This window comes from Centroberyx gerrardi, chromosome 3 (assembly GCF_048128805.1).
Source record: "Centroberyx gerrardi isolate f3 chromosome 3, fCenGer3.hap1.cur.20231027, whole genome shotgun sequence".
In the NCBI taxonomy this organism is placed as follows: Eukaryota; Metazoa; Chordata; class Actinopteri; order Beryciformes; family Berycidae; genus Centroberyx; species Centroberyx gerrardi.
The window spans coordinates 34799963-34862647 of record NC_135999.1 but is presented as its reverse complement, the minus strand read 5'-3'; the positions used below and the strand labels follow the sequence as shown (position 1 = coordinate 34862647).

The following is a 62685-nucleotide window of genomic DNA, read 5'->3' as shown; positions in this document are numbered from 1 at the left end:
TGGCACAGTCTGAGTTCCTGCAGCTAGGCTGTTCCAAAGCATAGAGGCTCTTAGTTTTAAGCCTGGATCTAGGAACAGTTAGAAGGGCACTGCCTGAGAATATCAGGCTACGTTGAGGCTCATAAGGGGTCAAAGGTCTAAGATGTAACTTGGGGCTAGACCTTGTTGAGCCTTAAAACAGTAAGATCTTAAAACCATTTCTAAAATTTACAGGAGGCCAGTGCAGGTAAGCTAGAATGGGTTGCAGACGGTTGAGGGGGTTCTTGTTTCGATAGGAGTAGAGGGAGTTACAGTAGTCAAGGCTTGAAGACATAAAGGCATGGATTACCTTTTTACCTATCTAATTTTGGCAATGTTTTTTAGCTGTAGGAAACTGAACTGAACAACCATCTTTACCTCAGAGGCAAAACTAAGCTCTGAATCAAATATTACTTCCATGTTTCTAGCTGTGGGCTTAAAGGATAATTTTGGTTATTTTCAACATGGGCCTCATTTTCCTAGTTTTTGCCATCATGACGATTGATTGTGTTCAAAATTCTATCACTTAGTTCACTGTAGACCTTTACATACCTCCATTTTGCCGGGAGCACAGCTCTACCATACACACTAACACACTAAAAAGGAAGGATTGAATGGTACAATTATGCAATTATGCACCTTTTTTTTTTTAGTAGTTTTTTTAGTTTTAGTACTAATGCACAATAATTTTCATTTTTTCTTGACGCAGCACATGCACAAGATGTATGGAAAATCACAGTATATGCAAAACATGAGCAATGGTGGAGAGTGTACATTGTTGTACACTGATGGAGAGTGCGTACTATGAGACTATGAGTGCCTTGAGCATCTGCCTTGAGCAAATTTATTTACTGGTATAAATTTGCTCTATGGCACATATTTTCACCATATGGTGTCTACCGGCAGAACTGAAGATTTGTGGTCATTGGCCTGTGCCAGCCAATCGTGTGGCCAGCTGCCTTGGACAGCCATGTTTTCATTGGTTTGTTTTGAAACATAGGAGGAAAAATGGCAGCTGAAAGCGCTGCAAACCATAAAGAGGAATCATCCTCGAAATTACACTGGAAGCGATGCAGCTTTCTTACAGAAGCAAGCTGAAGCTGCTGCTGAACTGCTCACTTAATTAGTTGAACAAGTTCTATCAGCAGTGTATGACGAGGCGAAGCTGCACCTTTACAGATGGCTTCATCCATGCAGTGCCTACTAATGGACAAAGATGACAAACAGAAGAAGAAGAGGTGAAACGAGAGAAGTTCGCGTCACTTGTTTTAAAAATAAATATGCTCTTTGGTCGGATAGATGCAAACTACAGCCATACAATACAGAATGTTTGGATAGGAAATGTATATGTATGAACTTTAAGATCAGGACATCTTATATCCAACCAGATGATAGAAGTCCCCCATTCTACATGCTTTAACTGTTTATCTATCTGAGATGGCTTTAAAGAAATGATTGAAACACTGGATCCAAGGTACATGGTACTGTACAGGAACATTTTAATTTAAAGTGCTACTAGGTGCCTCCAAATGACAGCGAGAGGTAACTGTTTGAAAACTGTTTGAAATTTAATGCTCAGAAATCATGTAATGTGATGCAAATAGGTTGAATCTACAATGTTTCAATCAGTGGGGATGGGCTGCTGTTCTCTGGTTGCAGCCCCACTGTGTGATAGGCTGATAAGATGTTATAATACATGATAATAGCAATCCAAATAGCTGCCCTTATACTTATATCTTGATATGAACCATGGATATACCGCATAGCCCTACTTCTATCATCCAAAGAATGTTCCCTGCCAGATAATTACATGACCATAACTCCAGATGGTCTAACTCGCCTCTTGTTGTTCACCATTAACAGCACTGAACTACTACAATGACTAGGCAGGCTGACCAACTGACTCACACACACACAGACACACAGAGACACACACACACACACACACACACACACACACACACACACAGTGAACCATGCCATGGGCTGTAACTGTCCCAGAGAAAGGGAGAGATTAAGAGCCATAGAGAGAGAGAGAGAAACAGAACTCAAGAGTGATATTGAATAGTGTCTCCTAAACAGCAGTGAAGTGCTCCATCCAGAGAAAGCTGGACTGCTGGCTGAACCTCTTCACCTCTATGCCACCACACACTAAGAAGATGTCAGGTACATCCTACCCAAAACGTCTCTTCAGTTTTGGAAGGGGGGGGGGTTACTTCACTGTGGTCACACCAGAATATTACATCATTGACAAAACTTTAAAAAACATAAAGGAAGCTAAGTATGGGATTAGGATGGGCCTATTTGAAATATCTCACAGACGCAGTGTTGAGTCAAACTTGTTGGAAGTGGGCTCACTAAGAAAATGGATTCACCAGATGTCCATTTTTGATGATGGAGTGGCAAATAAACTGGCCAAAATGGCCACTTTTCCTCCTCTCCTCTACTCCATTCCTCCCCTCGTCTCCTTCAAATTACTTCCTGGTTGGTCAGGAGTGGTAGTGAGGGAAGGGAGGAAAGGAGGAGGAGTGAAAAACTGGGAGGTGGAGAGGTGACTAGGACTGGACAATGGTTTGGAAGTATGGGAGTGTAGGACTGGACCATGACCTGGAGGTTTGAGGATATAGGACTGGACCATGATCTGGAGGTATGGGGTGTAGCACTGATCCATTCATTCTGCTGACACTAACCCTGCGGGTTACTTATTGTTAACAGTAACCCTGTCATTAAATCATTAAATCTTACATCATGCTATAGAACTACAACTATTAAAGATGATCTGCCTACTCAGTTACACCAGAACTAACTCACTGCATGGTTACCATCACAACATTCTTAAAACACAGCAGTATCTGAAAATACACAAAGCCCACAGTTTCTGCCTGTCTCATGGTAACAACCTAACACAGTAATTTGATAACACTAACCCTAACATAATTTAGAAGAGTCATGATGGCTCATGATTTAAGTATTGTGGGGGTGGCAGTAGCTCAAAGCTGCACAAGGCAATTTTCGCAGTGAGTTTCCCAGCAATGGTGTGCACAGACTGAGAAGGGCAGGGGCAGAATTCTCTAAAAGGGCAACTTCTGGACTATCCTGGTGGCTCAGTTGGCTAGGTTGCCTACCATGTAAATGCAACACCTTGGGTTTGAAATCAGCCTAGAAACTTTGTTGCTTGTTAGATCACCTCTCTCCCATGTTTTCTGTCTCTTTTCACTATGAATTGTCTATTAAAGCAGAAATGCCATAAACATAATAGATCTTTGAAAGGGCACTTAACCATAAATGCTAGGGGGGTCCAGGGAGTATGAGCCCACAATGAGAACTGTTTTGAAATCTACTTTTAAAAACTTATTTCTGGTGAGTTTTGTGCAGTGGCATGTGCATACCTGTTCAATGGAGAAAATGTAATATACTTGCATTTATACACTGTACTACATATACTATATACTATATTTATATACTTGCAACAGTAGAAGACTGTGGTTGCACTGGGCAGCTCCCGGTGACCGACAGTAGAACACTGTGGTCGTACTGGGCAGCTACCAGGTGTGAATTTGGCTAATTGAATTAATGTGAAGCCGAACATTTCTGAAAAAGAACATATGTGCTCAGCAAATCCCTGGGTAAATCAAGGTAGTACTGTAGGTACAGTTTGGAAACAGCTATAACAAGGAAAAGCTACCAGCAGCAGATTACTAAAGCACAATTTACAGTGACTAGAATTAGCCCTTCTGAGTCAGGTTAACCTGGCAGACCACTCTGTTCTGCTTCCTGCTGCGGAGACACATGGGAGCGTTAATCAACGTCCCGCAGCGACAGAGAGACATAGAGAGAGAGAGAGAGAGATAGAGAGAGAGAGAGGAGGGGGGGGGGAGCGAGAGAGAGAGAGAGACAGAGAAAGGGCGAGAGAGACTGCGGCGTTAGACTACATTGTTAAAGCTGCAATGACACAGCTCGAGGGAAGAGAAGAGGTTGAGGCTGCAACTCACACACACACACACGTCCTGATGATCTGGATAATAACACAACTCGCATAACTATTCCATCAACACACACACACACACAGGGGCTAGCATTGTGGCTATACTACTGTACCTCACACACACACATGCCTACACTAACACACACACACACACACACACACACACACACACATAAACATGATCCTTGGCTTACAACATTGTCCTACAGTCCAAGGTAACACATTAATCAACTAGCCAGTACACTCTCTCTTTCTCTCTCTCTCTCATTCATACACACACACACACACACACACACACACACATACACACACCCTGTGCTAGATGACTGCTACTGCAGAGAACACAGAAAGAAAGAGAGAGACATTGGATGTTTTTATGATTCTTTGATTCCTACCTCTGGCTGAATCAGCAGTTCTGCTGCATAACAGGGATTCAGTGGTTTGTCGCTGCGATGCTGTTCTCTATAGAGCCTGGAAGAGTGTGTCCTCTCTCTGCTCTGATGTCCTGTGTGTGTGTGTGTGTGTTCATTCCTCTGCGCTGCTCTTGTATCCTACTCCAAGTTCGCCTCAGCCTGCCCGCCGACAACGCAATATAATACTGTAAGAGAGAGAGGGAGGGAGAGAGAGTAATGCAGTAATGCTATGGATTCACAGCTTGTTAATACACAGAGTATCTAAATGGTTATTCTTGGTAGCTTTCCCTGACTAGTTCAATTTTGTTAGTATTCTATGAGCCTGGGGTAATGTGTAGGTGTTAACATGCAGGATGAAATAAATGAAATTTAAAGATGAAACTTAATTGATCCCCATGGGCAATACAACAGCAATAGTAATAGGATACAGCAGGGAAAAAATAGAACATAAAAATAGAATATAAACAATTGTGGGGACTTCAAAAAACAAACGGAATTGCACACAAAAAACATTTAGAAAAATTTTACTGCATTTATTGCAAAAAAGCAGCGCAGTTGTCCTACTGAACACTGTATAATACTGCATAGTACTGCAGATACACAACTATACAACTGCATAATACAGCATAATACCGCACAGTACCACACAGCACTGCACAGCACCACATAGTACCGTATAATACCTCATAGTACAGAACTGCATAATACCGCATAATAACACATTATACTGCATTGTACCACATATTACCGCATAATGCTGAATAGTACTGCATAGTACCTGTCAAGTTATCTGAAATATGAAATATATCTGAAAATGACCTTGTTTGACTCCAAAGGACGCACGAACAACTCTCATTCTTCTGTGTCTTTTTATTGACAGTTTCACTTCGATTCAGTTAGCTTGCTAGTTAGGTAGGTATTTAGTGAGGTAGCCAGCTATTTAGTCAAGTTGATAAAAGAAAGACAGAAAACAACATGTACACAATGTCAGTATTAATAACATGTAAAGGGCATTTGTTCTTTTTTACCATTTCCATTAAGAAGAAAATACACAATTACAATTCTATTTTAGTCAAAAGAAGATAGCGGACTTTCCTTATCCTCATTTCAATACTTTTCACAACTTTTTTATATTGTTATTTAAACAATGTTGTTTTCCATCATAACATCATAAATATAAAGTTATAAAATGGACATAAAACAGGCATAAACCGAAATAGTAACTCAAAGTTATGAAACAGTCATAATTCTACTGTTACATCCTTTAACTGTTAACAACTTCTTGATTAAATTCAATTCAAAATTAACTTAAATTCAATCTATTAACCCCCAGAAATAGCACTGTTAACAACACATTAATCCTACCAGTAGCGTCTCTTTTTTCCTTCTCCACGTTTTCCTCACTGAGAGTCCACACGTGTTTTAGGCTACTCAACAGCGTGCTCTCATTCTCTGTGATGTCGTTTTTTTTCTCATTGTCTCGCAGTGACGCTCTTCATCCAATTAAGTAGGCTACTCTGCATGAAACTGCGTCGCCACTGTCTAACTGCCTTTTTTTTCCTTCAGCTTTGGTAGGTCCTGCAGTCTCGCGCTAATCCCCGATGTTTCTAGTTTTTTTCATTTCATACTTTGCCCTCTCTTCTTTTAATCATCTTGTGCATGTCAACATCATATCCAACTGACTTTTTACTCAACACCTCTTGAGCTCCTGGTTCTTGAACCCAAGGAGGTCACACCGCCTTAACTTCCACATTGACGGTGCTGACATCTTCTGACATGATAGACACACCCTGTTGGAAGGGCTGAGGTGAGTTTTCTTTCAATGGACCTTGAGTCACAGGCTGCTCTCCTGCATGTGCGGTCTTTCTATCAATTGGCATGCTCTGAGGCCCATGCTCCATACTTGCACCTGTGTTATCCCACTCTTCTACAGGAAGCAAGACGACTATACGCCTGACGTCCCCATGAAGAACTGTAACAGGGATCTTCTGGGGGAGTTTCTTGGTAGTTTTGCCACTGTTGCTTGTGGTACCTTTCCGGACTGGCTTCACAACTGGGACTGGGTAGCTCAGAAATGTTCTGACATTTACATCCCTCACGATGCCCCCTTTGTCGGTATTGACACTCACCACCCTGGCCAACTTGTATTCTCCTCAAGGTGTTTTGGTCGGCCAGCCAGACGATGTCCCCCACAGCAACATTTCGTTCCCTTGTGTGCCTCTTGCTTCTCACAAACAGATTGAGCCCAGCCAACTGGCACCACTTATCCCAGAATTTATTAACCTCCCCATGGATAACTCTTAACCTCTTGTAGGGATAGTCTTTAAACTGAAAGTCTCCTGGGTCCCCCTTAGGTCTGGCCCTCCCCAGTAACAGAGAATTGGGACTGATGTAGTCCACTACGCGGACAGCTGCTTCTGTGGCTCCGTTTCTGTGAGGAGAGTCTGCTGGATGGATCTTCCAGCACCCTTCTGTGCTATGCTTGCTGGCCTCTTCCTCGAGCTCAGATTTATCCAGTCGGTTCAGAAATGTGTAGTGTTCCTCCAGGGCAGGTTTGGCCCACAAACGTTTTCCCGGATCTGACCATAGTTTCCTTGGATGCCCCCTCAATGCTGTAAATCTCTGATAGGACAGCAGGAATCCTTGAGCTGACTGGTCACTGACAACATCCGTGTGTATGGCTCTTCATGCCATACAACAGTAAACAATTACCCAGACCTTGAGTGTTACTCTCTTTTACTTCATCCTTCGACCTCGTAAGGGCCGAACAGGTCCAAGGTCGTGAACTCAAACGGTGCAGCCAGTCTTGTTTGTTCAGGTGGAAGGTCACCCATGATCTGCTTGCATTTCCTTGCCCTGGCCTTTCTACAGACACTGTGCACTTTTGTTTTTTGCACTTGTTTTCACTTTACCACCATGTAAATAAATTGTTGGCCTCTTTATAGTGACCTTTATAGTGTGCAAATTCTTTTTGATCTTCCTTTCTACAGACCACACAACTGTCTACTGCTTTTTTGGCTAGTTTTCTGCCTTTTACCACCCAGGCTTTCTTCCTCATTCTGAGAAGAGTTCCAGCTACTTCCTCATGGTTTACTCTATGGGCTTCCTGAGCTAGTAATGTAGATATCCATGCCTCTTATGGTAGGATTGGTACTGCAGTCTTCTCCTCATTGAAGATTTGAATTCTGCCTCCACATTCCAAAAGTCCAGTCCCTATACACTGCCAGCCTGCTGAGAGTGGTATCCTGAAAAGTCACATCCTTGCTGCCAGGAAAATATCTGACTTCTTTGGCCACTCCTCAACTGGCCACCTCCTCAGGAACTCAGGTCCATTCTGCCATGCAGAATCCTCGTTAAGATCTTCAGGAGTCGCCCCCCTTGTTATAGTATCAGCAATGTTGAGATCCCCTGGGATTCACCACCAGTCTCCAACAGCTCCAGCCTTCTGAATCTCACCAACTCTGTTTGCAAAGAAGGTCTGATAGCCATAGCTGTCTCGCTGGATGGCTCCCAACAGTGTTTGACTGTCCACTAGGTGGAACCACCGCCAATCTCCATTCGGCTGTGTTTTTCAACATATTTTCTAAGCCAAGCTGCAAAGACTGCACCACAGATCTCAGCCTTGACTGGCTCCCCTTTTTGGTCCAGTGGTGTTAGTTTTGCCTTGGTCTCAACCAGCCTAACCTTGATACCTTGATCTGTTTCCCACCTATGGTACAGCGCAGCTCCGTAGGTCTTGTCGCTTCCATCTGAGAATGTTATCCCCCCGCGGTTTTCCAATCCAGCCAGCTGTTGAGAGGCCCCTGTGGAATGTGATCTGGCCCAGCCGCACATATTCTTCAAACAATTTGATTGCTTTCTGAGACCCCCAGAAAGCGGCTTGTCCCATGTGTCTCGGGTCAGATCTCCGCCTCCCGTCTCTTGGAATACCTTTCTAACAAGTATGGCTCCCTTCTGTGTGTGACCAAGCCGATTGGGTCATAGAGCCCAGCCACTTGGCTCAGCAGTTCCCTTCTGGTTAGAGATTCAGTTGTCTTCTCCCTCACCTCCTCTTCAAGGAGGTCCTGGCCAACTCCCATCTTCTTTTTCCTCTTTGAAAAGTTGATTGAGGTCATCATATAAAGCTTGTCCTCTTCGACCAGATACCCAACGCCCAGGGCCTTGTTGTCTTCATCTCTCATCTGGTTTGGTAGTATCAAGACTCTTCTTCCAGGCGACTTTCCTGGTCCCAGGGTTTCTGCCACGTTCTTCTGCCTCCCACTTTGCCCCGACCGGACCCATGGTTTGAGGGAAAACCCACCAGCTTTCAGAATTTCCTCAACTTCTGCTGTGATCTTGTCCAGTCTTCCTAGGTCATTGTGGGGCGTTAGGATATCATCCACGTAGCTATCCTCTTCTAGGACTCTTCGCGCCTCCTCCAAATTGGCAAACTTTGCCAGCCTTGCTGTTTCCCGCATGGCTAGCTGTGCTATGCACCCTGCTGGTCGATCCCCGATGTTGACTCCGGTGATGGCATACTCTCCCATTTCCTCATCTTGGGTATCCCTCCAGAGGAATCTGTGGAGGTGCATCTCACGCTCCTCCAACCACAATGAGTTATACATCTTCTTGATGTCATCGGGCCCTTTAAGCAGGAGATCATTCATACTTAGTCCCTTGAACCTCTGACTGCTGTTCCACACAAGACGCACTGGTGTTGTCACTGAGTGGGGGTTTGGTGCTACCAGGTGGCTCACGTACCATACCAGTCCTTTCCAGCTGTTCATCGTCTCCTTGGTGATTTTCATAGCTGCCCCCCTTTCCACCATCTCGTGGACTTGAGCTGCGTAGGTGGCCTTCCACCCTGGTTCCCACTGTTTTTCTGTTCTCAGAAAAGTAGCCCATACCCCACTTCTGTTGTTGGGAAGGGAAGGTGGGTCTTCAATCCACACGTACATTGCGTCCTCGTGTGGAAACTTGCTGTGAGCATCCTCTTTTACATACATGAGGCCCTCCTTTATGATTTCAAGCTCTCTTTCTTCCACCAGGATCATCTCCTTCCCTCCTGGTTGGCAATTTCTGCATCAGCATCCCACGCACTTTGGTTCACAGGCAGCTCTGATGCTGTCCCATTTCCACCATTCCAGGAACTCTCGGTTACCAGCAGTTGCACTCTTGGTCTCAGCCACAGCCCCTTGGTGCAGCCAAACCATCTTGCTCTTGGCTTGAACCTCCGGGTTCTCAACGATCTCTTCGTACTTAACCGCAGCTGTTCTCATGGAGTGAGCAAAGTGAGTCTCAGACTCATGTGCTGCCACGTTGATCTCCTCAAACAGGTCTGGATGTTCTGACTCTAACCCTGAGAAGATATCTTTTAGTGTTTACCGTCATGTCCATCCCGCCGACTCCATGCACGACCAGAGTGATCTTTTCACTCCTCAAATTCAGCCTGTCAGCGGCCTTATGGATGATGTAGTTGGTGTCTGATGCAAGGTCTGTCAGAGTCCCAATTTTCTGCCCTGCGTTGGCTGTGACTTCCAGTAGCATCATAATAATGGGTAGCTCTCCCTCCATAAGTCCTAACTGGTCCTTAGCAGTGCAGTTCTTCCTTGCAGTCTTGTTGGTGAAAGCCTTCTTCTCTACTTCATTGCCAATTCTGGGGAGAGCTGAGCCAAGAATTTCTCTTGTTGCTCTGTCTCTCTCTACTATTACATCTGTTCCTCTGCTTGTCTTTCCTTCTGCTGTCTTTTTCACCCTTGTCCTCCTTGCCCCTTTTGGATTCTCCTTTTGAACAAAGGAAGAAAAGGTGATCTGAGGAGCTTCCCTTCTTGCGGTCTTTATTCCTGCATAGTTAGGTGTCTTTTCAGACAGCTTCAGCCCCTTGAATTGTTTGCAGAAGAAAATGTTGTCCTTGTGCTTTTCGTCTCCACATACAATGTACCCATCTGCTGACTCGTCTTTCTTTGTGGATCTTGCAGAAGCATATTTCCTCTCAAACTTCCATTCTGGTTTATCTGGTTTCTCTGATTTGTCTGTGACTCCCAGCTGTTGAAGTTTCTCCATAATTTCTTGATGTGTCTTCAGGAACTTCAAGAGACTATCAAAGTGGTTGTCTTGTGTGACACCATTGCTAGGGTCAACCATAAAGACTAGCCAATCCTTCACTGAGTTAGGCAGTTTGCTGTCTATGGCTTTAATTACCAGTGGGTTTTTGATTGCACCTGTGTTTCCGAGCTCTGTGAGATCTGCTAGGGCTTTCTCCACAGTCTGAATTAGGTCAATCAGTTTTCTCTAGCTGATTTCCCTTCAGGGCAGGCATTTTCTCCAGCTCCTCAACGATTTCCATGGCGATCGTGGATTTATTTCCCTTCTCCAGCACCCTGAACATGTCCTCGGCGGTGCTGTAGGTAGACAGCCTTAGGTCCCTGGTGATCTTTTCATCCACGCTGTCCAGGAGCTGAATCTTCTTGACTTCAGCTGAACCGGTTGGTTCACTGACCATCCTTGCCTCAGCTTTTTGAACTCCTGTCTGAGTTCTGTTTCAGTCATGCTGCGTGCTCCCTTGCTAAGGAAGTTGGCCAGCTTGGTGAAGGAGCTCTTTGCAGAGGTCCTTTTCTGCTTAAAGCCCCTATGTGTAGGATTTGAAAATTGTTTATTTTGGCAACTCCTAGTGGTAGTGCCAAAAAAAGACACTGTTGCAAACGTCTTTGCAACCTCTTAGCGCCGTTTGTGATACCCCGCTTCATACAGCCACAATATGTAAACATAATACTGCTGCAGGTAACTGTAGCTCAAGCATTAGTTCCTATATTATTCCTAATGACAGCATTGTACTAAGAAGTAGTTTGCTATTGTGAGAATTCGGGTTAACAGATGTTTGGGGGATCGCTGTCGTTGTGAACATAGCCTATCCAACATTTACTATTCTGATGCTACGAGCTGCAGCTAATGGAAAATGCTACCACTAACAAACGTCACTAAACACAAATCAAGTAATAATCGGAGTATGGAGTTATGTGCCGATTACAGCCGATCAAGCTGGCAGGACGTCGGAACCAGACGGCAAATGCGGACTAAACAACACGATTGCAACCTGCACACACACTGGACAGAAGGAATGCCATGGTCTGCCTTCTGTACCCCCACTCTCTGTCGGCAGCAGGCTATGTACCGACAAGTGAAGTGAAGCTAGGCTAGGTTACATAGCTTAGTAGCTGTACAGGTAGCTGACTACACAAATAAACTAACGTTATGCCATTACACATAACCGCAGATATAAACTACACCGGTCCTAAAAAATTGTTAAAAGCTTCGGTAACACAATTTGAGACCTTTACTGGTATTTCACTTACATGTGTAGGAGACAGAAAGCCAGCTCTGTGTCTGTCTTAAACCTCTTCAGCTCCCATCTAGCTCTCCGGCGAGTGAACACCCGGCCACGGTTAACTCTGTGGTCTGACGTGCTTTGTCACGCTCCTTCGTAGCTCTTTTAGCCTCTTATAGAACTAGTGCTGGGCGCTGATGGGTCCGTCGGGCTCCCGGGGTTTGGTGACCGGAGTCTGCCGTGTTGCGGGGGGGCGGGGAACAGGAACTTCAAGCTGATCAATCCGCGGGGCTACCTGGAGCTCCGGGTCTTGCGCTGCCCTCCCTCTCAGCTGTTTTAGCCTCTTCTGTTATAGGCTTCTTGTTTTGTTTTGTTGCGGAGGGTCCAGCAGTTACAGTCCTGTCTTCCATGTTAGCACTATCTGCCATATTGATTAGTTTCACGCTGTTCAATCTAAGAAACTAGCCTGCATTCAAACTGCATCTGTTTTCTCCCTGGTTTGGTTTGACTTTCTGCCGTAAGTCAGTACAGGACTTCGCGCCAGTTCATACCCCCGGACACAGAGAATGAACAGACTGAAAGCAACACATACACTAAACCAATTTTCTCCGAGATGGTCTCATTTTTCTACTGACAAACTTTTATGGTATCAAAATCAATTTGAGGATGATATAATCAGATACAAATTCTACACATAGGGGTTTTAAGTTGCTTCACTGTCTTTCCGAAGGCTTCTTCCGCCATCTTGCTCAAAAGAATATGTGGGTGCAGTCGGTGCTAAATTAATCTGGTTCGTCACACAGAGTATTGCTTTATTGGTGCCTTTTATCACCGACAGTTTGCACTTGTGTCATCGAGTCCCCAGAATTTTAGTGCTAAAAGTGTGATGCTTTTCTCCTTTGCGACGACAGCTTCTCTTTGGACTTCTTTTGTAGCCTTTAATCTTTTTTGTCCACACTGCCACGTGTATTGGTTATCAACTGTCAAGTTATCTGAGGTTCAGTGTCAACTTCTGCCCAAACTTGAAAAATTACCTTGTTTGACTCCAAAGGACGTGCGGAACAACTCTCATTCTTCTGTTTATTCGTTTATTCGTTTATTCGGATCCCCATTAGCTGCCACTAACATAGCAGCTACTCTTCCTGGGGTCCACACACAACAAAACATAACATATATAACAAGACATATAACACATGTAACAAGTCTCAATAAAAACATATTCAAGAAATAAAAAGAAATAAAAAACTAAAAATCACAACACATCAAATTGCATTCCATCGTGGTTGATCAGGTCGGTTAATTAATGTTAGGGTTATTGTTAATGTGTTTTTTTAGTAGTTTTTTTAAAACTTGCCTTGCTGGGTGCTTCAATGATCATAGTTGGTAACTTGTTCCACATTATGATGGCCCTATACATTACAGAATTGCACACTGCATCTGTTCTGGGTTTTGGTTTAACTAGATAACCCCTAGTAGCCTGCCTGGTAGTGTGACTATGTTGATCTCTCACATAATTTATTTGTGAGTACAGACAAATTGGTTGTTTACTATAACAGATATTCCAAAAGAAACCCATTACATTGCATGCCAACCTCTCCTCTACTCTGAGCCATGAGAGACTGGCATGCATCCTCTCTGTACTCTGCCTCACACCTAATGGACAGGGCAATGCAAGCCTTGCAGCTTTATTCTGAGCTATTTGGAGCTTAGACAGATCTTTTTTGGCTGCACCCGACCAGACTGCTGAGCAGTAATCAAGGTGAGATAAAACTAGTGCCTGTGTCACTAGCACTCTAGAGGCACGGGTAATAAAAGAGGAACGTTCTGATGCATGATATTCCTCTACCCATTTTCTTAACAATATTCTGTGTCTTTTTAGCGACAGTTTCACTTCGATTCTGTTAGCTTGCTAGTTAGTTAGGTATTTAGTGAGGTAGCCAGCTACTTAGTCAGGTTGATAACCTTGAAAGACAGAAAACAACAGGTACACAATGTCAGTATTAATAACATGTAAAGGACATTTGTTCTTTTTTACCATTTACATTAAAAAGAATTTATACAATTACAATTCTATTTTAGTCAAAAGAAGATAGCGGAATTTCCTTATCTTCATTTCAATACTTTTCACAACTTTTTTATATTGTTATTTAAACAGTGTTGTTTTCCATCATAACAGAACTAAATAAAGTTATAAAATGAACATACAACAGGCATAAACTGAAATAGTAACTCAAAGTTATGAAACAGTCATAACTCTATTACATCCTTTAACCATTAACATAACGGACTTCCTGATTAAATTCAATTCAAAATGAAATTCAACCTATTAAAATAGCACTGTTAAAGAGCAGCTTTTAGGTTGGCATCCCCAGTGATTTAATATGTGGGAAAATTATGTAGCAATGGGATTTAAATTTTTTTTTTTTTTAAATCACACATAGCTGCATCCGGACTCATTTTTGTAAAGCAGTTGGCCATGCGCACCTCAAAACTGAGAAATTCGAACGTTACGTCACATGGGGGAGAGGGACCAGCAAGAACAAGCAGAAGCAGAATGATGGACCCAAGCGACACACTCAAGGTTGTGCTGTTGTACTGTATATCAGCACGGCTGTGATTCGGTCGTAGACATACACATACAACAGTTGTATAAACAAAGATATTCATCAAGTAATAATAATAATTTTTTAAAAGTAATTTGAGACAACAGATGATTTTTGTCTGTTATTTGTCTCCGCCAACAAAAACAGTTCCCTCAGGATTGCACTACCAAGTGTTGCCAAGCAACAGGTAAACTGTTTCCCGACTGCAAGCTAGCTAAGCTAGCTACTTTGAGGTTAGCACAGATGATTTCAACTTACTTTCTTCCCAATCTTCCGCCTCGGCCGACTGTTCATAATTAAGGTCAAATGTATCCATATTGCTGTCGCTACTAGGTGCGAATGAAGTTAGAGTTGTGTGTAGACATGTACTGGGAATATCTGGTAAGCATTTGTTTGTTGCACAACACGGTGTATTGTCTGCTATTAGTGCTAACCAGCTGGTTAGCTAGCCAGCTACTCAGCTAACGTCAGATGACGTTGTCGTGATCCGCTTTTTATTTCTCCTCACAAGAAGCGCTCCAGGCAGCGCTTTCTCCACACAGAAAAAAACGCTATGTGTGCCTAATCAAGGTTACATTAGAACACCTGTGAAGCAGAGTGATACATACAGTACAACGTCCCAGTGCTGTTATACTGAATATCAGCACTCATGGAATGCCTCGTCCAATCAAATTGCTTGACCGGAACTAACTGTTGTATAATGGACCACAACCCTACAATTTTGAGCCTGTTAGGTGTCCAAGGGACCAGGAACAGGCAAGGTTGAGGAGAAATGCTGGGTCACGGCAAGAGATGGAGTTGTGGTCTGGGGAGAACCTGTGGCGAACTGTACAGGTGTCTTAGTGAGTGACTAGTGACAGCATGACCAAGTTTTTTTTTACTTCACGTTTGCTCAATTACAGTAATACATATCAGGTAGTAGCTACAACTACTAGTGACTGTCTAATATTGGCAACAGTAGCGATATTCACCAAGATTATTCAAGATTAACTAGGTCAATCTTGACATCCTCCATACATAGCATGATTATTTATTGTTAAAATAGCTATATCAATTAAAATTACCATTAAAATGTCAGCAGTGGTAGACATCAACTCAAAAGCTATGTCTTGCTTGTACTGATAAGCAGTTTGCTTGATAGGTGCTTGTGCGGCCACTGCCAGCCCAGTGTTGGTGCCCAAGGTGGCCATCAATCTGGTTGCTATAGAACGGCCAACGTTAGATGATGAGAAAGTTAGGCTACCTGATAAGCGATGTAAAGGCTTCCGGTTGCACTGAAAGCCACGGTGCTGCACAGATGGAGGAGGTGCAGGAGGTGGGATGACCTCTTGGTCTGGCTCTTGGTCTGGGCTGCTAGGAGCATCTGTCCCTGAATAGCTCGCAGTATCTCCCAAGACCTGACTATATCCTTCGAGCTAAGTCTGTGCTGGCTCTATCAGCAATGTTCCCGCCGGTAACGTGAGTGACAGAGGCTGCTGCTGATGGTACTGAAGAAGGAGCCGTGTGAACTGATGGGACCGAACCAGTTATCAGTCTGACACGATCCTGGCTTTGACATCCCATCCTGAACTCCATCATATCTCCGGTGACGTAATCGTCCTGCCTAAAATTAGCCCCGCACACGACCGTGTTTTTCGTTACCGATGCAGCAGTGAAGTCCCGTCTCCTCACCTGTACAAGTCGCACCCAAGCATGAAAGCTAGCGCCATTCCTTTTCCTGTTGGGAAAAGTGTGAACTCTATGTCCTGACAGGCTAGAGTTTGTGCAGCCTGCACAAACACAATAGTTCACCATTATTATTATTATTATTAACAGCTGTAAAACTGAAACTGGCTAAAACAACCGACCGACCGGCTGACTGACTGACTGACTTACTGACCGACTGACTGACTGACCAACTGACTGACTGACCTACCGACTGACTGACTGACTGACTGACCGACTGACTGACTGACTGACTTACTGACTGACTCACTACCAACCTACTACTGCGCAGTTCGCTGTGGCAGGGTCAGGGAAAGCCACTCCTTTATGTTACGTCACTCGCCGAGATATGAAAAAAAAATTTTTTTGGGGCGTGTGGCTTAGAATGCCACATTTTTCTCTGTATTTCTGCCCTTGGGGCCTGTAGAAAGGTAGAATTTTTTTTTTTCCAAGTCGTCCTAATCATGAGCCCAAAAATGTAAATTCATTAAGAAATTGAACGATGCTCTTTAACAACACATTAATCCTACCAGTAGCGTCTTTGCAGTCAAACATTAAGTTGACGCTCTCTTTTCTCCTCCACGTTTTCCTCACTGAGAGTCCACACGTGTTTTAGGCTACTCAACAGCGTGCTCTCATTCTCCGTGGTGTCGTTTTTTTCTCGTCTTGCAGCGACGCTCTTCATCCAATTGAGTAGTCTGCTCCGCATGAAACTGTGTAACTGCCTCTTTTTTCCTTTCATACTGTGCCCTCTCTTCTTTTAATCAACTCGTGCATATCAACATCATATCCAACTGTGTTGGACAGTGAGAAAGACAAGGAAGGATGTCCGCACACTGAATATAAGCTCCCAAAGAATTTATTGCAACGTTTTGACCAGCAAAGTCTTCGGCAGGCAAATTTGCCTGAAATTTAGTACATAGTACCACATAGTATTGCATAATGCCGCATGGTACTGCATAATACCACATAGAATACAGTTGCACAATACAAGTTCAAGTTCAAGTTCAAGTTTATTGTCATTCATCCACATACATAGTATACAGCTGAACGAAATGTCGTTCCTCACGGATCAAGGTGCTAACACACAAAAGATAAAAAATAAAATATAGCATATTCACAAACATCATACTACACAGGAAAAAGTAAAATTACCAACAACAACAGAACTGCGAAGGCAGGTCTGTGGCATGGTGTGACTGCTGGCATTTAAAGTGCGGTGTGCACACCCGTATGTAAACATGGTGAACAGTTAGCCATGATTGACAGAATAAAATAGACATTTAAGCAAAATAAGAAACGTCTCACAGTGTAAGTAGTTTTTAGCAGTCAACACTATGAGCAGTGTACCGATATTGTGGAAATTATAAAATATTGGCTAAATATAATATGCAGTGCAACTGTATCGTAAAAACTATAGAATATAAATAATATAAATAATGCCTAACCCGTAACCTCAGTGGTAATTGTACATGGTACAAATACAAATACAAATAGGAGGCACAGCGGTAATGATGGTCCAGTATAAAGTGTCGGAGCAGGGTAGTCCTGAAATGTCCATTGCAGGAGCAGAGAGGTGTAGTCCAGGTGAGTTGTGTGTGTGTAATGTGGGGATGTTCCCGTGTGTGTGTGTGTGTGTGTGCGAGAGGGGGGGATCCAGCATGTGATGTGGGGAGGGGAGGGGGCAGTGTGTGGAGTAGGGGTGGGGTGTGGGGGTGAGGTGCTTATGTGGTGGATGGCAGCAGGGTGTTTAGAAGTCTGACAGCTTGGGGGAAGAAGCTGTTGCAGAACCTCGCAGAGCAGGTTCTGATGCTGTGAAACCTTCTGCCTGATGGCAGAGGGGCAAACAGTCTGTGTGAGGGGTGGGAGTGGTCCTTCACGATGGAAGAGGCTCTGCATGCACAGCGCCTCTGGAAGATGTCCTGGATGGAGGGGAGAGAGACCCCTATGATCTTCTCGGCTGTCCTCACTATGCGTTGCAGGGTCTTGCGTTCCGATGCTTTGCAATTCCCAAATCACACAGTGATGCAGCTGGCCAGGATGCTCTCCACAATGCCTCTGTAGAAGGTGGTGAGGATGGGTGGTGGTAGATTGGCTCTCTTCAGTCTCCGCAGGAAGTGGAGGCGTTGATGTGCCTTCTTGGCTGCAGAGTTGGTGTTGAGAGACCAGGTGAGGTCGTCAGAGATGTGCACACCAAGAAACTTGGTGCTCCTGACCCTCTCCACTGTGGAGCCACTGATGAACAGTGGAGAGTGGTCAGCTGGCGTCCTCCTGAAGTCAACAACCATCTCTTTTGTTTTGTCTACATTGAGAGATAGGTTGTTGTCACTGCACCAGCTCACCAGTTGCTCCACTTCCTCTCTGTATGATGTTTCATCATTGTTGCTGATGAGGCCCACCACTGTCGTGTCATCAGCGAAATTGATGATGTGGTTGGATTCGGACTTGGCAGAACAGTCGTGGGTGAGCAGCGTGAACAGCAGTGGGCTGAGCACGCAGCCTTGGGGGGCACCCGTGCTTAGCGTGATGGTGCCTGATGGTGCCTGTTCTGCCGCCGATGCGTACTGTCTGCGGACTCTCTGTCAGGAAGTCCAGAATACCCCATAATACCAAACAGTACCGCGTAGTACTGCATAGTACCACATATATAGAACTGCATAATACTGCATAACACCACATAGTACCACATTGTACCGCATATAGAACTGCATAATACTGCTTTATACCGCATAGTACCGCATAATGTCCTCACAATGCTTTTATAGAACAAACTTCTTAAGAAACTTCGCCTATGGGGGCAAGGAAGAACTGATTAACTTTTCACACCAATTGGCCAAAGGGGGGCGTGGCAGTTGGTGTAGCTTCTCATAAAAACGCAGAAAGAAGAGGAGGCAAATCTTCCATTATTGGCCCGATCAAACAACATCGGGGTACTGGAGAGCTCATTTCCGGTTTAGACACCACCCTGCCAATTTTTCCAAAACTAGGTACAGTGGTAGAAGGGCAGCACTAATGGGCACTGAACAGATATAGTGCTGATTGGCCATGTGGTCTTGTGATTATTGGTTAAAATGCTTAAAAGTGGCTAGAATTTGAACAAGCATATCTCATGTCCTATTTCAGGTCCAGTCATGAAAATGTGTGCATCTCCTGATGTGAAACAAGTTGGTAATGTGGCATGGAAGAAATTATTAACTTTTGGTCTAATCCAACTCTAGTTTTTTTTTTTAAATGAATTAATAGTGGAAAAAATGCCCCCCAAAAAGGGGGGCTTAAAGTGACCCTAACCCATAACACTTCACTAGTCTGAAATCTGAAATAAATGAGGGGAACTTTACAACTATCTACTGTTGGTGAAAAGTAGGGTATTGAACTGGCTATTGCTATTGGCTGGTCTTTGGTGCCAGGTGATGTCACCATCTGTTCTATGGAAGGTGACATCACCCGGCACCAGAGATTTGGGTGGGGTTTAGTTACTCTTTAATACATGGACACATGAAAAATGCCACATTCATCAGTGAATGAGCTGTGCTGACTCAAAGGGTGAACACTAACATGAAAGTATGCCTGGGTGTATCCTATAGTAGGTCGATAGTAGAAGCCTTTAGAAGGTGTATCTCAAGAATTATTTAATTCCTGTTGATTTACATTTAAAATTCTAATGGAACAGGATCATTTTATGAGTAAAGCTTGTAAAAATGGTCTCAGTCCTGAACTAAGTCTGTCCCCCTCACTTTTGAAATCATGACCACGCCCCTGTGTGTGTGTGTGTGTGTGTGTGTGTGAGGTAAGGATCATATTTCATTCACCTCTCAGTACATGCTGATACCACAGGCACACCTCCGCTCTGCTATTTCTTTACGTAAAAAGACAAACAAACTCATCTGTCTTTCTGAGTCCAAAGTCCAGAACTGAAGTCTTCAGCCTCCTGGATGAATGCTCAGGTCAAAACAGGACAAGTTTACCTCCAACCACGCAAAGCTGGCAAAGTGAGTACATTTAAGATGTTATAACGTTTTCAGCTGTTTCTCAATAGCTGTCAACATTTTTTGAGCCTAGGATATGTGGTTAAAGTTATAGCCTTGTGTTATTGTACAGGATAATGATTATTTTATGCTATTATTACAATGATAAAACATAAAAACATAATCATCGATACCTCATAGGAATACTGCCAGAAAAACCAGGAAAGTTGGCGACCTACTTTAGGCATAATGAAAAAGTTACTAAATAGTTAGAACGTGATGTTACACTGCTTTGTAGGGTTTTAAATGTTATTGGCTTACAATAGTGCATGATTATTCATCTGTGGGATGTAACAAACATCCAAATTCCACAGTTAACTGAGGGAATGCATTTAATAATTTGTGAAACAAGGGACATGCCTTAGTAGAAGGGCTCTAAAAATTCTGCCTGGTGGCAAATGAGAACTGTAGGCTATTTTCTGTTGAAGTGTGTGAATGCAGAGCAGGAAGCTAAATACACAAGTTGAGACACAACACTGTTACCACACTGCACATTCCTGCACAGCACTGACATGTTGGTACTACTGTAGTGGCCATTAGTAAACTTAATCTCAACCATAACAGTCCTAACAGTCCTTGAAAGATATATGTTAAAAAAAAAAAGATATATATGTGATGTTAGTTACTTTTAGTACTTTTTGTAACTGTATGTAACATATACCAGTAATTTAAAAGTTAGTAAAAGTTTGCAATTAGATTATTATCATCCTGTTACATGTATTGTGTCTTTCCAACACAGTACACATTCCCATATCTCTTTGAACTTTTAGGTAGGAAGGTAGGAATTGGTCAGAGGCATGTTGCGCTTTTCCTTCTCCCTGCCTCTGACTCTCCACCTTAACTCTCTTTATTTGAGAGGGAGGGAGGGCCTGTGAGTAATGTTTACCTCTCTGTGTCAGAGAGGTGGGAGGGTTGAAACTGACTGTGAAGTTGACAGGGAAAAGGTTGGGATAAGGATGAATCAGTTTCTTTATTTTTCACATCAACGTCAAGTTGGTGAGAAAGGCTGGGGGGCTAAGCCTGGACTCAATGTAGAGGAGGAGGAGAAAAGGATGTTAGTAATCTATCCCAAACCTCTCTACATCACTAACACACACACACACACACACACACACACACACACGTACACTGAGACATGCAAAAGAGAGAAAGGGTAATGGTCAGGCGCGTTTAGATAGGGTGAAGCAGGAAATTGAATGTGTGCTTGAGATGTGGTCTTTGTTCCCGGACCTTAGTTAAAATAATAATAACTTCATATGTGGCCAGGCAAATTTGCCTGACGAAGACCTTGCTGGTCGAAACATTGCAATAAATTCTTTGGGAGCTTATATTCAGTGTGCGGACATCCTTCCTTGTCTCTCTCACTGTTAAGTAAAAACTCAGTTGGATATTCCTCGATGTGTTTTTTAATATAAAAAACACAAGGAAAATTGTGAGACTGTTGCCTGGCTGAATAAATCACCAATAGGTTGCTACCCACAACACAGTCATATTCAAAGGCTGTCGTTTTGAAATGAATCAGTAAATTTTGGTGCTTATTATTTGTTACCCAGTCAGTCAGTACATTCGGTTGTTCATTGGTTAGGTAGTTACTAAGTTAGTTAAGAAACACTTCCTAACTGTGATAAAGGTAGTAGGTAAAGCTGTACTAGGCAACTTTGCACTTTGACAGCCCCAAGTGGCAGTGAGAGGTAACTGTTTGAATGTTTAGGATTTCGTTACCCACAAATCTTCTAAGGTGAGGTCAGGAAACAAAATGTCGTCTTCTTAGTGTGTGGTTTGTGTGAAGGTGGAGGTTCAACCATCACTGGGGTGAGACCAGCTTGCTAGCTTGCTGTTGCTGACCCTTTTAAATTTCACTCTTAAGTCTTGATTTGTCACTTCCTGTGTGGAAAATTTTTCCCACCAGTGTCCATACCCGACTCCAGAATTTAATTCTACGGCATCTCAGTTGGTGAAGATGGGACGCTCTTCTCTGATGCAGCCCGATGCAGCCCAACTGTGATTTGTACAAATCATTGCACGCTCATTTAAATGACAATTTATTGAATGATACTTGTTTGGGGATAGTAAATCACATTTGTGATGTGTCTCTTGTTTATGGATCATTATATGCGCTGTTATAATATTGAGTACGATCTCTCTCCATAAAGTTACTCTTATTTAGAACTATGTCTCTGCTGTTGCGCATTGTTGCTGTGTTTGGCTAGATTGCTCTTATATGCGGTTCGGTTGTAAAAGAGGAAAATCATTGCTTTTGCGTTTGTGCTGAAGGGTTTTGTCGCATGCAAGCTCTCTTGATGTGGTATTCATCATGCTGTGTCCCATAGCTGCTCATTGTGTGGTTGTTGTATGCCCGGTGAGTGGTCTCTGATGAATTGCAAAGTGATAAGCAAATTGTTTCCATTGGAATATGATGATTGTTCAGCGCTTGATTTATGGGTTTTGTCATGCAATGTAGTGCAAAAACTGTAGTGTTGTCACGTAATGTACCGCAAAAAACTCTTGCACTCTCTCTCTCTCTCTCTCTCTCTCTCTCTCAGTCACTATGTGTGTGCCCATCCATTGGTATGTGTGTGTGTGTGTGTGTGTGTTTAACTATGTGGTTGTTTGCACTGGACCATTCTTGTGTGTAATATGAGATAGAATCCTGTAGGCACCACTGGGGCTCATCATGTTGAACTGCTGTAGGTAGGAGATTAACATGCTGCAAACTCTGTGACAATCACAGGTGAAACACTCATGCTTTACAGTAGCCAGTCGGATCCTGGGTTTTCACACCCCCTGCCACTCTCTCGCTGTCATTCACTCTCTATCTCTCTCCCTCATCAGAAATGGAAGCTGGTGTGGTTGTCCCTATACCTCCCCAGTTCTAGTGGAGTGGGGAGATTGGAGATCCAGGACATGCGAGGTAACATCATCTAGCTTCTTAACTTTATAACTGAATTTTCAAAACCACACAATAATGCCATGTAACAGTGTTTCTTCTAAACCACATGATACTGCCATTTAACAGTGTTTGTCCCAGTTTAGGTTCCAGTTTGGTGTTAGGGCAGAGTCTACATTACTTTGAACATATATTGCTACTCTTGTGGCATTCACAGTACTACCATCAGTCATTGCCATCTCTGGTTTGATTGTAAAAGAAACAGTGCCTTGGGCTTTTGAATTTAGAGGATTGTTTATAACATTGTCTACTCATACCAAGCCCTTAGATGAAAGATGTTTGAGCTTGTGCTAGCTTGTTCTTATGCAAGATGTGAGATGCCTCACTATGAGATAAGTCCCCCAGCTTATTCCTCAGCAGCATTAGTACAATTTGCGACTACATCAGGACACATGGCCATCCTACCCGTATAAAATAGTAGCTTAGAAGGCACATCCAGCAACACAGAAAAATCCCATATCAGGGAAAATGGTTTAGATACAGGGGAGCAAATAACGTGCAGCCCTCATAAAGCAAGAGATGAAGGAATGTTGTCTTCCCTTCAGAGCCTACATGACAGGCTGCAATAGCGGCCAGGAATACTTTAATGGTAGTGAATACTTTGTCCATATCATTAGGTCCTGTAAAAATGATAAAATCACCCCCACAGAACACTAAGTACAGAATATTCTGTGTACTGGGACACCAATCCTCAAATATTCTTAATTTGCAGTCATACTCAGGGATCTGGTGGATGAGGCCCTGGCAGCAGAGTTCAAATTAAACCACTCAGAGGCCAGGCCCATGATGCTAGCTTCTCTGGATAGGGATGAACGAGTTCTCCTTACGACAGAAGGTCCCTTTGCAAAGGGAGGTGACAGGGCTGGTCACACCGGAACTGCTTTATCTCTACTAACCAGGCCTTCTTCAGTGAGGAGCAATCAGGATCAGGGATGCACCACCTTTGAGGACTCTGGCTAAAGTAGAGGCAATCACAGCTAATGGCAGAAATACATAAAAGATAACAATTGTGTGGCCAATTGTGTCTCCGTAAAGTGTGTTTCCTCTGAACAATAAATCAGCTACCTCATGTGACATGTAGGTAGCTCACTGGAATTTGAGGTCCTCACCGCTCCACATAATCAGTTTGTGTGCAAGTGTGTGTTGACCAACTGTTGTGACCCTGATGGTTAATGATCAGGTAATTATTACCATTCACTGTTTTGTGGAAAAAGAATTGACACATGCACATCCCATCCAAATCCACAACAAACCATTACCCTCTCAGCACCTTACCAGTACCTGTGGTTTGTATGTTTACCGACACATTCAAAGTTTCCCTCATCTGAAAACAAAATGGAAGGTGCTCATTCTCAGCCTGGCTCAAGAACCACTGCCACATGTCCATTCTGCAGTCTGGATCATCTACTGTCAGGTGCCACAACATCTGCAGTTTGTAAGGTTGGAACTTCTTCAAGATGTCATCCACAGTGCTTGTTGGTAGTCCTAGCAACCACACCCTTCCGGCTTTCCTAAACTATGGGAGGCCAGCAGACAAATGTTCGTTTGTCAGAGGTCCTGTTCCCTTGCATTTGCTAATGAGCTTGCAGACTACGCTGTGTGTTACTGGGTAAAGGATGTGCTCTGATCTATCTATCTATTTATCTATCTATCTGTGCGTCTGTCCATCCATCCGACCATCCATCCATCCTCCAGGGGGCGGTGTTGGAGGAGATATTGGTGCTGGGATAAGGAGACACCACCAGCCCCATGGGGACAGGAAGCTGAAGGTGGTCCGACTGTCAGAAGTGATCAGTGTCCTTAGACTCCCCCCAAATGCTGAGGCATGCCCCATGGTAAACCTTTTTTTTTAATCAATCAATAGTTCAACAGATGAAAATACTATTCTCGATTGAATACTCGATTGAATAGTCAATCCAATATTTTGTAGTGTGAATGGCAGACACCTCAACCTCAAATATGGACTATGGACTTGTGTGTTTGTTTGTCTGAAGCCCTCAGTTTACCTGTGGTGTTTGTAGGAGAACATGTCAGCATTCTGTGTGGAGACAGAGGCAAGAACGATGGTGTTTGCTGCAGTGAAAGACGAGTGTGTGGACTGGCTAGAAAGATTGTGTCATAGCGCCTTTCAGGTGAGAGAGAAACATACACATACGCAACAGACATATTGCTGAAATATTGCATTGATAGTTAATTTCAAATAATTACAGTAAATTGGCATACATTTACAGTTCAATGTGCCAAATTGAATTGGAGCCATTGAAAAAATGGGTCCAAAGCCATTTTTCTTTCCATCATTACCAAGAAATGGGTTTTCCTACTAAACTGACCATGATGGGACTGAAAAATATATGTCTACACCTATGATCTGATCCAAGGAATACTATAGCACTAAGGAAAACATCATAAACTGTTGTTGTGTTATTAAACTGATCATCATGAAATTACAATGATATTTTGTAAAGAAATATAATGAATTTGCAATTTCAAGAAAACTGAGAACATCAGCATTTTCCCCTTTTTTGTGATGACTTCAATTCTGAAAATGTTAAGGGCATCAAACATGTACATGTATATCAATTGTGGAGCTTTTACATAAATTTGAACAATTTGCATTGTGCCTGAACTATATGCATTCTATTGTAATTTGATTTTTAACAGCTCTGCCCCCCCACACACACCCCAACCCCCATTTCTCTCACCCTCTCCCTTGCTCTCAGAGAGGTGAAGTATGTGGCTCAAGCTCTCAGCTTCATATGGAGGAGAACCAGATCTATGCCTCAACAAATGAAGGTGAATAACTTGCTGTACTCCACTTCTGTCCCCACACTCTCTTCCTCACCATCTTACTCTTCTTCCCTTTTTCCCTCTCTGTCCCTCATTCTCCCTCCAACCCATCTATATCCTTCCATCACTTCCCACCACCAGTTCTCCCAGCTTCATTTCACACTACTTCCCCTTGTTTGAAGTATGCCATACACTAGCGCTGTGGTTTGTCTGAAGGGGCAAGTGCTCAAATGGGAACAAACAACGACAAGACCCACAAATGCAGGCATACGTCTGTTATGTAGTATTAAAGGGCACTCTCTCCTAAGAATTCAATTGGGCAGGTGTCCAGGCACCAGTTGGCTCCTATCTATGCACATGCCTAGTTTTATGTCAGGGGCTGGATGAGGGCACAAACTTTTGACATGGAAACCAAAAGAGCAGGTGCCCAAGCCCCCGAGCCCCCTCCCATGCACGTGCATGCTTACAGTCTTTTGTCAGTTGTTGTGTATATTTTGTTTTATGTATTCCATTACTGTTGTAGTCCTCCTGTGGAATTGTTCCCATTGTGTTTGCAGTGTGACACACTAAAGGCTCGTTAGACTCTCTTACTCCCGCCATCTTTTCTACATGCAGCATCTGAGTTCTGGGTGGTAGTACAGCAGACTGATGCAGCAGCACGTTGTGGCCTGCATGGGGCATATTGGCTGCAGGTGGGGCAGGAGGCACTGGTGCTGAGAGAACCACAGAAGAGGAGCAGCGTTAAGGGATGGCCATATAGACTGCTGAGACGATATGGCAAAGATAAGGTAATGCCGGGCTGTGACCCAACAATAAAACATATCTTTTTAAAATCTTTTAGATGGAGCTTGTAAGGACCCCGTTTTCCTGTCAGGCAGGGTACCCCATATATATAACTATAACTATAGCATAGTAGTAACTCCATATGTGCAGATGGAGTCTGTGTGATAGTATATAGTATAGTAACTATAGATAAGATAAGATAAGATAAGATAAGATAAGATAGCACTTTATTAATCCCCTTGGGGAAATTCAGGTAAATAGAACTAATAGCTCCATATATAAAGATCTATATATACAATCTGGGTCACAGGTTGAAGCCAGTTTTCATCAACTTCTTTCACCAACTTCTGTATTCTCACAGCCATTCTGCTGTAGTTTGTGTCAATCAAAGCTCAACTGGCTTAGTCCAAGATGGCGGTGTCCCAGTGAATTATGGTCTAATCTCCTGATTTTGAACCATTAGATTATTTAAATGAAACAATGAAATTTATAATTGATATAATTGATGAAATTTATAATTGATATGTTCCTCCCAATGGAGGAACATATCAAAAATATTTATTATATAATATTCATATATTGTGTTGCCAAACCCTTCAATACTGGGTTGAACTGAACTGAATTTGTAGTGTGCATAACTGCCAAAACAGTAGATGGCAATAATGAGCTAGCAATGGTGGCCTGAGAGTGTGTTGACACAGCTGCAGCCATATGATATTGGTTGGTTTTTAAGACTTCTAAGAAGACACAGGAAAGATAAGATGATGAGTGATGGAGGAATGAAAGGAAGGAAGGAAGGAAGGAAGGAGGGATGCTCCTCTTTACAAGTGAGGTGATATGGAAGTGAGGAGGAGGGGTTGGAGAAAAGAAAGGGATGGAACAATAGATATAGGGAGATGTAAAAAGATACCACAAGAAGTCGACCCACCAAATTAGTTTCAGGATGTGTTTTTGGCATCCCTTTTTAACATAGAGATGGCATAAACGCAATAGAACTAGAGAGGAAGCCCTATAGATTGTCACAGACCAGCCAGGTACTTGCACAGTACAGCTAACTTGCTAGCTTCACTCATTATGCCTGTTATTGTTACAAAGTAATTCATCTTTGCCATTTTGTAGTCTCTTGAGAGATGAGACAGCAAAATATGTAAACATCAACATGGTTAACATCTTGACTAACAAACATACAAAATAGGTGTTTACATTTGGTACAACAGTGCTCTAAAAATATGTGGATGGGAATCTATGCATGGGGGACAAGTTTGCACCTGCACCCTGCTAGCATACTTTTCCTGCTTAGTCTGACTTTTCTGTGTGTATCTATCCAGTAGTGAGGAGATACAGCAAAGACAAACAGCTAGAAATAATGGGCTATTAACACAGCACAGATTGAAAGATTGTTTGTTTGAATGTTTCAGTCTCAGCAGTTAGTCACCCACGGGCCTCAGTCCAGCCCCATTAATTGTTTTCATTCATTCATTTTACATGTTAATCATGTGATCATTTATATGACAAGTCATGAGACTGACACATATATATTTGGGTCTACTTTCCTGAATTCATCATCACCTTGACCAATTATATTTGAACCTGTGGACTAGGTGCTTTACACTGTAGGTGTATGTAAGCGCAGGCTAACAAAGTGGTTAACAAGCGAATACAAGTGAAAACAAAATGACCACTTTTCATGGTGCTGGATTGAATTGAGTCACCTACATCTGTCTAACCTTCTATAATTTTCTCCTCTGCAACATGTTTTTCTACTTTCAGAACTCTTTTCTCTCTATAGTGAACTTTTTCATTAAGTCAGAGCAAGAAGAAGGATAGGAAAAAGAGATGGGTAGATGAGAGAATTGGAGGGAGAAAGAAGGGGATATAAAGAAAGAATGGTCAATATACCCTTTTGACTCCTTGCAAGATGAAATACCTTCACTTTTGTCACTTGTCAACATTTTCAAGAGATGCATGGCAGAGGATAGCGTATACTCAGCTTTGGATATTCACATGTTGCTGAGACAATGGTTTGTTATTCAAGCCAAGCTGAGGTGATGGCCAAGACTGTTGGCTACATTAATTCGTTTTTTGTCTCTTTGGGTTTTCTCATCACCAGATGACCTTATCCATTGAAGCTGGTAGACGCTGCGACTCTGGTCCTGGGACCTTCACCTTTGAGACAGAGCAAGCAAATAAAATATTCTCCCTCATCGAGAATGCCATCAAACAACAGAAGGCTTCGGCTGTCACTTCAGGCAACCAATACCAAGAGGGCGAGAAGGTTATGTTGACCAACAGACTTCCTCATTCCCCTCTGCCCAAAATACCTGATATGACAACTATGACAGCCATTCTGGAAAATGACCTGAAAGAAGAATTCAAGAAATCTACTGGCTCTGAGGAGAGTGTGTATGCTCAACCAGCAGATTCAGCTGGTCCAACAGAATGTGTATATGCACAGCCAGCTGATTCGATTGGCTCATTGTCGTTGGGTGAATGTGTGTATACTCAGCCTGTGGACATGTGTTCTGCCAAAGCTCCCATCTCCCTCCTGCCTCTCCCAATGGTCCCCACACATTACAGCCCCTCTAGCAGTCACCCCAGTTGCCAATCAGAAGCTGTATATGCTGACCCAGTCGATTTGATCCACTCTGTACCAAAACTTGGAGTAACCACTGCTGTGTATGTGGACCCTGCAAGTTATCTTCCAATCAAACCCCCCTCCTCTACCACTATAACAGAACCCCCCCCTCCTCCTCCTCACTCTTCGGCTCCCCATTCCCGTTTTCATGCTGATCAGCCAGATCCCATCTACTCTGAGGTGTACGACAAAGTCAGTCCGGTCCAAAATAAACAGAACCTGATTCAGAATCGAGGAAGAGGGAAAAATTGTTTTGCAGATGATGAACCTATTTATTCCAAGCCTGTGAGAGGGTTGGAGGGAGTGTCTCATGAAAATGATACCAAACCAGACCCATTTGCCCACCTTTATGCTCAAGTCTGCAAAACAACACCTTGCATCACCTCTTCAACCTCCTCTCCTTCCTCTAAGAACATCATCCATTCTGCCTCTTCATCTGCTGCTTCTACTACTTTCTCTTCCACCTCCCCCTCTTCATCTTCTAACACCATCCCTTCCTCCTCTGCTTCCTCTTCCTCTGTTAGTGTCAGTACCACCACAACCAAAGCCATAGACCAATCTCTTTCTGATGTCATCTACGAAAACCTGGGCATCATTTAGCCCAGCATTTATTAAACTTTATTTGTGGGGAATCACATTTCTGAAAGACATTTTCTTGCACTCAAATTGATTTTTACAGGCTATTTTGTAAGCTAATCTACTTATATCCTGTATTTGTAGGCTACCAACTAGGGTTGTTTCTTTTCTTAGAAATTCATATATTGAAAAAATTGCAATGAGAGGGTTGTCATAAACAGTACAACCTGCTAAGAAATAATTGAGAACAGATGCATGTCATTTGCCAATAAATTGTAGTTGCTATTTTCACAGTCAATTAACTGAACTGAAAGTGAACCAGTGATCCAGAATTCAGCCTAGTTTAGCAATTTAGGAAGATGAAGCCACAGTAACAAATGGCAGGCCTGGCTTCATACAGAATTTGAACTGGGACCTATTTTAATCTTCCTCTGATGCCAAATTTGTGTCCCGACCTAGTCGTCTAAAATACTGATATACTGTAATCCACATCAAACTTTCAAGGCAAAGGACTCAGCACCAAGGCTGGCGGTAGCTATGGGCAGGGGTGGGCTCAGCCCACCCAAACGTGCGTCTTGCCCACCCAATCAAAAGTTAAGACATTTTTTTTTTTTGTTCAGCCAATGGAAAAATAGCACAGAAAATACCAGTACCGTTTCTAACTTCTGATTGGGTGGGCAGCCTACAGCCCGCCTCTCTCTCTCTCTCTCTCTCTCTCTCTCTCTCTCTCTCTCTCAATTCAATTCAATTCAATTCAATAGGCTTTATTGGCATGACATTTGACATGTGTTGCCAAAGCACAATTACGATTATGAAAGACAATGTTAAGGAATGAAATTAACAAAAAATACTGTGAATAACAATATTAGTTAATAGAATAAAATAGATAATGAATTAAGTAAATGAAATAAAATTATATATATATATATAAGTAAGAGAGAGGAGATGCTTTGCACCAGATTTAGCGAATTTCCATCAGCAGTTCATTTGCATCAACTCAAATTTATTCGATGAAGGGAAATGAAAGAAAGAGGAATTTGGTGATCTTGGCCCATGAGAAATCAATAACAAATACCTTAGATATGGATGAATTTGTTAGAATTTTTGCCAAGGGAAACAGGAGACTGATGTTGTAGATAGATAGATGGATGGATGGATAGATAGATAGATAGATAGATAGATAGAAAGAAATGTATATATGAATGATATACTGTACATATGGATTTTCAGGTTGCTGTTGGATGTACCTAAAAAAGTGAAAAAAAAAAGAGAAAAAAAAGTTTTATAAAATGTTGTTCTGATTTTGCCCTGTTGGATTATATCTATATATAGTTACATTGAAGTTTGAGTATAGGCTTGAGTTGATTTAGTTGTTTTCTTTGTCACTTTTCAGTTTGAGTTTGAATAAGACTACCTTCTAGTTTTGTAAATATTGGCCATGGTGAGTCTCACTGGATTAGGTTTTAATTTTATTTGAGAACTAAGATCATCCAATGAAAAGAAATGTTATGGAGTTGATTATGTTAAAATCTGGATGAAGGATTTTTTTTATTTTAGGGTAAATCAATCTGCCCTCCACTGACTCAAATCATAGGGTAGCAGCAAAGTTAGAAATGCTGCTTCACTACCTCCCAATTTCCCTGCTTCAAATTGTTCTTTATAAATTAGAATAGAATAAAATAGAATAGAATACTACTTTATTAATCCCCATGGGAAAATTAATCTTCTGCATTTAACCCATCCAAACACCCCATACACAAACACATAGCCATAAGCTGGAGAGGCCTGAGGGCACAATGGCAGGAGCTTGCATCTGATCTTGACTCTGACAACCCTCCGGTTGCCAGCTGTCATTTTGCCAGATTTTTGTGCCATCTGGCCAGGGATTCGAACTGGCAACCTTCGGACTACTAGTCTGCTTCTCTAACCTCGGGGCTACCTACCGCCCAAGTTGCCCACCTATTATTTCTACCAGCCCACCCTAATATAGCAGGCTAAAACCAGCCCTGCTCAGCACACAAAAAGTGTTACTTTCTGAATTGATGCCATTTGGTCCTCCCGGTCCATCCCACTGTGCAATGCCAGAAGTGGGAACAAGTCATAACTTTACAAGTACAAGCAAGTCACAAGTGTCATTCTTCCAGTATCAAATAAGTCCCAAGTCAACGAGCTGAAGTCAAGTCTTGAATCTCAAATACTGGGTTTTACGTTTTCAAGTCTCATCTTTAATACATAACAAATCATTCTATATAATACATATCAGATAAAGTTGGGTTTTTTTTTAACCATGGCACTGGACTGCTGCCATACATGTTATATATACCTAAACATTTCTATGATTGTAAGACAACACATACTCAAGCATTTTATATTAAAGCACGTATCAGCAGTGCTTCTATGTATGGCTGTAATATGCTATAAACCTATAAGGCCTATAAGGCCTTCATCAGAGCATATGCTATAAACTACAAATGCTCTGTGGTACTGGTCAGAATCTCTACATGTTTATTATAGCTTATAGCATATAAATGTTGCATCAAAAATCAACAAATCACAAACAATAATCCTAAAATGAATGTAGTGTTGAAAAGGGTTTTGCATATGTAACAAATATCAGGCTTATTTCAAACCTTTAAGCCCATAAAGGTGCAATGCATTCACACATTAACATCCATAAAAAGCTGGCAGCCTAACACTCCAATTTAAATCATTCTTTAAACTACCTTGGACAATCAACATCCACATGTATTCACATGATGAGAATTCTGAACAAGGCTTTTTGCTCAAGCATGTTCACAATTTTGAAAAAGAGAAAAAATCTGGGAACAGCATGTTTTGTTCACATGGTTTAAATTCCTGAGGCACATTCTATTCTTGAGGTGATAGTTGTGTAGCAGACTGTGTATTTACTGTCAGTGTAAGATATGAAGTGACAACAGTTCAACTACTGAAAGGAGCATGTTGCAGTCTACTATCAAATCTGCCAATATTGTGTTGGTGATAGGCTTTTGTTGTAGGTGGCTGTAGTAATTGTAGGGATGGACTGTGTGATTCAATGAGTAACTACTTATCATGATATTTTTCATAGCTATGAAATTAATAAAAAACAAATAAACATGGTTAAACACATTACAAATGTTTGCTGACTCCCACTGGCAAACTGACAACTGGAAAACCAAACACTGTTTTTTTTTTTGTTTTTTTTTACTGATTTAATATGCACACTCATGTCATTATTTTATCATCTTCATTTATTATTCATCACTTTTGTATCAATTGTTTTATGTATTTTATATATCTATTTTCTTTTTCCCTGAGCTGTTGTAAAGTGTCTTTGAGTACCATGTAAAGCACTTATAAAATAAAATGTATTATTATTATATTATTATTACATCTTATTATATTCTCTGTAGTTAGATTCATAAATTACCCCTCTATATTCAAAGCAAGTTCAGTTGCTAGAAGGTCTGTGTTTTTAATACCAAAATGAGCAAGGCTGTTTGTACTTGGCTAACAGGCTACTTTCAACTTCAAAACATATTCTCAGAGGCATAAAATATGTTCAGAAACCATTTATCCATTTTTGAATTTGACCATGTAACAGTCAGGATATCTAAAAGTTTTGGGTTTTTCGGGTTTTTCCTTAGATCACACTCAGAACAAACCCTGTGACTCCTCAAGACTCATGCAGTACATGTAATACTCCAGTAGAGGGCTTTCATACTCACTCATTTTCGACTACAGTGGCAGCATGGATATTCATTGGTAGCTCATTGAACTACTGTGCAATGATATTCAGCAATAATGATTTAAACTGTAAATTGTAGCACCATAAGCGTGGTCAATGGATTTTAGACAGTGCCCACAGTTGTTTTGCTATCTCTATTACCTATTGATACCATACAATAGTGATTCAACCTATAGCCAGTTCACAAAAGCTTTTACATTTCCTGCTTTAAACACCTATGCAGCTCTTTGCAAAAATACTCGGCCACACAGGAAGTGATGCATTTTATGATAGGTATTGTGGAGGTAAGAGACAAATGATTAACAACATATTAGACTCACCGAGCATCGGATGCAAGGGGTCTCCGCAAGCTTTTGCACTAAGTTCCATGTTCATGGCCAAAAGGCGACATCCTGGGAAACTGGGATTTGTACAGTATGCTGGCAGCAGCTTCATAGTTTGGGAGCTAATCGCTGGTGGTAAGGTAAAGTTTACCCCCAGCTAATGCAAATGTGGCAAATGTTAGTTCTTACTGTCCATGTGGACTTTTGGGGGCACTCCCTGCAGACATCCAGTGGGTCCACTACCTTTCACACTTCTCTGGGAATATTTCCCATTGTTCATTGCACGATGCAATTGACGGAAAAACAGCCAAAGGGTATTCCTGTGTAAATTATTGACATCTACTTATATGATAAACCATATATTCAGCCCGCATTGACTGTAATTGGCCTGTAATGGCTATTGGACTCCCAATTCATAGTTCCTTCCACTGATGATCTTCAAACCTTTTGAGTTGTTAAAATTTTTTCATTGCTGTTGTTAACTACTGTGACAGACTGCTGGACTTGACTAGCTGGACATATGTACCAAAGTGAGTTTATTAGGATAGTTTCCACATCATTAGAAATGCACTTGTGGTTACAGGCTTTGAAAATGGAGAATTGAGAATTAAACTCACAAAATTGGATTAAACTTACATTTGGTGTGTTTTACTTTTTGCTATGAACACATCAAATAATGGGTTATAGCTGGACACTAAAAAACATTTAGGCTAGTGGTGATCCAATATTCATAAACTAATAAATTCAATAAAGTGGGATTACAGGTAGGCTAATAAAGGTTTACAGATACAATACATCATCGTCATTTTGAAAGTTGGAGTTCTGATAAGTAGTTTTTATTCTCATATTCTCAAGTCAAAGTCATAATTTTGTTATGCTTATATAAGGAGCCGAAGCCGGCAGTGTTGCTGCTGGCTGGTTCACTCCGTAGGACACCAAATAGGTACACACTCTTGTACCCTTCATTTTGGAGCATATCATCATTTTTTAATTATACCTCATATGTTTACACCTCAATTGATAAACCAGAAATGATCCGCACTGGCACTCTGAAGTACCTGTACTTCCAGCACCAGCAAGTGGAGCAATTTCCCCTATTTCTCCCTATGGACCTCCAAGATGCACAGCGCCAGCCGTGGTTAGATTTGTAATGCGTCTGCAAAGCCTTTAGTCAACCACAAAACAGTGTATTATAACAGTGGTTCTCAACATTGGGTCCGGGCACCACCAGGGGTCCTTGAGGGGGTTCCAGGGGGTCCCCAGTAAATTGATGAAATATTAAACTTCACCATTATTTCATTAACACAATTAGAGAATGTAGAAGAATGACTATTTTGATCATAGTTTCACTCTTATCTCTCTATCTACAATACAGATAGTCTTGGAATTCTGGACAAAATCATATCTAACAATATTCTCAGATATATTATCAGATTCAGGTCCAAGAGACAAAATCGCATTAAATGGAGGTCCGTGGCCCTAATGTGTACAAAATTAGGGGTCCTTGATATGAAAAAGGTTGAGAATCACTGTGTTATAAAACGAAATGAAAACACAGACTCAATATGGTCCCTTATTAACTTAACAAGTACACAAGTGTATTTTATTTCATTTTATTTATATACGCAAGCAAGTTTATGTTTTTACAAATGAAAAAAAGCCACTGTCTGCCCAAGCTGTTGGCACAGATATGTACAAAAACTGAGGAGTGAATCAGATACAGCCTGCTACTAAGCAACCAGAGTGAAGTACGAGAAAGAGAGAAAAGAGAGAAAAACTACTCCCAACGTCCAAAATGTCCAACCTCTCCCTTGACATAATGCATGGATTTGACATGATGATGATCAGTTTAAGGTCATACACTGACATCAGCTTTTAGATCTGAGGGTCAGCTAATGGTAGACAAGAGCTGACTTTATTCAGGCACAAAGGATCTGATTTTCCTTTCTATGTGACACAGCAGATGTTTTTTTCATGGCTGTATAAACAGGGAAAAACATGGAATCTGATTTTACCTGGTTACACAGTCAAGAATAGATCAAACCTGTTTCACAAAAGGTTATAAATCAGATTTCATGTGATTTTAGTTCACACTTTACGCTGATATGGGGTCAGTTTTCTGAATTCCGTTACAAATGCCTGCAATAAGGATTGTGGAATGATATTGCTAATCCATGTTCCGCCCTGGTCAGTGGGTAGACAATAAGGACGCAGGATTAATACAAGTCAATACAGATATTCATTTTTTCACAACAAATGTATTAAGACTAAATGAAATGGGAGTCACAATCAAATTGAGGAGAGTAAAACAAATGGAGAGCAAGCAGCTCACATCCTCTCCCTGGCTAGATTTCCACAGGAACAGGATGTTCTTGTTGCCTAAACAGGGGAAAATCAGATGCTATGTGGTTTCCCCTCATTTAGACAACATCAACATGAGAAGATCAGATCTGGGCCATGAAAAGTAAAAACATTGGTTATATTTTCCTCCTGTGTATTACCACTCCAACATTTGGGCTCAATTCAACAGGCCTGGGTTGATAGAAAGCCTATGGACAATACTGCATCCAATGGATAAACCTTAACAAGTTGTTTTCCCACTCCTCCGGCTACTCTAAATGCCCAGAGAGAGGAAGAGGATGTCAGCAGTGTTGGGCTGAGGATAATGGGTGGACAGAGCAATACATTACACCACACCTGCAAATCTGTTTTATTAGGAGAAACAATAAAGACCACTATATTGACACCTCTTAAGATTTACAATAATAGATTCATGCACTTGTATACCAGAAATGAATTGTGGGTATGGATTTTTAGATTTATCAAACTGCTATAATATATTGCTCTGGTGGTAAACAACAATTTAGCAAGCTAGCCAGCTTAGCAACACCGTTAGCAACAGGAACCGCAATACTGCACATTGAAAAATGGACAAAAAAACCCAACAAAAAACCCCAAAACAAAAACAGCAGAACAGCTCCAGTGGAAAAGAAAAAAATATTTTTTTTTTGTATTGTTTTAATCAGTAAAATTATGACCATTGAATGCATAACCATGCCACAAAGAACAACTAGATTCACTGTCATTTTTTACCTAGTACAAGATTATTATTAATCATTATTATTAATTCATTCATTATCATCATTGTTATTTATTCAGGTTATAACCAATGCTGCAAGACTATACACAGGTCCCGCACTGGGGATCCCAATGCACTTACACACCAAGAATAAGGGGGAGAGAGAGAGAGAGAGAGAGAGAGAGAAAGAGAAAGAGAAAGAGAGAGAGAGAGAGAGAGAGAGAGAGAGAGAGAGAGAGAGGGCTCACAATGGGTCAATAAGTGCACAAAAAACTATTTTTTCTTTTTTTATCTGAGGTTAAAAACACTGACAAAACATGTCCATTGTCAGGCAATGAAATGATAAAATACTGTTACTGCAAAACTAGACCCTTAAAAATACCGACTGTATGTAGGCGAGGCAGCCGAAACACACCTGAAGAGGTCACAGGTCTGGTGGAGTGCCCCTTTATTCACCTTGTTGCTACTGTTTTTCTTTTAATGTCACATTCAGCTGCATTTACAAAACAAAAACAAAAACAATCTGATTTTAACTCTTCGGCACAGGTGTGATCTTAGAAATTTCTTCACATGTAGACTGCCATGGCAGACCAAACTTGGACCACAAAGAGGTAAAATCAGAACTTTTGTGCCTGTGTAAACTCAGCCATTGGATGTGTTATGGGATATATTTAGACAAGTGGCTTTATATTGGTCTCTGCTTAACTGTAAGACCTCACAGGCTCTGTCTATACCTTGGTATGCTTGACTGTATTTCTCAGGCTGAGAGGATTCTGCCTTGGCTGAGTGATTTCAGTTTCCCCGTAGGAGACATGGGTTCAAATCATAGTCCCTCTATATCTTATACAGCCACAAAAGATTTTTATCTTTTAACTCTTTATGACACTGCAGTGATCTTCTCATGGCTGTTGATATGGCAAAACACCTGTTTTGATCAGGGTAAAGTATCTTGCAAGATCGAGGTGCCGATTTGTGACCAGTTTTGCCTCTTAACATAGTGAAGTTCATATGGTCACATAATGTGACTGGTGATCCTAGATCAGTATTCCTACTGTCAGAATTTTTAAGCATACATTGCCAGGTCAGGGCACAGAGTTAAAGAGTTAAGGCATCACCATACTGTAGATAGAAAGTTTGATTTACGGAGGAACAAGGAGTCTGATTGTGAGTCTTTGTGGCACAGATCTGATTTTCTCTTTTCTGTTTAAACAGGGAAAAGCCAAATGGACTCAAATGGATTTTTGTTCTCGTTTGGACAGCACACTACGACATCATAACTGCACCGCAAAGAGATAAAAAACAAAACAAAAAAAAAAACCAGATCTTTTGTGTCTGTGTAAATGCAGCCCTTTTTGGGAGTCAAGACCCAGTACATAGGGACTAAACTACTTCCTCCAGACTCTGTAACCAATGGGAAATCATTCTCTCGGCTGCTCACCTTAACTGTTTCACATATATGTATAATATCTTTATACAGAGTTACGTAGGTACAGTGCTGAATACTGCCCACAGAAAGAACACTTATTTCTTTTTTTCTATTTTAAATGATTATTTCACATTTAAAAAGTTGAAAAGATTAAACGGGAATAATAAAACAGTGAAATGTTATCGAAAAGAGAAAGAGTTAACAGTTATGGCTCAAGGTGATGGCGGTGTTGGAGGGAGTGTGTATGTGTGTGTGTGTGTGTGTGAGTGTGTGTGTGTGTGTGTGTAATCAAATCCTACACTGACCAATGTCATAACATCATCACTGTCACCATCATCCCCATCATCTTCATCAGTACCATCATCATTATAAACACCAACTGAATTCCCTTTCAGCCCATCTCTACTGGCAGATAGAGAATCATTGCTTTCCCTTTCATTGCAGCTATAACCAGGATACAATATACAATCCTCTTACTATAATGACTGAGTCAACATAGCCCAACGTATAATACAAATAGTCCTGTAGACTGGCACAGACTGAATTTGATTCTTGTATGTAGGGTCCAGTTTTTAATTTTGAATCTGGATCAGTTTTCTAATCAACTTTTTTGCAACTCAGGATCAGACTGACTGATTTTGAGACATTTTTTCAGAACATATCAGATAGGACCATTCTGATCCAGATACCACAAGATCAAGATTACAGATATGCAGTCTTGAAATAGTCTTTGATGCTGCCATCTGTTAGACAAATAATGTTACAACACGCTGTTAGGTCAAAAAGACACGAGTGAACTAGATGAGAAAGTGTAAAATACAGTTTTTATGTTATTTTTATTCACTAATCTGCACAAGTATACAATGCAAAGTCTCATCAGATGGTAAACGTAATTCAAAGTCTCATACCAACTGCCATTTTGTTTTGAAAGTTTGCTAATTTGATCAAATGCAAACATTACTATTTTATAATCTATATTCATGATGTATAGGCTGTATTATCTAAACCTCACCAGTTACACCAAACTTTAATGGTTATTGTCCTTCATGTCAAATCCACCCAGAATCCGTCGTTCCAGTGGGATCAAAATTATCCCAATTTTTGGCATCAATACTATCCTATTCTTTGAGTTTTGGAAAATGCAGAAACAACATTTAAGCTTGATTAAAGGTAGGATTTTATTACCCAATTAAACTCCCAATCTGAATGATCAGAATCTCAGTTTTGAAAAAAACAATTTTCAGATTTAATCCAATCCAATTACTGAAATCCTATCCAAAAACTTTTGAAAAACTGGGCCCTGGACAGAGTAGTTTTGTCAATATAATTCATAATTTAGCATGCTTGAAATGTTTCACCCCAGTCAGTGTAGTTGTCCTGATCTAGAATTGCCAGTCTAGTACAGTATATAGCATTCAGTCTAGAATCACCTCAGCGGACACCAATTGGGAACTGTAACGTTAGAGCTCCACTACCAGCGTCGCCATCAGCGTTGCGCCAATGTGACGTTCTCCCTGCTCCACAGAGCGTGTTGACTTTTGAATGGATACACCAGAAAACAATCAATTCAACTTTATTTCAATGAGGAAGAACGCGTGTGTCAGCCATCAAGAATTGAACCTCAGCGATTTTGTAGCTTGGATGCAGCCATCGGATGCAACGCAACGAGGATGCAACGCGAGCAGTGGAGCATCTTTCAGTGCTGGTTAAGGAATCATTCCTTCGGTGGCTGACGGCTGATGGCAATGCCTGATGCCCGATGGCTGTAGTGGAGCAGGGCCGTAAGCTGCTTTGAAACCACACGAAACCTATTCAACACACTGGATCATTTCCAAAGCATGCGTTCATCAGCCTGGATGGTAATCTGGACTGTAGCCTAGAGTGGAAAAATGACCAGACCTGCTCTGTTACTCTGATAGGCTATTCTAGAATCTAGAAAAACTCCCACCCAATGAACCCACCAACCAGAATTCATCACAATGAAAAACAATACAGTTAATCAGTAATCATCTGTTCATGTCACCATTGCCAAGTTGATTATCAGTAATTTATGAAATTCAACTTAATAATAATATATTATAAAAAAATTAAAAACCTTACGTTTGGTCATTAGCCTGCTGATATGAGTTTGAAATGGAAAAAAGATTTAAGGAAAAAAATGAGAAAAAAGAACAAAAAAGAAACCGAAAGTAAAACAAAACCAAGAGAGAGAATTTATAATCCATCGAGACAACTGGTGTATACGTGTGTGTGTGTGTGTGCGTGCGCAGAACCATAGAAATATAGAATCATCACACAAAAATGTGAAAAAGTGATACAACCCCCCCACCCCCCACCCCAACCTCCCCCCTCAATGCTAAAATTACACATAAATAATATCAATAAAAATGTGGAAAAATCCCAAAGTGAGAAAAACATGGTTTAAGAGACTGATGACACACATTAGAAACGCGTTGTGCTGCTGAGATGTGCTGTTTCTGAGGACAAATCACAAGTCTATACAAAGAAGGGAGGAGGACATAAAGATAAAGAGGTGATAGGATAGTGAAAGAAGAGGGGTGGGACGGGAGGAAAATGGGAGGGGGTGGGGGGGGGTTGTAGAAGAGAAAGGGAGGATGAGGAGCAAAGTGGAGAGGAGAGGTGAGAGGAGGAGAGTTAGCAAAGCTACCCAACCAAGGGTACAAATTTGCTTGGGGAACATATTTCTCTGTAATACCAGTCATCATAATGTGGTGAAACGACACAAGACACAGCATGACACCACCATACAACACTGCCCAGACAACACCAACCATTCAATCACATCTATGTGTGTGTGTGTGTGTGTGTGTGTGTGTGTGTGTGTGTGTGTGTGTATGTTTATGTGTGTATATGTGTAAGAATGAATTCTATGTGATCTATTTGTAGGCATTGAGGCTCTTGAAGGAATACAGTGAATTTTTGAGAGATTGTCCCATTGGTCAACTTCCCCTTTAAGTGATGAGATCATAGACATTTTAGCATACACTATACTGAATGATGCTAGGCTCCATGCTAACACTTTAGCATACACTATGTTGAGCTAGCTTTAGTGTTAGCTAGTGTTAGCTTTACCAAGCTAACACTTTAGCATACACTATGTTGAGTGATAGTAGGCTCCATGCTAACACTTTAGCATACACTATGTTGAGTGATAGTAGGCTCCATGCTAACACTTTAGCATACACTATGTTGAGTGATAGTAGGCTCCATGCTAACACTTTAGCATACACGATGTTGATTGATAGTAGGCTCCATGCTAACACTTTAGCATACACTATGTTTATTGATAGTAGGCTCCATGCTAACACTTTAGCATATACTATGTTTATTGATAGTAGGCAGCATGCTAACAAAAAAACCACAAGGCCACTAGTATTATCAAAAGTACGAAGACCTTTTAGTATTAAAAAGTTTTTAGTGGATTTTATTATATGGCCTGTAGATTCATAAATGTTAAAAATGAAATATTAATCGAATACAGCTGATGTAGCCAGGTTTATTTTTGAAACTATTTCAGGTGAGTAACCACATATGGATGAATGCTGCGCAGTGATTTTTAGATACACAGTCTCCCATCGATCACCACCTTCACTTCATATGGAAACAGTGAAAGTAGTCCCTGCTAGTTCAAAACAGTATGTTATTTTTGTATTGTAATTCCTTTAAATTTCACCAATCGCCTACACAAAGGCCGAGTTTTAATTTTTTTCACTTTTGAGATTGGTCCACTATCACTCAACATAGTGTATGCTAAAATGTTAGTTTGGAGCCTACTATCACCAGTGAATGCTAAAGTGTTAGCATGGAGCCTAGTATAACCCAAGTGGCCAAAACCACAGGTGAATTTTGAAGCCAATGTGGAGGTGGTAGCAGCAGCAGTTCTTCTAATGTCCACTAGAGGCCGGCTCCAAAAAGGCTCCAGACCCGGCTCAACTCAATTCAAGTCAATACATTTTTTCCACAAGAGGTTATGGTCTAAGTAGCTAATTTCACTTCTTTTTATGTGTCTCCTTATTCCTCCTTATTCTACGTTCTCATCACTTAACAGGGAAGTTGACCAACGGGAAAATCTACTGAAAACTCTGTGGATTCCTTTACGAATAAGTTTCAGCTCATGATGTTAGTATGTTTGTGTGTGTGTGTGTGTGTGTGTGTGTGTGTGTGTGTGAGGTGGAGGGGAATGGTGTGTGTGTATGTAGCCCATCAACTCATTTCTGTCTACTTGTGCCATTGTTAGTGTGTGTGTATGTGTGTGTGTGTGTGTGTGTGTGTGTGTGTGTGTGTGTACGTGCACGTGTGTGCCACATTATGTTTATACATTTGTCTATCAACTCTTGTATGTATGTATGTTTCTGCTATACATCAGTTTGTGTCTGCTCCTATTTGTGAATGCGTGTGTGTATATTAACTTGCATTTATCATCTTGTGTGTGTCTAACAGGTGGTGCGTGTGTCATTTCATGGGTGCATGCTTATGTGTAGGCATTAAGGCGTTCTTTGGAGCGTGTAGAGTGAATGTCATGCAGCTCTTGTTCCTCCTTAGACTTGATGTCTTCATACTTCTGCATCCTGCTAGCATCCTTCAGATAGCCCCAATTAGCAGCTAGTGCCATCAGGAAATGGACCTGAGGGAGGAGGAGAGTAGAAGAGATGGGAAGGCAATAGTGGTAACTATAACTATTGCCCTCCACTATTGCCCTCAATAGTTATGGAGCAAACTAAACAGCAAAAATGGGATAGATTATTTCTTTGTAACATCGGGGAGAGAGAAGCCACAGAGAAGAGTGTCCCATCCCCTCTAATTAGATTCACCTGAGTTGCCAAAATGAAATTCTGGTGTCGGGTTTGGTCATTGATGAAGTGACCACACGTGAAGAATCAAAACTTAAAGGTGAAATACAAAAATGTCTCCTAAACAGCACCACCAACGATGGCTGAACCTCTTGACCATCTCCACTTCCACCAGACACTAAAAAGACATTTAGGTCTAGATTCTCTAAAATTGAGTTGTGAGGGCAATCTGTGCATTATTTGCGTACTCAGTTGCTTGAGCTAAGAGTGCAGAGTTTTCGTCTTATTCATTAAGACATTTCTGCTTATCTTATATGCGCTCCAATAATTTGGGGGAGTTGGTGCTGTGGTGTTAGTGAATTGGGTGCAATCTTGATTTGCATGGTCTTGCCTATGAATAATTTAGTTGAGGCTGGTCCATAGAGGCAGGGGAGGATACTCCGCTATTTTTTGAGAGGAAAGAGGGAAATTATAACTATAAAATGTTTGAAATGAAACCATTTAAAAACATCAATGTCATTCATAAAAAATCATATTCTTTACCCCTTAGGGACAAAAATCCACTGCTGAAATTCTGAAAATCAAAACGCTTCAACAGCATGTGAGTCAGTCATCATCATAGAAACAGCAAACTTACGTAGTGTGAGCCAAGGTAGCTAAGATGTTTTTGTCTTTTTTTAATTCAGTGGGTAACCATGTGCAATGAAGGGCTCAGAGTATACAGTATGTATTTTTATTTAAACCAAATCTAACTTAAATCTATCTTATCCAATTCTGGACACATACTCTCTAACGTGATTTCGAGTGTTTTGGTGTGATTTCTTGATAAGTTCCCTACCATAAAGGTAAGTGATGTGAATACATACATATTTAAGAAGCTAAATACATATAATAATAATAAATATAATAAAATAAATATTTCTAGATATTTAGACATAGAGAGACAATCAGTTGTGAACACAAATAAGAAGCGCAAACCCTTAGGTTGCATTTTGATGGAAAAGATCCATAGTTAACAGTAATAATTTATCAGTGAAGAGTATTTAGAGAGGTGCCAAGCTAGTTTTAAAAAAACTAGCTTGGCACCTCCCTCGCTGTCTAAAAGCGGCCCTCACCCCCTCCTATTCCTTAAAAAAACTCTCATAATGGCGGAATCGATGAAGTGAGTGAGTAAACTTAAACTAAACTAAAAACTTTAAACTTAAACTTAAACTTAAAGTTAGTAAACTTGCTACCTACCTCTTCACTTGTCATTGTGGGATATGTAACCTTCAGCGGGAGAAAAATCTGTCAAAGCGAGACTGGTAACCGGTGACACTTCTCTGTAGGTATGTTTAGCTTAGCTATTAGCCTTTAGGCACGGTGCTTTGCAATGTATGTCCTTCGTAGGCCTCCGTAGTGCAGTGGCTTTGCTGTGTCTTATTTACAAATGTGTTGCAGTTTCCGTCACCCTCTAGTGGTCAGAAAATGTAACTTATTGCAGCTTTAAATACAATATGGAACCGTCATATAGGAACCGGTGCCATAGTAGTACCAGGTTTCGGTACCCAACCCTAATTATGTGCATTAATTACAGTAGGAGTTGTTACACTTCCCTCTCCTCTCCCTCCTATTGTTTAATTTATCTTTACTGCATCTTTCAATATGGCAGACCAGCCTCCATGTTTCAGCCTGTAGTCCATCGCTGCCTACTGGATCTTATTTCATCTACCATCTCCAACCATTTCTATTGTCAGCCCAGAGGGGTGGTGTTATCTGAATTGTTAGTGTCAGAAGGTCAGGACCAATCAACACTCCAAGCCCTTGACTAATCGGATACAAGGATAGTGGTTCTCACCATGGCGATGACTGCAGCTCCTGCACCCGCCAGTGCACACACAAACAGATGGAAGGTCAGGTCCAGCTGCAACACGCACAAGAAAATTGAATTGTCAGTCATTTTTGATGGAAATTCATACAATACATCATAGTAGGTAGTGTTAAAGTGATGTAATATTAACCACAAAAAACTGTTTAAGTGAAGGAAGTAAATTCAATTGTCATCACCAATGCCAACTTCAGCCTGCTCTCCATCAAGGTGTATCAGCACAGAGTCTGGACAAGTGCTGCAGTCCTATAGCTATGTCTACTGTACTTCAAACAACAACGTTTTACATTGAGAGGCTGACCAATGCTAACTATTCCAATGCTACCGCGTTGGAAATAACAAATTCTTGCTATTACTGGACACACTGTAACACACCAAACTTTAGTAACATACAAAACACAGTCCAACTTTACAATTTGCACATTGAACCCATGAAGCAACACCAGCCAATACTTCATTATTGCTCTTCTCCCTCCTTTACACGCTCTTTTCCTTACCTCGTTGGATTCACACATCTTGACGAACTTCTCAGATTCTGTACACACTTTCTTCTCCTCAGAGATGGTCACCACTCCTGACAAATAATGACAACATCATCAACATACACCATCCATCCTTCTATCCATCTCTTCATCCATCTATCTAGGAAGAGAGAGCTACGCACATCCAGCCAGTCAACGAAATGACCTGGACTAATTAACATGGACTAATTAAGCTGGAGTAATGAAACTCTGCCTATATCTCTATGTTTTTCAGTAGCCTATGGACTGAGCAATGATGCCTGAAGATAGACTGTTGCCTCGAGCCCAGAAAGGCCAATACTGACTTCAGCAGCGGTGGTGTGATTCTTCTGTCGTTTCTTTTTAAAGAAAATGTATTTATCTAATTAAGGTTGACTGAGGGTCATGCTACTCCCCAGCAACGCCCTGCTTCACTAAGTCTTCTACTGTTGGCCACTGAGCAGCTCCACTGTAGCAGTTGGGGTTCAGTGCCTTGCTAGAGGGTACCTAGTTGTTGAGGGTGAGAGTATTACTCATTCATTTTCCCCACCCACATTTTCCCAGCCATTTTGGGGATTTGAACCAGTGCCCCTCTGGTCACAAGCCCATTTCTCTACTCTCTAGAATACCACCACTCCAAGGTTAATCTGATCCTGGATACATTTACACATGCTGAGCACCAGAATGTGAACCAGAAATGTGTTTGGTCCATAGGCTCTTCTGCCAGCATCTACTAATACACACTGACACATAGGCAGAGGTTAATTAGTCCAGGTCGCCTTTTGACTCGCTGAATGATTCTGTCTCTGTAAGACACATAAACATACACCTTCTATCACAGAAATGGTCACCACTCCTGTGAAAGCACACAACATAAGTAAAATAAAAACACAAGGTAAAGAACATCAGCAATCACTTCCGAGAAGTAACACAACCTAAAGAACATAAGACAACATACAACACAGAGATGGTCAACTCATATGTATTATGACAAAAATAAATGACAAAAAATCTACTCAGACAGTCACTTCGTTCCTCCATCCATCCACCACCAACAGGTCTATTTGTCTGTCGTGACACGTACCAAACTGGCGTAGGTCCAGGCAGAGGTTAGCTCCCTCCACCAAACTAGTGTTCTGGCACATGGACCAGACATTGAAGTACATGAAGACGGGCAGGCTGGTGAATGCTGTCACTCCAAGCCACACCAGGAAAAACAGATAGGCCAGGAACATCAACTAGAAGCGGAGGGAGATGAGATACTGAGTGACAAGAATGAAACATTTTGCAGTGAGTAAGTATTATTTATGTATCCCAGATAATGTAATTATCTGCGAGGTAATGTAAAAACGTGTTTAAGTTTAATAAAGTTTCCCTCTAAATGAGTCAAAAATGTTATAAAACCTGTGTATATTTGTCCTGATAATCTAATACATTCAACCAGCAATCTCCTTACAAAAAACAATTCAAAGCACATGTGCTTTTGGGACACATGCTGATTTTGTATGTGAAATTAATTTTTCACATGTTAAACAAACATCACATGTAATGTTAGGTGACTACATGTGGACTTTTCACCTGAGAATTGAAATTTTTACATCAGAAGTACAAACTGTCATGTGACATCAGAAAACAACATGTGAAAAAAATTTTGAAATGTGAAAACGATTTTATTACATTATCTGGAAATCCATTACATTAACAGGTTTTATTATATTTTTTGACCCATGTAGGGGTGGGTTTTTACATTATTCAACAGTTACTACATGATCAGTTGCTACTCGGATGCAGCTGGATGAGTTTGTAGCATTCAGATTTTTACTTCCCATTCATTTGAATGAGGCCACAAAAATAGCCTGAAAACTTGTATTTAACATGTTCGTGAACATATTCAACAACAGATCCCGCTGCAATTTTGAATTGACTGTGGGTCCAACGTTTTAGAACATAATTTCACCAAATAACATTTTTATTGATAGAAGAGAACACAGCGGAGGGATACCATTTAGGAGAGATAGTTCCTGTTTGGGAGACCGGGTCTACTTTTATTTTTAAATACTCATTTTAGTGTAAAGCAAAACAAAAATGCAAAATCATGAAGGACCCAAAATTGCTTTATTTTCTTCAAAGCAGAATCTATTGTTGAATCTCCTCACAAACGTGTTAAATGCCAGTTTTCAGGCTACTTTTGTGGCCTCATTCAAATGATTGGGAAGTAAAAATATGAACGCTACAAACTTGTCCAGCTGCATCCAATCTTGGTGAGTAGTTTATATTCTGGTTTTCATGGAGGTCAAGTGCCAAATAACCCCCATGTTAAAACTCAGTGGAATATTGCTTTAAAAACACCTTGCTAGCAGTACCCTATTTATTTGAATGAGTAATGCTTAAAATTCAAAATGTATCGTGTTAAATCGAAATTCAAAATGTATCGTGTTAAATCGAAATTCAAAATGTATCGTGTTAAATCGAAATTCAAAATGTATCGTGTTAAATCGATTAGCGTTAATCTGTTTAATTGGACAATATGAAGTATTCTTACAAATGCGGTAAGACAGCGTCCACAGGCAGTGATCTTGAATTCTCCATAGAGATCCCTTATAGCTCCAGTGGTGAAAAAACCCTCCACCAACAACAGCACACCAAACACAAAGAATCCAGCTGCCAGTCCATAGATGATGTACTTCAGGATGTCAATACTGTAGAGAGAGCACACACACACACACACACACACACACACACACACACACACACACACACACATACAGGTGTTTTAAATAGTCATTTTTTTGTTTTTAGGTGTTGCATGTAGACTTTTCTTTGTTTTTAGTGATTGTAAGTAGCCATTTCTTTTGCTTTAGGTGTTGTTAGGCTATTTGGTAATGTGTTTTGAAATAATCAATGATTCAGCTATGAGTACTTTACTCTTTCTCTAAACAAATCACAAATCAAAGTCTCTCTCTGTGTGTGTGTGTGTGTGTGTGTGTGTGTGTGTGTGTGTGTCCCTCTCTCTGTATGAGAGATATGAGAGGTATGATATATATAGTATATATCAAGCTAACTTTACTCCAGTCATATACACATGGACTCCAGTCACAGGTTGTCGAAAGGCATTCTGGGAAATGTAGGAAATCACTAACTGAAGTAAAAGTATATGATGCAGGAAAGTGGGTACAACCAATTACAACACTTCATTACAAAATAGCTCCTGGAATACATTGGCCATCACAGTCTAATGATATAAAATAGTGTATCCAAGAGTGGAATTTGCCTTTAAGGCAGGGTGACCCACTGCACCTATTCGATTGGCTCTGAGATACATTAGGCCTTTAAATGAATAATTAATTTACAAAAAACATTATTGAACAATTAAATTAATCAATAAACTGTGCAAAGAAAATACAATTTTATGTCAGGTTTTCCTGACTTTTTTTATGTAGCTGTGGTCAGTAACATCCATCATATCAGAGGTGGACGACACTGACTGGACCATATCTGATATTTAAACCTGCAATAAGCGATATCCTATAACCAATCCGGAACTGATGTATGCTATTTGGAGATTTCATTGAGACATAATTTCATTGAGACATAATGATATAAACCAATATCCACCAATATTCACACACGGGCCAGCTGTGTTGCTGTTTTCACCTCTTCTAAAAGGTTGTTGTCAAATTCCGCTCTGGAACGAAGCTCCTCCCAGCCCATTCAGTAGCTTTTCATTTTTTTAAAACTAGCTCGTCACCTTCCTCGCTGTTTAAAAGCAGCGCTCTCCCCCTCCCATTCCTGAAAAAAATTTGATGAGGCGAGCGAGTAAGCTTGTTAAACTAGTAAACTTGCTAGCTACCTCTTCACTTGTCATTGTGGGACATGTAACCTTCTGCGGGAGAAAAATCTAACAAAGTGAGAATGGTAACCAGCGACACTTCTCCGTAGGTATGTTTAGCTTAACTATTAGCCTTTATGCACGGTCCTTCACTAGGTTTGTCCTTAGGGGCTTCTGTAGTCCAGTAGCTTTGCTGTACACAAATGAGTTGCAATTTCTGTCACCCTCTATTGGTGGGAAAATAATTTATTGCAGCTTTAAAGGATAATGCTGGTGTTTTTTAATGCATTTCTTACCGTCAACAAATCCTATGAAAATAACAAAATCAGCAATGATTTTGTTTTGCCAACAAGTCTCGTCCATGTAGCCGATGCCCAATGAAGCCATGTCCCAGCAGCCATAGAACTCCATTGTATTAAAAAACTATTAAAAACACGTCACAGAGCCGTGCCGTTACGCTGGGCAGCATATTTCATCATCGCGATGCACCGGGCCAGCCGACTTTTTCCTCAAACAACTTAATAAGCCGACCGTAAACGCATTTGTGATCTCAGGAAAGTAGTTCCATAGCACCAAAAATAGTCCCCGGCCTAATAAAGAATTTGTTCCCATTTGAATTTGATTTGGTAATAACATAGCTTGACTTTTCGTGGTAACAGTTAGCGATTTTTAAAATTGAAACTATGTCTTTGTGAGCTGTATTTCAAGGTTTTTAGCTTACAATTGGAGCCAATGACTTCCGGGTTGAAGGCTAAAAACGGTACGTGGGAAGTCGGAAAGTAATGGGAGTAGAGCAAACGCATTGTTGATTTTGTTATTCTCATAGGATTTGTTGACGGTAATAAATGCTTTAAAAAACACCAGAGTTATCCTTTAATAAAAGGCCAACATCGGCCCCATATATCGGCAAAATTATATATCGGTCTAACCTTGTTCCCGCACTATTGTGTGACACAGTGTGTAGGCCATAGAAATCATAGAAAACTGGAAAAATGTGAGCTAGTGCTTCCTGAATGAAAAAATGCTGAACAAGAGTAAGTCCACTCAGTTAACCTTACTGGGGAAATAAAAGTAAATACAAGTCACTTACATGGTGAAAACGTCCAGTACTTCTCCAGGGGCTCTGATGAGTTCAAAATAGTTCTGGAGGATGGTGACGGTGCCACTCAAAGCCTCGTGGCCACACCCACAGAACAAGGCCACACCCATATACAGGAGAATAGTGGCGATGAGCGAAGCCCAGGGCAGACTGCCCACGCATCGCTCACAACACTCCTTACAACCTAAACAACACACACAAATAGACATATTTGTAATGCTAATAGTATCTATAACATGGTGGTGATGACAGCAGTCGACAGCAGGCTGTTCATACATTGCTAGAGGCGAATGAATGCCGATGGTTAGAACAATTTCCAAGCAAGTACTCACATGATGTTGATAGTGATAAATGATAAATGACATGGGTTAAAGAATCTAACAATCATATCAAATTAACATAGACTTTGTAATATTGAGAGATTAGCATGGAGAGCCAGAAAGAGATAGACAAACAGTGAAAGCAAAAAATGTTTCAAATGTTTTCAAGCCTGACTGTAATAGACCTTCCAAGCATATTATATTGCATATCACACCCATAGTTCAAACAAAAGATATTCAACAGTCTACACAGTCTAACCCTAACTGCATAACCATGACAAAGTAATAAAAAATAAAACCTACCAACATTAATTAGTGGGTCATTTGAGGATGAATGAATAAAAAATATTCATGCATCCCACTTGTGAACTATGAATTTTAGGAGAAAATGTGAAGGAAGCAAGTGCGAATTCTGTCCAGTGCCACATTGCATTTGTGGTGATGACATATAGACCTAATTAATGATCAATTTAATAATTAATGATCAGTTTATTAGATAATGGTCAGGTTATTATCTCAGCTCTCTGGCTCCTTACTTGATAAGCTGCCTTCATCTCTTCAATGGAGAATATAGTAACGTTAGAAAGCATAGCTTACAGCATATTACATACATAGAAGCCCTGCTGATACAATGTGATTTATTCTAAAACACTAAAGTATGTGTTGTCTTACACTCATCACTGTATGGCAGCAGTCCATGTAAACTAATAGAAGAGCCCAGAAGAAAGTTATCATCTAAATTCAGTTGCAAGTTCAGTTAAGAGGATTATAGGAGTTGTGTGAAAAATCACAGCTGTGAAGATGTGAAGATTTAAAGTTCAATTTTCACAATAGTACAACTTACTAATTAGATACTGCTCAGTAAACAAGAGACATGATTTGCAGGAAAGGTTTTTTCCACATTGATGTAGTTGGTGTACAGCTGTGTGTGCTTGTGTGTGGTGTGTGTGTGTGTGTGTGTTTGCGTGGTGTGTGTGTGTGTGTGTGTGTGTGTGTGTGCATGTTTGTGCATGTGGTGTGTGTGTGGACATGTGTGCGTGGACATGTGTAGTGTGTGTGGACATGTGCAATAGTAGCAGTAGCAGCAGTGTGCCTGTGTATGCGTGTGTATATGAGTTCCATGTCAGTTGGTGACATCACCTGCTCTGCACATTCCATCATTTGTGTGTATTTGGTTGGTTAAATACTTTAAGCCCTGTGGAATCACTGATTAAATGCATTAAGGACATTAATACATGGATGGCCCAAAATATCTTGCAACTAACAAAACAGAAGTTATTATTTTAGGTGCAAAGGCAAAGAGACAATAAATTGCAGCCTGTTATTTTCTCTGGAGAGCAAAGAACATGCTAGGAATCTTGTAAATACTCAAATTGATTTTAAAATCCTCCTACTTGTATATAAGGCTCTGATTGGCCCTGCTCCACATGATATCAAGGAATTGCTTGTGCCATATCAATCAACAACAAGCCTCATGTTATTGCTGTTAGTGGCATTGTCCTCCCTGATGCATCAGTTGCCTGCTCCCCTACTTCCACGGTTGAAGGCTACAAGTACAAACAGCAAGCAAAAAAGAGCACAAAGCTCATTCTACGCTACCCATTTCCATAGACTGATAAGTTGAATTAGACCAGACCATGAAATTTGACTCTGTTGCCCGATGCTTAATATAAACTGACAACCATCCAGGCGCTGAAGGATGACCGGTTGCCCAAAGCCTTGCGCAGCATCTCCATCACCGCTACATTTTCCCATTTCTTCTTGCTCTGCACGAAGCTTTTTACAAGTATTAATGTCAGTCTGTGGAGTCCTGGAAATGTCACTCCATGAATTTTCTGCAGTATTCCTGTCAGCATGCAGTGGCAATGAGGTATCATACAGATGCCGGTTGCCTCAAATTAATTCTGCCAGATTTCTCTTCTATGAATCATTCCATGAATCATGATTCATGACATCAACACCAAACTTAAATCTCCAATAGACTGTCCTGTACATCACCAACCCAACACAATACAAATCTCCTCCAGTCATTCATTTGGATTTCATCAATTCACTCAATTTACACTCACCAAACATATTCATACGCCTGTGTTCTAATTTGCTTTTTTTCTCTTGAATATATTTTTCAGCCTCAAATACAACACAGTGATTAAAACTTGTCAAATCTGCCATTGTAATCTCTCAGATGCCGCATCAAAAGTTGAATGTGCGCGCTCTCAGTTTTGAATTTGTACACCTATGTACAGCATACAAAGTAGTATAAAGTTTCAAAACAGTTCAGTCAGTCTGATGCACATCCCTTGCACACACACACACACAAATACACACATGCTATTACAGCGAGTATGCAAGCCAATAATTTTTTCTCCTTTCCATCTGTGATGACTTTCCCGATTTCCCGTACATTCTCACTACTGCAGTCTACAATTTGCACATTTTGCCATTTTTTCTCCTGGTGGCCAAACAGAGAATTGCTACTCAATTCCACAGTAGTTATTTGAGACTTGGTTGATGTCACTGGAGGGAGGGTTCCACTATTGACCCGCACCGTGGTTCACGTGATGCACTAAACTCAGTAGAAAAGCAAGACACTTTAACGCGATAGATCTGTAGTTTGTTTGTCTGTCTGATTGTCAGCAGGATATCTCAAAAACCTAAGAATGGATTTCCATGAAATTGGGTTGGCAGATCGGCCTTGGGTCAAGGAACAGTTACATTTTGGTGGTGATCTGGGATTTCCACCATTAGATAATGGAGATAGACATGATCCAAACATGATTCCAAATCTTAAAGGAATAGTTCACCCAAAAATGGAAATTCAGTCATTATCTACTCACCCGCATGCCAGCTGAAACTCGGGTGAAGTTTGTTAGTCCATACAACAGTTGCTGAGCTTCACAGCGGAACGGTGTAGAAGCCTTCAACATCAACAGCTAGAGTGGCGATTTCAGCTAAATAATGGTGTAAATGTCTGTCTTTTCAAGTCACTTTGGGATCAGTTGGCTTCTGGAGACTTAGATTATGCTGCACAAGCTGCATGGAGTCATTTTATGGTTATTTTCTGTTATTTTTTGAAACATGAAGTCAGGTGCCCAGCCACTTCAGTTGTTTTGGAGAAGGCTTCTACGTTGTTCCGCTGTGGACTAACAAACTTCACCCGAGTTTCAGCTGGCATGGGGGTGAGTAGAAAATGACTGAATTAAAATTTTTTGGTGAACTATTCCTTTAAAGGTATGTTTGCAGGGTCAATTTAAATAAAAATTTTAGTGATAGGAATGATGTGTTTGGATGGAACAGCAAGTTGGGGAATTGTCCAGGGTAGGGTGGTTTGCGCTCTTCAAGTGCCTTCTAGTTTTCCTTAAGTTGTCAACACATGAGCACTGGCAAAACCGCTTTGCGTCGGCTGAGCCATTGCTTTGCTATGGAGAGAGAGGTGGCACCGAACCTAGAAGGCACTACCTTGGGCATCGCGCAAAAACATTTTTCAAAATGTGTCCAATCATATTACAGCTTTGTGTGACATACAAAGAGCTGGAAGTTGGAGGAAGTGTATGTCTGAGGTTCCAGAGTTGTAGCCTACAATACATTAAACTGTTACCACAACCTCGGGAAAGCATTGCTTGGCGACATACGGGGCTACCAAGTGTACACGCCCACACTTGGCTGGGATGCTAGAGGAGCCATGCCAATTTGAGTTCTTCTTAGCCTGGAAAATCAAGGCTAAGTGGGGCTGCAATTAACATGGTTTTCAACCGGCAAGTCACTTTAAAAGATAAAAAAAAAAAACAACCTTAAACAGGACATTGATTAAAACAAATATGTATTTACTTCACACTGGATACACAAATGCACTGAAAACCAGCAATACATCAATTGGTGATTGGCTGCAGTCCAGGAGGATATTCAGCTATGTATTTAAAGCTATGTATAATCAGATAAGTGTAATTGGTGCATAAAATACTCAAGCAACTAACATGGAAGTCCTAACATTGATAGGTTGGTTCAATGTCAGTCTGCTGTCTGGTTTATCTCTCATATTTGACCTGAATGTCTTACTAAGTAGCCCTGCTTTAGGTGGACAGAATGAGACAACAATGGCAGGCATAGGAAATGGTGCGTGATATAGACATTTTTTTTTATTCTGCATTGTTTTCCCTCAGGTTGGGATGAACTAGGTTCAGTTTTGTAGTTCATTCAAGTCTTACTCATGATTTGATTTGACGTTATTCGGGAAAAAAGTAAAACATAGGCCTACATGCTAAAAACATGTAGGTCCAGAGAACTGCAGACAAAACTAATCATGAAAACACTTATTTTAAGACATGGAATACACTTATTCTAACTCTAAAAAGAGAGAGAATAAGATAGGAATGGAAGGAAGCAGCAAAGAACAAGTATGGTTATCTATCTATCTATCTATCTATCTATCTATCTATCTATCTATCTATCTATCCGTCTATCTGTCTGTCTGTCTAATGTAATTCAGATGCCACTCTCCTTCTATCCATATCTCACAGTTTATTGAGAAAATGCCTCTCCTCAGTGATTAAAAATAATACTTCTTTTCCCTCCTTCCTCCCACTAATGCATTTTAACTAACAACGTCTGCATACTCCCTAAAGAACAGAACTGGAGGAGAGGAGAGTTATAGATATGGGCAATAACTGTCATTATACAGTAGAAGTAATTACAGTACTTTAAAGATTCAGTGCAATGATTGACATGTGATTTGCAATGCAAATCACATTTCTCAAGATCATAGTATTGTTTAGCAAAGGGCATCTTAATGTAAAGTTAGCCAAAATATTATAACTGTCAGTATAGTAGAAATTTGACTAATGCCCCTTGAGAAACTCTCCTTCTCGTGGTCAGCAGAATCAAACCATTTTAAAAATCCTTAAAACTTCCCTGTTGAGCTATTGTCACTAACACCTGAATGATCTGATTCGTTGACTGTATGTATAGTTAATGAGGTGAACATTGTCAGTAAGCATAGTTAATGAGTCCTCTAGCTGCTTGCTGAACTAGCCAAAATATTCCAGATCTAGCCAAAATCTCCATGCTTTGATTATAGACTGTTACTGGGTATTTGTTCCCCAAAATGAAAATATTGGTATGCATGAATGAGTGAATGATGAGTGAATTTTAATGATTTGGCTCACTGTGGCAAGTGACTCTTATGTAGGGCGATATGGCCAAAATATCATATCAGAATCTTTTCAGGCAGTATCGTGATAGATCACAATTCCTTTCATCATTTGCTCCCTTTAAAGAAAATATAGTCCTACAAGAAAAACACTGTTTAGAACATTCAAGCATTTGAAACACAAGTAAAAGAAAAACTGAAAGACCATTAGGACTAGCCAAATTAATACCACACCAGTTTCGGAAGGTTGAAAAAACATGAGTGCAATTTTGTAAATTATCAACATTCAGCAAATTCTAGTCTATGCCAATTAGTTAGTCCAAACAGTCACAGACTCTGCAAACAACAAAAACATGTGAGACAGAAGGGGTGCGCATGGTACTTTACGGGTTAAGAAGCAACTTTCGGATGACTCTAAAGTTTAAATTTTGTGTAAAACATTTTATTTTTAATCTGTAAAGCATTGTGTCCACACCTCTCTCTCTCACACATTTTCGTAGATTGCTGGGGGACTTTTATTGTGATGGTCTTCCAAAAAATGAATAGTTGATGATTAAACACAAAAAAACATACCTGAAAACTTAGAAGTATGTCCACCTTAACCAATAGCAGTGGCAAAATATTCCTAAAGGCTATAGAATGGTGCTATAGGTTAAAATGGACATTTCTTAGATAGTAGACTTGTTTCCAAGTTGTGTGGTATAAGTTTGGTGGCTTTATGAATTTTGACAGCCTTACATATGGCATTGACAGTACATTTCAATGCAGTCTATTTTTGACTTGACACCAGATTTTTATTAAGTTTGTACTCCAATCAACAAGAACACCTGCCTCATCGATAGTGACACTATCTTTTATGATGTTGCCTGCAGTGAAAGCCCCCTGACGCTGTGGGTCAAAGAGTTAAAGGAAAAACTCCACCCTCAGATACTCTTACACTGTTTTATATCATCAATCTGTGATGTCCAATGCATTCCAGGAGTTATTTTGTGATTAAGTGTTGTAATTTACCTTTTTGTTGTACACACTTTCCCTCAACCTACCTTGTCATCTTCTACTTCTACGTTAGTGATTTCCTACATTTCCCAGAATGCCTTTCAACAACCCCCAGAGGACAGGCCAAGCCTTTTAGAGTGAAGCAGCTGCAGGTACATGACGTAAACAGAAGTGTTGTGTTAGCCATCAAGGGTTAACCTGTTGCTTAATAAAAGTTTGTCTAAATCTAAATTTGTGCATTTTTTGCTGCTTACTTGTGGGTGGATCAGTTTGTAACATTGCAAGGGAAGAAGGGACTTCATTATAGCTCCGACAAAGCACAGCAAAGGGGAGCGAATTAGAAAACAATAAATATCTGTTCGATTAATACAAAGCTCAGTAACGTAGGGGTAAAACAAAATTCAGAACGACAGCGACCCCTACGTTACGCAGGAGCGGGCCAGGAATTCATGCCCTATTTCATACCCTGTTGACTGTGGTTTATGACTGGTTATACCCTATTGACAATGGTTTCATACCCTATTGACTTACACTAGCATTGCTAACAAATGCTAAGGAGGCTGGTGCTGATTTCTCAGAGACAAAAACTCTGATGTAAAAATGTATTGAATGTTACAATAGTGGACATGGTTAGTGATGAATAGGATATGTCTCTAAAATCACTGAAAGTTGATTTTCACCCTTTAAGTTTTTGTGATTTCCAATAAAATCTTTAATAAAATTTATACCTATTGAGTTATATGTTTGGCTCTCAACTCCTGGATATGTGTGGAATGAGATGGTTAGTGTTATAATAAATGATGTAGTCGCAAAACAATTTTTGTCTATTTTCAATTTTGGTAGTCACTTTCAGCATGAGCTGGTGGTGGTGGGGGCATGCAAGGTTACTGATACAATAAGGGGAGGTCAGGCTACGGGAATAATGGGATTGGACAGAGCACTCAAACTCACAGTGATTGGATAATCATAAAATTGACACCTGTCAAAAGCATATTTGCATATTTGGACATGCTCTGCATTTCCTCTCTAACATACGTCCTAGCTCTTTGCTAAAGCTCTGTAATCGTCTTCTGTATGGAGGTAGACTGTAGACTGTAGTCAGTAGACTGTACATTGGTACGTAGTCCTATCTGTATCTGTGTAGAGACTCAAGTCCATTTGAACCACAGTGTGAAAGCCTTGGCCAATGTTAACCTGGTGTATGGGCTAGTGTAGTATTTAATTTGATATAGCCATCAGTACTGTGAAAGACAGATATCACTACTGCAGAGGAGAAAAAAAATTGCAAGACACATCCAAGATTTGTAGCTACAGCATGAATTATTTAGATTTGTTCATTTGGTTTGGGCAATAAATACTTCCTAAATAAATTCTTAATACGCCAATCAGTGTTTTATGACAATATGGTATCCTTAAGAATGTGAATTTAGAGTAGAGGAATAGAGGAAGTGTAGCTCTCTCTATTACAATACATATTTGTCCCCAGTTTGGATCCCAGCCAGTCTTCCTTCAAGTTCCTCCTTCTGTTAGGGCTGCTACTCTATTTTCAGGTCCAGATTCACACATTTTCTGTATATTTTTGGCTTGAGCTAAGAGAACGGTTTTGTTTTATTCACTAAGAAATGTATGCCTATAATGTTATGGTGCATACAAGCTCACACTGACCAAGATCACTGCGTAAGCAAATAGACCTCTTCATCACCAACTGTAAGTGCAAATTATATGGTACAACTTGAATACTAATATAACTGGATATGTACTGGATACTGTATAACTGGAATGTTTTATTTTTAGTTAGTTTGTTTTATTTTGGTCATATTCAGTTCCAATAAATCAACATATTTCACTGTGTTTGAAACAAAGAAACAAATACACTATTAACAGCAACAAAAAATAAAATTAGAAAAAAGAATCAAATGTAACATCTCAAACACAATACATTCATGACCGAAAAGGTATAGGCTGAAGCCAAAGCTTATTATGCCTACCCTTTTTTCATTACTTACAGTTACCCCAAAATTTATAAATTAAAAAAATGAAAACAAATTATTAACCATTTACTGTACAAAAAGTACTCAATATTTTGTAACAAATATATCATTTCTAAACATTCTTTTAAACTTACATAAAGTACTACTCATTTTTAGTTCATCTTTTGCATTGTTCCATAATTTAACCCCTACAACTGACACACATCTATTTTTCACATTTGTCCTGACCTTTGCTTTTTCCAGCATACAAATACCCCTTAGTTCATACTTACTCTCCCTCATTGAAAACAACCCTTGGATACAGTCTGGAAGTGTTTTGTTTTTGGCTCTATAAATTATTTGTATCATTTTAAAGTGAACTATATCCATAAATTTTAAAGTATGTGAATGAATGAATAATGGGTTGGTTGGGTCACGATAATCAGCTTTGTTGATTATTCTTATAACTGGAATGTTATCTGATCTGATCTGAGATTGTAGGATGGAAAACCCTTTGCCTTGCTGCCTGTCTTGCAGTGATGATAGCAGCCATTCTGAATGGACAAGGATGTTACATGGATAAGGATCTTATATATAATAATTTGGGGGAGTTGATGCTGTGTTAGTGAATTGGGTGTAATCTCAATTTGCATGGCCTCACCTACAATCTATTATTGGGCAAAATAATATGATTTGTATATAAGTTACATATACATAACACAGGCACAAAGAGGCTTTATTTTCTGACTAGCTCTATTAGGCAGCTTTCCACTTGTTGCGCACGGTTAGCGAATAGCATGGCATTTGGTCATTTACTAAATCTGGGCCTCAGTGCCTTTGCAGTGCCTGTACAACCACCAGATCCTCCTTGCTGACCTGAGGATCTCTGGAGCTTCTCTCTCATGGTTTGCCTCCTACCTCTCTGAACACTCATAAGGCATCATGGAGGGGGATTCTTCCTTTACTGCCTACCCTCTCCGCTGGTGTCCCCCAGGGCTCTGTCCTGGGCCCCCCTCCTGTTCTATCAATACAATAGATAGGTCCTCGCATCACTTCCTACAAATTCTCCTGCTATTGCATCACGCAACTCTAAATTTCCTTCCTGCCCCCCTGACACATAGAGGCTTGCCTCTCTGCTTGCCTAGCATACATCACCAGTTGAATCTCTGCCCACCACCTCAAACTCAATTTCAACAGTGAGCTGGCAAATCCTTTCTTCTACAACACCCAACATTTTCTTGGCTGTTTAAACAGGGAGAAATCAAATCTGTATAGCTTGAAATCTCGTTCATGTTTTATTCAAGTCACACGCACACACACACACACACACACACACACACACACACACACACACACACACACACACTAGGGTTAGAGCTATCTGGGGCCAGATCTGGTCCATTCAGTGTGGTCTACCTCTGATACGATGGATATGATGCTGATGGATATGATGCAGTTAGATTGATTACATAGCCCATTTATTGTAGAATTGTTCAATACTACACTTGTTGGCTATGAACTGATTATAATGAGACATTCAGATTCCAAGTATGCATGAACATGTTTTAATAAGTTATTGCTGGAAATCCTCTTATTAGGGGTTCACTACATAGCACTGAAACCCTTTGTTATTGCTGGAAATCCTATTATAATTATTATTATTTTTTCTCTGCTATTTGGTCCAATAACAATAACTTTTTTTCTAATTTGCAGCATATATAGTCCTGGTCACTCGCTACTTGGACACAAAGAACGGTACTAATTGGCCCATAGAGGGTGCTATAGTAAGCCCTCAAAGTCTGAGGCTCATCTCTGCTGTGCCATTAATCGTGAAGATGTGAAACTTGGTACAGATATGAACCTGGACATACTGAACATGTTTCCCTCTAAGAACCATAATGTCTATAATTACCATTTTGGATTTTTTGAAAAACCAATAAAAATCTTCTTCTCATGAACCACAGGTCTGAATGACACAAAATTTGGCAGGTACATTAAATGGGTGAGCCTTTGGGAAAGGTAAGGGATCGGTCAAACAATTGTGAATTATTATTATTAATTATTATTATAACTATATATAACTATTCATTGTTTTACATTGCACTCAAAGTTCAACTGACTGTAAAATCATGACAGTAATTAGTCCACTTGAAATTCCTCAAGTTGGTCAGAAACATAATTTTAAATAGGCCTACCAAGCTAAATGTTGATATTTTGACATTTGAACAAAATACTGTAATTTTGTTAACTTCTGGTCTGTTAGTCACAATGTAGGCAGTCTAATTCTATGTTCTTTAAATAAAGTTAATTCCAGGTTAGAGGTTCTTGAGGTTAGATTGAAACGTACACGTGTTGATTGCAGACAATAGTGTTATAGTTTTGTCTACATCTAGGTGTCATCAAAATAGCTTATTGCAATTGCCGAGAAGGTGGGGCAAAAGGCAGAGAGTACTGGCTCATTCATGTCCTGTCGGATCTATCTTGGAAATTTCACATGAACGCCCTCCAAAGTCAGTTGAAAGTTGGAGAAAATTTTGCTTCCAAAGTTTGTCAACATTCATGTAACACTTCATCTGTGAGTTGGAGTAAAATTGCTCTTCAGAACTGCATAATTGTAACTCCATATGCTCCAAATAGCTCCAATGGCTAATACCAACAGCTATATTTATTATTATTATTATTATTATTATTATTATTATTGTCCTGGGTTACATTGGAGAGTTTTAGTTTTTTTTTGGCATGAAAATATCGGTATCGGCCCATATCAAACCCATATCAATCAAACCCTAACACATACACACACACACAGACACATACAAACATGCAGACACATACACACACCAGCAGGCACACATACACTGCAGCTTACACAGGGACACACAGAGAGAGTGAGAGAGAGAGAGAGAGAGAGAGAGAGAGAAAGAGAAGCATACACACACACTTCCTTCCTTCACCTCCCTGCTGCATAGAAAAGGGTTTGTTTGTGTGTGTAGCCTATGTGTGCGCAAGTGCGACTGTGTGTGACTCATCGTGCTGCTCAGGTTTAATTGACCAGCCTTGTTGCCATGCCGACAGGGGTGTGGCGGGAGCCCGCTGACCCACTTTGCCTGTAGTGTTGTCATGACAACGACGGGGCTACGTCAGCGCTACAGTCACACTCATACACATTCACACACACACATAGACACCGAGTATGTTAGACATTTTCCCAATTGCCTGATGGTCATAGTCAGTGAAATGGCAATGTTCTCAGTTCTCTTAAAATTGCAATATTACATGTATTACTTTACAGATCATTTTATAATTTTCCTGGGGATTTTTGCCTTTATTTTGATAGTCATCAGTGGATATAGACAGGAAAGACTGGGAAGAGAGGGAGAGAGAGGGGGATAACGTGACAAAGGTCCCGGGCAGGACCCGAACCCAGGAGGTAACGACCACATGGCACATGCCCCAGCCAACTGAGGCAACACATCATTGAATTCACCATTACATAACCATCAGTTAGAATAGCAACAGTTTATGTTTTCCTCCGCACTACTGTATTCCTTAACCATCTAAACATAGTTGTGCACAGATATTTCAGACCTATCATAATCAGTTCAGCAGATATAGAGGAGGAATTTGCTGGTAATGGAGGAAAGAAAAATGGCCGGTGAGGGTCGGTTGGTACCATTTTTGTGATGACTCCAATTATGAAAATGTTCAGGGCATCAAACTCTACATGTATTTACTGTATATGTAGGCCTATACCAATTTTGGTGCGTTTACACAAATCCATAAATCATGAGA

The 62685-nt window shown here is 40.6% G+C and overlaps 2 protein-coding genes across 3 annotated transcripts; one reads left to right on the top strand and one right to left on the bottom strand.

Annotated features, from left to right (window-relative positions):
• The first annotated feature begins 19852 nt into the window (after positions 1-19852).
• dok1a (docking protein 1a) lies at positions 19853-31002 on the top strand. 2 transcript variants are annotated; one of them, XM_078282563.1, is made up of 7 exons: positions 19853-20015; positions 22884-22962; positions 24694-24833; positions 25020-25130; positions 25719-25791; positions 26401-26573; positions 28679-31002. In XM_078282563.1, the coding sequence occupies exons 1-7, from the start codon at positions 19959-19961 to the stop codon at positions 29801-29803; spliced, it is 1758 nt and encodes a 585-aa protein (XP_078138689.1). In that variant the 5' UTR covers positions 19853-19958; the 3' UTR covers positions 29804-31002. The 2 variants fall into 2 exon arrangements, with proteins under 2 accessions (XP_078138689.1, XP_078138690.1); XM_078282564.1 differs by lacking the exon at positions 28679-31002 and adding an exon at positions 28339-28584.
• Positions 31003-42847: 11845 nt separating this feature from the next.
• gpm6ab (glycoprotein M6Ab) lies at positions 42848-52517 on the bottom strand. Its single transcript, XM_071920208.2, has 7 exons — positions 52457-52517; positions 50453-50645; positions 48076-48232; positions 46618-46771; positions 45531-45607; positions 45004-45069; positions 42848-43000 (listed from the first exon to the last, which is right to left on the bottom strand). The coding sequence occupies exons 1-7, from the start codon at positions 52515-52517 to the stop codon at positions 42848-42850; spliced, it is 861 nt and encodes a 286-aa protein (XP_071776309.1).
• Positions 52518-62685: the final 10168 nt, after the last annotated feature.

Excerpts from the sequence above, each read along its gene's own strand:
- dok1a (XM_078282563.1), top strand. The coding sequence starts at position 19,959 with ATGAATGCTCAGGTCAAAACAGGACAAGTTTACCTCCAACCACGCAAA. Across the intron at positions 22,963-24,693 it reads GGAGATCCAGGACATGCGAG|GGGGCGGTGTTGGAGGAGAT; the intron begins GTAACATCATCT and ends TCCATCCTCCAG. Across the intron at positions 25,792-26,400 it reads CTATGCCTCAACAAATGAAG|CATCTGAGTTCTGGGTGGTA; the intron begins GTGAATAACTTG and ends TTCTACATGCAG.
- gpm6ab (XM_071920208.2), bottom strand. The coding sequence starts at position 52,517 with ATGGAGATGCTGCGCAAGGCTTTGGGCAACCGGTCATCCTTCAGCGCC. Across the intron at positions 50,646-52,456 it reads CAGCGCCTGGATGGTTGTCA|GTTGTAAGGAGTGTTGTGAG; the intron begins GTTTATATTAAG and ends TGTGTTGTTTAG. Across the intron at positions 46,772-48,075 it reads GACGCTGTCTTACCGCATTT|TTGATGTTCCTGGCCTATCT; the intron begins GTAAGAATACTT and ends CTCCGCTTCTAG.